The 69637-nt window shown below is 54.1% G+C and overlaps 2 protein-coding genes across 4 annotated transcripts; both read left to right on the top strand.

Moving 5' to 3' along the window:
- The first annotated feature begins 30814 nt into the window (after nucleotides 1-30814).
- On the top strand, nucleotides 30815-36534 carry MLN (motilin). Its single transcript, XM_068559180.1, is given in 5 exon segments — nucleotides 30815-30931; nucleotides 32906-32924; nucleotides 32927-33021; nucleotides 36106-36214; nucleotides 36521-36534. Coding segments are annotated over 5 exon segments (354 nt in total).
- A 6864-nt stretch (nucleotides 36535-43398) lies between these two features.
- On the top strand, nucleotides 43399-61029 carry LEMD2 (LEM domain nuclear envelope protein 2). Of its 3 annotated transcripts, none has more exons than XM_068557387.1 (9): nucleotides 43399-43553; nucleotides 45914-45954; nucleotides 49175-49250; nucleotides 52370-52446; nucleotides 53346-53425; nucleotides 55114-55259; nucleotides 56242-56343; nucleotides 56421-56523; nucleotides 59689-61029. In XM_068557387.1, exons 4-9 carry the CDS (start codon nucleotides 52423-52425, stop codon nucleotides 59837-59839), a joined length of 606 nt encoding a protein of 201 aa, XP_068413488.1. In that variant the 5' UTR covers nucleotides 43399-43553; nucleotides 45914-45954; nucleotides 49175-49250; nucleotides 52370-52422; the 3' UTR covers nucleotides 59840-61029. The 3 variants fall into 3 exon arrangements, with proteins under 3 accessions (XP_068413488.1, XP_068413486.1, XP_068413487.1); XM_068557385.1 differs by having other exon boundaries at nucleotides 43399-44202; XM_068557386.1 differs by lacking the exon at nucleotides 59689-61029 and adding an exon at nucleotides 59542-59682 and having other exon boundaries at nucleotides 43399-44202.
- The last annotated feature ends 8608 nt before the right edge of the window (nucleotides 61030-69637 follow it).

Raw genomic sequence — 69637 nt, 5'->3', positions numbered from 1 at the left:
GTGAGGCCGTCATTCTAGCCTCACCGAGACAAGGAGCCTGAGACCAAGAGAGCCACATGCTGAAGAGAAAAGAAGCAGTGAAGGTGAAGCGGGCCCGCCAGACATGTCTAACACACCTCAGCCCTCCGGTCACTACGGTGACCCCCCCTCCTGCCCCGGGGACGGGCTCCAGTCGGTGCCCCCTCATGTGCACCCACGAGGTCTCACGCTAACATGGAAGACTTGTCTGCGTTTTTCATGTTTTCTACTGTAGGCACATATGTTACTATGTACCATCAGAAATTTGACGCTTACTGTCATTGTTTAATCTTCCTCATCTTTCACTGTTAGATACAAACATCTGTCTTCCATGAAGGTTTTCTAATCACCCAGCCAGAAGCCCGGACCAGCTGCCATCAGAGCTGAGGCCTGGCCTGGAGCATGGGAAACAAGGTCAGTAGTGGCTCCTCCCCAGGAAGGGGTCCCGATGGAGATGGGGAGGGGAGGGACAGAGGAGGGGAAGGTCTTTTAGGGAAGTGGGGGCCCAAGTGGGCCTCTGATCTCCACTGAATGGCACGGATTTGGGAGATGAGGCCTGACCAGACACCTCTCCCTGCAGCCTAGGGTTGCCAGCCTTCTGCAGGGCACCCGCCAGGCTCTGACCCGCCTAGTGTTGGGGGAGACTGCGCAGACTCTGGACCTTTAGTTAGAAGGATGGGGAGAAGCCTGCTCCAGGGGCCGGGGCTTCTGGGCAGGACCTGGGCCTGCTGACCTGTGGGGAGATGCTTGCCGAGGTGACCCTCGACGCCCACCCCTGCCCCCACGGGTCTTGACCCTCTCCTTCTCACTGAGTCTAGAGGCTTAAAATGAGAAGCATGTTCCAAAAGATGGGGCTTATGAGAAAACTTCAGCCAAATCAATTAATGATAAAAACCCTTGAGCAAACACAGCTACTTTTATCATTTTAGAATGTGGTGATTTGAGCGGCAAAAGAAATTAAAAACAGAGGTCAGGATCAGAACCCCAGCCGCTCTCGTTGGTTTTTAATCTCCTGTTAAACAATATATCTTCTGATGGCTTTTGTCAGTTTATTCAATGTAATAACCCAGGACATGTGGCCCGCTGACCCTCCTCATTCCCTCCACGTGGCTGAGGGAGAGGATGCTGCTGGCAGCCGGTCAACTAACAAGCTTAAAGTGGGGATGGGCAGGTGGGCCGGAGTCAGGGGAAATGACAGGGGGCCGCACGGGACCCTGGAGGCTGGATGTCACCAGAGCTGTGATGGCAAAGGGCAGGGCCGTGAGGTGCCCTGGGGCCAGCTAACCCCTCACATTACAGATGAGCTACCTGGACCCCCAAAAGCAAACGTTTTTCTAAGTCACACTGAATCAAGACTGGAACTCAGATGTCCTTACGCCCAACCCACAGCTCATTCTGTTGGGCACCCACACAGGTCACCAGGAAGGGGAATGTGGTCCTCAGCTCTCTGTCTTCTCTCGGGGCATTATCAGTGGGGCCTGTTGAGCTCAGTCTGGGAGACAGAGTTAGGCTCCATCTTTGGGAAGATCCTGGCCTGATGAGAGAGGCAGTTCTCAAGGTTGGGAACTTCGGTCTGATGAGGGAGACACAACCCTGCCCTCAGAAAGCACTCAGTCTGATGGCGACACAGGCAAATACAGACAGCCAAGCCTATAAGTAAATCGTTTTGGTGAGAACACCCCATGACAAGACAGGGTAGCCTAGAATTTCTGGTGGCTTCACCAAGGAAGGCTTCTGGGAGGAGGCTGAGACACAAGGAAAAGAAGCTGTTCTCAAGACAGCTTAGGCAGAGAATCTGAGGCAAGAGAGAGGCTGGAGCTGGTGAGGGAGATGACACACAGAGTGAGTTGCCTCTGTGAGTTGTCTGTACCCACACACAGGCACACTGATAAACACGCAGGCCTGTTTGCACACACTCGCGCCTACTTACAGACTCCGCCATGTACACTCATAACCACATGCTTGCGTGCCAGGTGTAGGTACATAGGAGCTTTCTCCTACCTCCATGTGCACACACATACGTGCACACATGCATTTATGTACATGTACCCATACACGTGATCATCTACAGACCTACACACTGGCCAACCCCCGGCTTTGTGCATAGCTCACGTATGCTCTGTTGTGCACATAGGTGGGGAGCCTGCAGTTATATCACCTGGGGTAGCCACACTTGGGGTCCCCCAGCAGTTATATCACCTGCCAGATGTCCCTGAGTCCCCCTGCCTGGGCTCTGTCTGCATCCCCTGCCCCTGCCATGGTCCGTGTATCTGCTGCCTCTCCTCTGGGTCGGTGGATGGGCAGGGAGCTGAGGTAGACCTGGAGGAAACTCCTGGGGAGTCCCCTAGAGCTCCCCCCCGAGCCTAGAGGACCCACAGGCTAGGGAGGAGTCTCCAGGGCCTCAGAGCAGAACTGTCTGCTTCCCTCTTGTTTACTCAGGGTCTCTGTGACAGGTCAGGCTCCTGTGAAACAGACTCTGAAATGGAGATTCGTGTGTAGATTTCCTGGGAGCAGCACCTGTGGGGAGTGAAGGAGGCAGGACTGGGCAGAGTGAGAAGCTGGGCTGTGATGCGGTCACAGCCAAGGCCTCAGCCACCCCTGGCCCTGCAGGTGGTCCCACACGGTGCAAGGGGGACCATCCTTTATGCTGTCCATTTACCAGTCACTGGATGTGGGCTGCCTCCAGAAAATGGGGTAACCTTGAGGGAGGAGTCTCCCTTCAGCCAAGAACACTCACGAGGAAGAGGGGCTCACCTTGGAGCAGTCCGCTGCCCACACTCACCACTGCTGGGAGAACAGGCACTCGGGCCTTGAAGGGGGGTGTGGGCAACATGGTGGTACCCGCCATAGTCTGCAAAGGATGAGACATCACTTCCTTCCTACTGCAGGTCTCACTCCAGTCCTTCCTGCTGCAGGCAGATGCTCCTCTCTTGAGTTTTTCTGGGCCCCACTCCCTTGTCTGTCCTTCCCATGTCACCCCATCTCCCTGGACTGGTGTTGACAGCTCCAGGTTGCAGGCTTCTGTTTCCCTCTCAGAAAGCAGCGGACGAGGCTCCCTCCAGCGCCCTCCTCTGCTGGGGGCCGAGAGCCTCTCCGAACACAGAACACGGGGCTGCGTAATCCGGGGAGGGCTGAGGACAGTCCTCTCCCACTCGCTAGTCCTCCGTGACTCAGATCAGTGGGACAGGGGCTGAGGCCACCCGTTTTGCTCTGAGCTCACAAGGCAGCAGCGTGGGCTTGTGACTTTATTATTCAGCAGGCTCTGTGGGGGGCAGATGGCTTCCCACTTTCAGCTGACAGGACCCCCTTCTCCACTTCCCTGGGTCCTCTGTTCTATCACACCCTTCACCGTCTCCTCTCACACACACAACCCCAGCAAGAGTGGGAGCCAAAAGCCTTTGGATCCAAGACAAACCTTTTATCCCTTCCTTTCCAGGGAAGATGTGAGCCAGAGAGTGTCGGTTTGGAGAGGAAAGGGCTCTACCCAGACTCCACCCAGACTAGGACTGTGTTTCATCTAAGATACACATGTATTTTCACATTTTAATACCCCTGAAACTGGAATATGTCTAACAATCGATGCCTTATCCTGATTTAATCAGTAGCATTTTTTCCCCTTCCTGGTACCTAACGTAATGGTTACTTTTTCAAGGAATGGTATCTTAGGTTTGACGCAGCTGAGAGGTGACACCCGCTCTCCACCAGAGGTGGGGGAGGGGAGAGGACTGGAGCTGGACAACCTTTCAGCACCTCCTGCGTCAGCTTTTCATGGTACAACTTCAGGATCTAGGCCCTCCCAAGGCCTCCTGCAGGCAGATGAAGAGCAGAACCAGGTTCTGGAGCCAAATAGAAAATTATTTTTAGAGACTCGGGGCTGAGGTTCGCTTCCAGGGCCCTGCAGACCTCATCTGCCGGCAGCCACAATCCTTCTGAAGCCTAAATAAAAGTAGCTGGAAGCAGTTTCCGCTGCTTTGCAGCTGGGAGGATGTCAGAGATGTAAACGTGGGTGCGGAACTTCTGGGGAGGAGGGCTTGGGGCTCTCTTTTAAAAATGAGGCCTTTTAAAGTGGTGATGGGCCTGGCACTGTCTCCAGGTAAGAGTATCAGCCCTCTGGGGCGCCAGATGTTAAAAGCCTGGGAATCAAGAAAGAGAGCGCCATGTGGAGGAGAGGCGAGGCAGGGGGAGCTGAGGGCAGAGAAGCACATTCTGGACCTCATCTGGCCACCTGCAGCCAGGAGACCCCAGAGGCAGACTCCCTGGGGATGGCCTGCCTACCGGGCACCCAGGCACTGGCTCTCTCTGCCCTCCAGAGCCTTGGTGAACTCCCAAATGGCCATCTGAGTAGACTTCTGGGGAAGGAGGTGGCAGATGGATGACATTGAGATCCAAGCCTTGACAGCCAGGTGAAATTTCAATGAGCAGCAGAGACTGGAGGAAGCCATTCCAGGGGCAGGGTTGAGCAAGGCCCAGAGGGAGACACCAGGTGCTGAGGAGGCTGGAGGGCCTCTGAGCAGTGATGCTCCCTCCTCGCCCTCTAACCGGAGCCAGAAGCCCCTGGCAAGGAGCCCTGGGAAGTGTAGTTCCCAGGAGAAAGGCAGGAGGGCTCTGAAGGAGCTCTGGCAGCATCCCCGCCCTGCAAGGCTCCCCAGCCCAGGCCAGCCCGCACTCATTCCTCCACTCCACCAACTTGTACTGAGCACCCACTGCAGGCCAGGCACTGAGTTGGGTGCTGGGGATTCGAGAAAACAGGCAAAAATCCCTGCTCTCAAGAAGTCTGTTAGAGATGTTATCTCTAATTGGGAGAGAGATAATAAAGTAAACATATAGAATGTCAGTGCTAAGTGTCATGGAGAAAGATGCAGCAGGATAAGGGGGTTGGGGAGGGACAGGAATGCTGCTTTCTGTAGCGTGGTCATGGAAGCCCCTCTGAAAAGATGTGACTACAGCCTAAATGAAATGAGGGAGTAGCCAGGAGGGTATCTGCAAGCAGTGTGCTTTAGGCTCAGCAAGCGGTAGCTGCAAAGGCCCTGGGGTAGGAGTGAAGTTGGGATGGTCAAGAACTAACAGGAAGACCATTGGCCAGAGTGGAGAGAGTTGAGGAGAGAGGAGGAGGAAGCGAGGGCAGGGAGGAAAGCAGCATCAGAGCCCACAAGGCTTTATGGGCCGTGGAAAGGACCCTGGCTTTCACTGTGAGTGAAACGGGGAGCCTGTAGAGGTTTGAGCAGCAGGGTGGGATCTGACTTCGATTTTAGCAGGACAACGGACTGTAGGGGGCAAGGGGCCGGAGGCAGGGTTGGTTTCTTGCAATCTTCCAAGCAAAAGATGATGGAGGTTGGATTTGGGTATATTTAGAAGGCAGAGCTGACAAGATTTGCTGACAGACTGGATTCAGGGGTGTTCCAGTTTTATATTGCTACATAACAAACCACCCCCAATTCTTGGTGACTTCAAACCGCCACAGTCATTTATTTTGCTCATGAGAATGCAAGTTGGCAGGGCTCAACAAGGAAGGCTCGTCTGCTGCATGTGACATTGGCTGGGGCAGCCTGGCATGAGGTGCTGGAGCCACTGCCAAGGTGAGTCAGTGTCAGCAAGTGTGTGCTGACGGGGCTGGGAGCTTAGCCTGGGCTATTGGCCCGAGGTCTCAGTTCCTCTTTCGGGGCTTCTCATAACACAGCAGCTGGGTAGCAAGAGCAGGTGTTCCAGGAGACCAATGTGCCTTGTGACCAAGGGTCAAGTCCCAGAACATAATTCCACCTTCTCCTTTGGTTAAACGACTCGCCAAGCCCAGCCCTGACTCAGGGGAGGGAGATTTGATGCCACCTTCATCTTTCAGTGGCAGGAGGAACAGAGAATTTTCAGCCATCATTGACCTCCATAGGAGAGAAAGTCGGAGAGACTCCAGGATTTGGGGGCTGGGCCACTTACCTCCTGATAGGGGATGCTGTTTACATCCCAATTATCTTACACTCAAGAGACAAAGCTGTGTGACCTTAGCCAAGTCCCTTCCCCTTGCTGGACCTGTCAAGTGAAGGGTTTGGATTAGAAGACAGCTGTCCCTTCCAGCCCAGGGACACCAGCTACAGAGGCTGAGAGCTGCCTTCCCTGAGGGCTCCCAGGAGACAGATCACCTCTCCTCCCAGGGTTGCTCCCAGAATGTTGGTCGGGAGGCTTGAGACTAGGCCTGGGCAGCTCTTGGGAGGCACCACAGAGCAGGATCCCAGCTCTCAGCCCATCTCCCTGCTATCCTGACGCCGCTTCTGGGCTGGGCTCAGGTGCACTCCTCCCCTGGCGCAGGGGGCTTGGCCCAGGCCACAGTCAGGAAAAAGGTAGAAGGGCCCAGCCAGGTTGTGGTCTCCAGACATCTCCGAGCCCTTATTCATCAGGGCATAATCAAGCATCAAGAGACCCTGAGGCAACCAGCCAAGCCTCTGCCCACTGCCACCCCGCTCTGGGCCAGCAGCCTGGTGGGGACTCTGACATGCTTTCCCAGGTGCAGAAGAGGGGCGGGGAGTGGGGTGCCGCAGCGGCTGTGAGCACACTCCTGGGACGGCTGAGGGGTATACAGACATACAAGACTAGCGGGATGTAGACCCTCCCCTGAAAGCACTCCAGCGCAAACGCTCGTGCACCCATGACTCTCCTGGGCGATACTGTTAAAATGCTGAAACTAATTCAAAAGGTCTCAGGCTGGCGGGGGCGTGGGGTCGTGACGGGGCCTGCATTTCTAACCAGCTCCCAGGTGACCCTGATGCTGCTGGTCCACAGAGCAAGGGTCTGATCTAGCTGACCTGTGGCTTCCTAGGTGGACACTGCAACCCAGACAACCCAGTCCGAGGGCCCATCTTCCAGCCCCCTGTGCTGCAGACACAGAAACGGGAGCCACGGGCCCTGAGCACCTATAATGTCACAAACCACCCAAGGGGATGAGCTATGTGACCTTGGGCAAGTTCCTTCTGTCTCTGTTTGCTCATCTGCAAAACCGGGAGAGGCCTAGAAAGCGGGAGAGAGAAGGAAGGGTTGAGGGAGGAGGGGAGAGGAGAGAATGGGGAGGAAAGGAGGGGTAGGATTGAAAAGGAAGAGGGGAGGGCAGAGTGAAAGTGAGTGGCAGTTAAGAGACCTTGAAGACAAAGGGATTTAGCTTAGAAAACGAGAGTGAGGAGGGGAATGAAGCGGGGGTGGGGTGGGGGTGGGGGGTACTGGGGGCCCCGGGGGACCAGGGTATAAGAGGAGGTGGGCAGGGGAGGGTGGGCCGGAGGGGCTGCAGTATCTCTCGTCTCATCCCAAGCTCTCAGGCACTAGGGAGAAATGAGATTCTAGCTGCAACCCTTCTGGGAAACATCTGCCTTTTCATTTATGAGGAAAAAGTAGAAAAATGACCGGGGGAAGTGCTGCTACTGTTTTTTTAAGCAACACAGCAAAAATGTCACCGCTGGGAGCGTAAAGCCCATCAGGCTGGTTAAGTAATAGCCTGGCCGCCTTCATCAAGCGTAGGTGCCCACAAGCCTCCCATTCCCTGGGCTATATTTCACCCCGGGGCCCTGTGGCCCAGACTTGCCTATAAGCCCGTAATGAGCTGCAGGATGGATGTAAAACCCCCACCCCGTCTCACTGGCAAGCCAGGCCCTTCTGATGCAAGATCCAGAGCTCGAAAGGCCTTGACTTTCTCACCCCAGTTCCATAATACAACTCCAAGAAGGGAAACAGCACAGGAATATTCCCGAGTCCTTTCTGGACCACCAGACCTGCTCATTGTTCTGGCTTTCCCAGCCCACTCAGGGACCTGCTGGGGACCAGAGTTGTCCTTGAGATCATGGAATGACAGTTCTGGGGTCTCCTTGAAGAAAAGAGAAATGATATCTGTGCTTTCCTGTAGTCCACCCCCCAGATGGAAACTTTCTCTTTGGATTTTGCTGGAAACGGCTCTTTGTTGGGTAAGGCTGGCAGTGGGGAGGGGAAGGTGAGGCCTGGGAGGAAACAAAGGAAGGTCATCAATGTCCTGCCAAGGGTAGAGGCTGGCATCACAGGCCTCTAAAAGGTGCCAGGGCAGGGAGGGCTCTGTGCCGGCAGCACCTGCCAAGCTCAGATCAGGGGCTGGGGCAGCCCATCCCCTCCTGCACCGGGCCGGGGTGGGTGGAGCAGCCCCTGCCGCACCTTGGCTCACACTGTACCTTGGCCTGGGGTGCCCTCTCCCTCCTGTGCAATTGTGAGTTTACTCATCCTTCAAGGCCCAGCCCAGATGCCACCTCCTCTAGGAAGCCCACTCTGAAGCCTCCAACCTGCTCACTCCCTCCTTCCCGACCTGTCTGAAGCCAGCTCGTGAAGGGAATCCTGTCCAGGGGAGAATCCCACAGGGCCCTGAGGCCAGTCTAGTGTATTTCTCTAAATACACCAGAAGCCCCTTAAGGGCAGAGCCTGACACTCACCATGGCTCAGGTGAGGAATGTTTGGAGATTTCCTCCTCCAGTTGCACAGGAGGGGCCTGGCCTGCTGGCTCTGTGCTCCGAGAGCCAATCCCACCCAGCCCACCCCGCCCACTCTCTTCCTCTCCTCAGCCCTTCTCCCCCACACTCTCTCTACATAGTTCTTTATTTGTTTATTATCTGCTTCTCCAGACTAGAATGTAAACTCCATCAGGACAGCTATTTTTGCCCATTTTTTTCACTGCTGTATCCATAGCATCTGCGATAGTGCCTGGCACATAGTAGGTGCTGAAGAAACGTTTGTTACATCCTATTCTTTCCAAAGAGTGAATTTATGCGGCAGAGTTTTTCTTTGCCTTGATCCACGAACACGGGCACACGGGCTATGATGGGCAGGGCGTGTCCACACTGGGACAGCGCAGGGGAGAAGTAAGCCCTTTCGTGTCACTTCCGGGTCTTGCCCCTCCCCTTGAAAATCTAGAAACTGGTGGCATCTCCCCATAAAATTACCTGTATCTGGACCGCAAGCACTCAGAGAGCTCAAAGCACAGATTTTTGTTATCATTCATGTATTTGCTTGGGCACATTGGAGAATATCTAGAGAGTCATTGCCTTTTTGAGATGAGGGGAGTACAGCGATTTGCCGAATCAAGTTAGTGGCCCAGACAGGGCCCCATCCCCGACCCCAGCCTGGACCCCCAGGGGAGGGCGCTGGCCACCAGCCCACTGGCTCTCTTCTGCCACCCACTGAGGCTGAAGGAGGCAAAAGACAGAAAATTAGCTGACTTGGGGTTTTGCTCCAAACTCCTGTGGTGGGGGCTATACCTGCCTCACCTCCACTCCTGCCTGGACCAGGACTCATGGAGCTTGTTCTCAGGCTGGGACTCCAGTGCTTCTCTCCTACAGATAGAGTGCAGGGCCCCAAATCTGCACTACCAACAAAGGCCCACGCAGCTGGAAGGGGCACCAGCTCTGAGAACTACCAGCCAGGCAAAAACTCTCCCCTCCGTTCACAGGCTCGAGCTAGGGGTTTAGATCTGGAGGGAGAGAAGGATGAGGGATTTCTGCTTTTTATTTATCCACTTCGGTACGGTCATGGACGTTTAAAAGCCCATAGGGGACTTCCCTGGTGGTCCAGTGGTTATGACTCCACGCTCCCAATGCAGGGGGCACGGGTTCAATCCCTGGCTGGGGACGATCCCACATGCCGCGTGGCACGGCCAAAAAAAGAAAAAAGAAAAAAAAAAAAAGCCCGTAGGGATGATTTTTGTAATAACTTTTTAAAGTTTTTAAGGAAAAGAAGTGATTCACGCATGGTGCAAATGGCATTTATCTGTTCAACCTAACAAGCGTTTATTATGCGCTTACTGTGTGCCTGGCAAAATCTTAAAGAATAAGACCCAGAATCTCATTGTCTGGAAACGGAAGAGTCACGATGGGGAGTGAGACAGACAGAACAGCGCTAAGGAAAGAAGGAGGGACCTCGTTCGAGGCGTTGACAGGCACAGTGGGCACGCAGGTGGCAATTAATCCCACCTGAGGCAGCAGGGACGCTGCCAGAGGGAAGGTAGCATTTTCGCTCAGCCTTGAAGGACCCCAGCCAAGGGGACCAGCATGAGCAGAGCCTGAAGAAACCGTTACCTGAGTGTTTAGGGAGCTGGACCAAAAGGCTGGGGTGCCGGGAGGCCTCCAGGATTGGGGGGTAGAAGGCACTGGAGGCAAGCCAGAAAAAGTGGGGCAGGGCAGGTGGCAGAAGTCCCTGTCTATGGAGCTAAGTGGCTGTGACTTCACAGAGAGCCCTCCAAGTGCTGAAGTAGAAAGGTGAGCCCCTCAGCTCTTTCAGAAGGACATCTCAGAGGCTGTGCTGGTAGATTGGATGGGAGGAGGCAGAAAAGAGAGGCTGGAGACCAGAGAGGGGTAATGGGGCCCTGGGCTGGGGGACAGTGTGGGTGCGGATGCCTGGCCTCGGGAAGGGAGAGCGAAAAGGAGGAGCAGACGTGCTCTGAGGCTCCAGCTTGGACACAGGGCTGCGGTGGCGCCACGGTCTGTGTCCTGTGACTCGGCCCTATTTCCCCACAGCCACTCGGTCCACATCGAGGCATATGATCCAATTGGTGGGGGAAACACCTGGGGGGATGGAGACCTACTCCAGAATATTCCTTTGCAAAATATGTATAATTAAGGGCTCAGCCCTGATACCCCTGCCACCCTCCTGGTCCCAGCACAGGACTGGGCCCTCAGTATGGTATTCATTGAAAAGGAGGGCAGAAAGGGCTGGCACTATCAGGGAGGGCTTCCTGGAGGAGAGAGTTGGATTTAGATGGGCAGAGGGAAAGGCAGAAGCCATGGCAGGAGCACAGGGCCAGGCAGGTCCTTAAAGGCCATCTCTCCCTCTCCAGCCCTCTCAGGAGAGGAGCCCCAGTGCAGTCCTACACCTGGGAAGGAGCTCTGACTTCCCTGCCCCCTTTGCCCGTGGGGCCTGGGCTCTCTGAGAGCAGGTCTGGCAAGGAGTGTGGCCTCCCTGCAGCTAAAGAAATGAGCCCACGGGGAGCAGCAGTTGGCCTCAAGTCAAACTTTCAGTTAGTGGTCCTGCAAGACCTCAGATCCGGGCCTCTTTCCCCTGGGGAGGTGGTCAGATCTGGCCCAGCAGCACCACCACCATGTGGTGAAATCTCCAGCCTGTATGGGACACCAAGGACTGGCCCAGAAATGCTGACTCAGAGCCCAGAGCCCAGAGCCCAGGGAGGCTCTGCAGACCTGAGGCAAGGCCGCCCAGAAACCCCTTCAGCTCCAGCCGCAGGCCCCTGGAGGCCGGAAGAGGAGGCTGGGCCTGGGGTTGGGAGGTCAGGAGACCTCAGGAACCTCAGCCCTGCCTCCGTACCCCCCATTCTAGTGACCACCTATCTGGCCTGGGGGTTCTCTGAACCCTCCCTCCAGAGCGTCAGCCACAAGCTGCCAGATGCTCCGCTGGCAGAGTGCCGGAGACCTCTCCTCGGCGGGCGGGGATCTGAGTGGAAGTAACAGCATGACAGGCACTAGGCGCCCAGACCTGCAGATCGATCCATCGACATCAGGTGGATACAGGCGTGCTGCGGGAGCAGAAGTGGATGCGGATGAGTCTCCTCCAAATCGGGATTAACCCCGCTCTGGTGACCGGTCCAGGCCTGGGTGGCAGCAGGAAGCACTGCCAGCTCCTCTGTTCTCTGCTTCCCTCTGTACCAAACTCTTCTCTCCCCAAACCACACTCTCCATCCTGCTCCAGCTCCAACCTTATCTCACCAACCCTGCTCCCACCCCCACTCCCCACCCCCATGGGTCTTTGCCTTCTTTCTCCCTCCCCCTACCTGCCTGTCTCTCCCCTCCTTGCCTTCCTCCTCCCTCCTCCTCCCCGGAGGTTATTCCTGTGGGTTAAGCCTCGCCCTCCTCCTCTGTCCTCCTTTGAAATACCCCTGGGGATGTTCTCAGGGAATATCAGCCACTGCCGTTGATGACAGAAAGAGACCTTGGCAAGGCAGGCCCTGGAAGGAGGAAAGTGAAAACACAAAAGGGGTGGACAGGTGAAGAACACCCCCATTCTCAGCAGGGACTCCCACTGACCCCCTTGGACCCTGCTTTGTGAATTGCAAGGGCAAGAGGAGAAGCGGACAGAGAAAGGGGAGGCTGGGACGCTGAGAAAGTGTCAGCACCAGCCCGCAGGGAAGAGTCAGGGCGGGCAGGGAGAGAACTGGGCTGACTCCAACTCTCAACCCCATGAGCAAGCGCGCCCAGAGCCCTGTCCTGGTGGGGGCAGGCACCTGGCAGAGCCATCTTCCTCCCTGTCCCTGGGCCTGGGGGAATCTTGTCGCCTGCCTAATGTGACGCAGCAGGTGGAGTTAGGTCACGCGGTGCAAAGGTGGCCCCCACTGCCCACCCCCACCACACACAGTAGCCACATGTGGCAGGTCCTCAGCAGGGTCTGGCCCAGTGCCCCTCCCACCACATCTCTGGGAACACCCGAGCCCCTGGGCTTCCGTCCTCCTCCTAGGGAGCCTTGGGTCACGTCACCCTCACCACTATCCGTCCCCCAAGGCCCATCCTCAGCCTGCACATCCCAGCCCCCAGGAAGCTGTCAAATTATGTCAAAGATTTCCTGCATCGCACGCCAGGCAAGCACAGCCTACAGTGACCCTAATGTCCCCCACGCTTGCACTACCATTTTGATGCTATTGTGATGAATAAAACCCGAATGCATCCAAAGCGCTCCTGAAGCTGTGGTGGATTTCATCATCTTGAACTTCCTACACAGTGACTGGAAAGTACATTTGAAAGTTTTTGTTTTCAAACTAAGAGGTGCTGTTGGTTTTTCTTTTCTTTTCTTTTCTTTTTTATAACTTTTGTATTACGGAGAATTTTAAAAGTACACAAAAGTGCAGAGAATAGTCTAAGGAAGGCCCATGTACCCATCCTCCAGCATCGACTCAGTCTACAGCCCCCAGCCACGCCCCCCCAGTTATTTTCAAGAGAATCCCAGCCATCGTATCATATCATCTGTCAATATTTCACTGTATATCCCTAGAAGATGAGGACCCTTCATTTTTAAACAAAGTCAAAATACCGTCATCAAACTTAGTGGTAATTCTTTCGTATCCTAGTCCACGTTCAAAGCTGTTGGAAGTTTTTTATGTCAAACATGGATCCTTATACTTGTCAAGTCAGGTTGCCACAGCCTTCATGTCTTCCTGTCACTTGATTGTAACTGGGCATGCCCCTTAGTCTCCACCCCACTCCACCCCCCAACAACCTCAGGCCAGAAACCAGGTCAAAATCTTCTTCTCCCCCCAAACCCGCAGGGGAGAGGCGGGTCAGGACCACCACTGAGGGCCCCACGGTGGATGCTCCATAAACACATGTTCAATTGCATTGAGCTGCACTTTTACGCTGGAACACAGCTTGGGGGGGCAGTGACAAGCAGTGGGCACCCCGCCTCTTACCAGGAGCACACCCACCAGGAGAGGATCCAGGTCCAGACGCGGGGTGGGGGCACAGAGTCAGCTTCCCCCCTTGCTGTCCAGAATAGGGTCGCATCCCCAGCCACTCTCCTGGGGGCCCTCACCCATTTAACCTCTCCTCAACTCCCTCAGGCCTTGTGAGAAGCTATTCTCAAGCACCCTACTCTCCACTCTGCATCTAAATGCCACCTCCTCCAGGGAGCCCTCCAGGAGCCCACCTACCACTAAAAGCCCACCAACCTTTGTCCTCTCGTCCTCTGGACTCTGCCTGGCCCACCCTTTACCGTGGATCATTCGCTGCGAGCTCCTGAAGGGCAGGGGGCCGTGCCTTGTCCATCTCCCTCTCCCCCACCGTAAGCTCTTGGTAACTACTTACAGCTGAACAAACAGCAGACACTCTTTCCACTCAGATATTTCTTCTCCCTCCCACCCTTACTGATTCTCTCCACCCCTTTGGCTATTTTCTCGCTTTTTAAACCAGGCTTCTCACCCATAAATCTGTTTATTTCACAGATTCTAATTAAGCACCACTGTGCGCCTGGTGCAGGGCCAAGCCCTCGGGGCTCAGAGAGAGGAGGAGGCAAGGTCGGTGGGGTGCAGGGACCAGGATAATGTCACGCATCTGTAGGCACGGCTGCTGGCAGCTTCTCCACGCGTTTGGAGGTCCACGATCCCCACAAGGCCTGGATCTGCCACACATCTAGGCGTTGAAAACTCAAAGTCAGATACTCAGGCCCATCCTGGAAGAGATGACCCTTAAATTGGAAAATCATTTTCACTTCCACATCTCATTAAATCTCAGGCCAACCCGGGAGTAAAGTGGGGTTTGATGGGGTTAACAGGTCCAGCTGTCGATTGATGAAAGGGAAACACAGAGAGGTTGTGCCTTGACCAAGGGGCACACAACAAGGCAGGGAGGGAGAAAGCCTGGACGTAAACCCAGCTGTCCACGCTTTTTCAGCGGCCCGCACAGTTGGCCTCCAGGGACCACACTGAGCAGAGACCTGGCTCCACGTCCACCATGCTTGGTCCGGCCCCTACCACGCCCCCCTGTCATCACCTGGAAAAGCCTTCCTCCTTCCTGTCTCTGGTATCAGAGAGTTGGGAGGGGCATCCAAAACCCTGCTGTATGGCCTTCTCTTCCCCCAACTCCTTATATTACAGTTGAAGTAACTGAGCCAAGATAGGGAAATGCCTCAGCCTTTATTGAGCACCTTCCATATACATCAGACTCTTTACATCCATCATCTAATTAATACAACGCCCCAGCAAGGCAGACCTTATGATCCCCATCGTTCACATGAAAAGGCACTTTAACCAAGCTGAGCCCCAGTATTTCTGCAATCTCAATGGCCAGAAGTGGGAACAAACTTCTATGTCAAAGTTGTCACCAATTCTCTCATCCATGTTGTGGAAAGAGGGCCCTTTTGTTCTGTGGGAAATAATTTAGCAGGTTTTTGGTGTAAAAGTGCGGCGAAACTCCTCTTCTTGACTAGAGAGGATAGAGCTGATGAGAAGCACATGATTTTGGAAGCAATATGGCCTTTCTCCCTCCCTCTCTCTCTCTCCCCCTCCCTCTCTCTCTCCACCAGCCTAGCAGAAGTCGGGGCCTGGGCTCTGGATGACAGGGCTATGGCCAAAGACACTCTTCACTAAGGGTATGAGCAGATCCGAGGGCATCAAGTCCAAGCTAAGGTGAGAGCCGCTCAGAGGGAGAGGGCTTGGAGAGGTGCCCATGGAGGCATGGGGCCTTCAGACCCCAGAATCGGGGCACCTGCTAACCCATTTTACTCTACCGCTGACTAAGCCCCAAGGAAAGCTCGCTTAAACTCCGGAGCTTAATCTTAGCCAGGCTTTGCGAATCATAAGGAATTAGGACCCCATCCCAGCCTGGAGGGGCGGGATTTGGGAAGGAAGGAATTGGCCTGAAAATGCCCACAGTGGGGAGGTGGCGGGCAGAGCACCATCCAGTAAGTTGCTGGGGGACCTGCCGCCGTGGATTTGGGGGACGTGCAGGACACTTTGGAGAGGAACCTGGGGAAGATTGGGCTTCCTGTGCACAGGGGAAGGGGCTCAGAGTATCGTGTGGGTGTTGAAGGAAGCCCAGTTCCCGTAGATTCTCCACAGGAGCAGGAGGCATCCGCTTACTACAAGGCTCCGCAAAGCCCCTGCTCTCCTGGCTGAAATAAGAAGGCAGCTCTCCTGCCTCAGCCCTCCCTGTTTCTCATTGGAATCAGTTCCCCCGCTGGGCCAAGTGAGTGGTTGGCCAAGTTCCCCTTGGGTCCCTCCCTCCTTGCCTCTCAGTCAGAAGCTCCTCCACCTGGTGAGGGGATCCCTGTTTCTTAGTGGGGTGCAGCCTGCCCTGACACGTGTCTGCCTTCCTCAGCTGTGATTGATTTTTTACTTCCCCGCTTGTCCAAGCAATAATTAGGATCCCTTTTTCCATATTAAGCAGCTGCTGTCATCACCACTTCACGGTCCTCCTAATCACATTTCTCCTTCTCTTTATCCCGGAGGCAGGTTTCTGACAGGTCTGCTCTTTCCATTTCCCTGCACAAAAAGGCAGAAGGACGTTGGAGAGGGAGACTGGGGGTTGCAGGGGTGTGGGGTGGCTTTCTTAGAATGTGACAAGGCCGGTTGTGACTTCCAAGGTAGAGCTGTCCAAGATGGAATAGAAGGTCACATCCAGTCTCTCGGCAGGGAAGCTAGGAGAGACCTTCATGACCCCACGGCCCACAACTCACCTGTCCCTGATGCCTGAATCCCCTCCTTAGAGATTTAGCCCTTTGAAAAGGGCATGTTAAAAATACAAATATTCCTGGAGGGAGACTAAACTGCACCTGTGATTTCCAGTAGGCACGTGTGTTGATACCTGCCTGCTTTGCCTGCCCTCTCCTGCTCTGCTCTGTATCACAGCAGCTGCCCCCAGAAAACTACATTTCCCAGGCTCCTCACCTGCTGGCTTCCTGTCAGGTTCGGCCAGTGGAAGCCTCTGGCTGGAGACTGGTGGGAGGGAGATGAGGAGAAGCCAGGGTATGTCTTCCCTCTCTCTGATTGTGGTCTCTGCCTGTGGCTGTTTATCTGGCACTGGCCCCATCTCTGCTGTGGCCTCAGCTTCCCCAGTTTGTCCCCTCCACAGTTCCAGTTCCAGCCTGGGAGGCCCCTTGCGCAACCCCTTCCCCACATCCCAGCTCCCACCAAGCAGCCCCAGATCCTGGGCTGGTACCGTCACCTCTTTCCCTTGTACCTCCATCCTAGGCTGGGGCACATTCCTGCCATCGGCAGTCTCTGGGTTGTTTCCCCATCTCCTGTTTTAGCTCTTCCAACGCCTCTGTAACTTGTTCTGTATATTATATTCCCTCTATTGAAACTACCTGGCGAAAGTTCTCTTTTCCTGCCTGGACCCTGACTGACACAGCAACTCACACTTAAAATGTTCAACATGGAACTATTAATTCCACCTCCCCCAACACTTATCTCTTCCTTCCTCAGTCTTCTCCAGCTCTGTAAATACCACCACTGTCCACACAGCACCCAAGTCAGAAAACTAAACACCATGCTTGATTCTTTTTTCCATCTATCCAGTCTATCACCAAATCCTTTTGCAAGTATGTATCCTGAATCCTTGGTTTCCATCACCGTCATAATCTCTCACCTGGCCTGGAGCCTCCCAACTGGTGTCCAGGCTTCTTTTCTTGCCTCCTCACAATCTTTTCTCCACCTAGCACCCTGAATGGCCTTTTAAAAACAAAACTCAGATCCTGTCCCCCCACCACCACCACTGCCCCCTGCCTAAAACTTCTCAATGGTTCCCATTTGAATCCAGACTCCTGTCCAGGCTCAATCAGGATGTGTCCATTCATATGTAATATCACCTGTTTCTGGATAGCTTAAGAAAAAAAGGCTCTGCTGAAAGATATCTGGGCCCTCAGAATTGATGGCAGGAGACTCTAGGTTTGGAAAACAGGCAAGAAGCATCTTTTGGCAGGAACAGCCAGGACAGAACTTGCCCAAGGCTGCTAGGCCCCACATCCCCCATCACTGCCCAGAAGGAGCCTGACTTTTTCCCATCTTTGGCTACTTGAGACTCAAAGTCCAGGGCAGGAGGGAGGTGTCAGACAAACCCGCTCATGTGCCATATCCTAGCCAAGAGAGAAAGAATCTAGCTCTCTGGCTTCCCTCTCTCAGCCCCAAAAGAGAGGGAGGATGAATGCTGGGCAGCCAAAGCAAAGCATGATAAATATCCACAGGTGGACTTCAGGCACTGCATGATCCAGCTCCTGCTTCCTCCTCATCCCCAGCTCATCCACCCCTCACCAGCTCCCCTCTGGGGTTCACTCCACACCGTGCTGACCTGTCAGTTTCTAAAACATAGTCAAGCTCTTCCTTGTCTCTATATTCTCTAACAGGGCTGCCCCTCACAGAGGAGCGGTGCCTCATGACCCCTGGGGCTGCCCTGCAGCCCTCCTGCACACCCCACTTTCCCTGCTGGAGGGGTGTGAGGGGTGAGGGAGCTAATCCTGTGTCCGGTAGGTGCCCAGGCCCTGCTGCAGTCAGCTGTGGTGAGTGACCCTAATCCAGCCTCTGGGGCAGCACATTTTCTGAGCCGGGGATGTTGTCAGGGCCACTTAGGGCCTCCCCCCTGGAAGGGAGCACCCTCAGATGCCAGCCGCACCCTCCTCCAGGCCCAGCATTTTCTCCCAGAGGCAGGGCCCGTCCTCAGTGGGCACAGAAATCCGGTCCCTCTGAGTCCCTTCTCCCCAAACGTGCCTCCTTCCGCCTCCCCCCACCTCTTCACCACCAACAGCTGCAAAATTTCAGCCGAGAGCATAAAAGACAGGTGCTTGTCTTTGGCTTTATGCTTTTAAGAAGAAAAACAATGAAGAGACAAACCCTCGGAAATCAAGTGGGGGGAAAAAACCCAGCCCTGCGTTCCGGGGAAATGTTAAATCAGCGAATTGAAATGCCGGAGATGAAAGTGGGACTGCTGGGTGGAGCCTGTCACACCCGCGCTGACAGTGACAGCGTGGTGATGGTGGGGGACGCAGGCAGTGCCAGGCTGTGAGGCTTGACGTCAGCGCCCCCATTCTGCAGTCTCCTGAGCTCCCTCCCCTGTGGCTCCCCCTCCTCTTCGCGCCCTCCAGCTCATACAGGATGGGTTGGAGGAGCTCTCTTGTCAGCCCCCACCACCACCACACCGTGTTTAAGCCCCCTACACCCCTCGTCATTTAGGAGCGTGCTCCCTAATGGTGGTGTGATATTGATTTATGATAACACGTACTTGGTTCCCCACCCACCCACCATTTCTGGCGCAGATCTCCAAGAACCCTTGAAATGTCTTAAGTGATAAGAGAAAGGAGAGCATCGTTTGTTATAATATTTGGCCTTTTGTCCTCTATTCCTAAACAGCCCCCGCCCGAGCCAGAAAGGTGAAGGGAGAGTCTTTTTTTTTTTTTTTTTTTTTCCTGGAGTACAATTGCTTTACAATGTTGTGTTAGTTTCTGCTGTACAATGAAGTGAATCAGCTATATGTATACTTATATCCCCTCCCTCTTGGACCTCCCTCCCCCCCATCCCACTCATCTAGATCGTCACAGAGCACCAAGCTGAGCTTCCTGTGCTTTATAGCATGTTCCCACTAGCTATGTATTTTACACATGGTAGTGTATATATGTCAATCTTGATGTCCCAGTTCGTCCCAGCCTCCCCTTCCCCCCATGTCCACATGTCCATTCCCTATGTCTACGTCTCTATTCCTGCCCTGCAAATAGGTTCATCTGTACCATGTTATTCCTAACAAGCCACTTTCGACCAACCTGAGTTTATGTTAATGAAGTGACTTTTGGAAAACCCCTAAGCCGGGGGGCTGGTTGCCAGGGGAACCAACCACGTGATTAGAGGGTTGGAAATTTCAGCCCCTCCCTGCCCCCATTCCAGGGAGGAGAGAAGGGCTGGAGATGGAGATCAATTGCCAGTGGCCAATGATATAACCGATCATACCAATGTAATGAAGCCTCCATAAAAAAATCAAAAGGACAGGGTTCGGAGAGCTACTGGGTTGGTGAATGCATTCACACACTGAGAGGGTGGTGCACCCCAGTTCCCTGGGACAGAAGCTCCTGCACTCAGGACCCTCCCAGACCTCGCCCTGTGTATCTCTTCATCTGGCTGTTCATCTGTATCCTTAGACATGGAATTGTTTGCTGGTGTTGGAAAAAATACAGGTGGTGCCAAGGTGGACTCAGCAAGAAACTGTGGCCTCCTTGGCTTTCTAGAAATCACCCCTTTCAGGACCCCCTGGATGGGAAGTGGTCCTCCTGCCCTCCTCTGTCCCAGAGAGTGTTCAGCCCTCAGGAAGTGGACTGCATTCCTGTTTCCAGAGCACTGGATACATAGCCCCCTGGTCATTGACTATGACCATGGATCTACAGGACACAGGAGGATTCCAAGTGGATTAAGTTCTCAGAGGAAAGAAAAGTAGAGACAGAGATGTGTGACATCTATGGAGAAGGACCCATCAGATGTAGCTACTCACCGCTAGGCTGTGAGACGGGGTGTGAGGGAGGAAACAGAGAATGCTTGGAGAAGAGAGCAGAAACCCAGAGCAGCAGCCAGTGAGATGGAGCAGTCCCCTCCCTGGGTACCTCCAGGGTACCCCTCCCTTGAACCCGAGCTGGGCCCAGGTCGGAAGCTGTCATGCAGGACCTCTGGGCAGCAGCTTGTGAGTTTGAGGAAAAGCCTGCTGCCCACCCCACGCAGTTACCACCACACCCAGAATGTTTAATCCTCTAATGAGCTGTCTCATCCCCACGCAGCATCTGCCCGTGTGGATCCGTGGGAGCCTGGCCTCACCAAGCAGCTGTGAGTCGTTTAGGACAAAGTGGGAGCCTTCTCTTTGGCACAGTGCCGAGCCTGTTGTGATGAGCATTGAGGGAGAATGATGAGGGGACAAATTGGACCCCTCATATGAGCCTGACCAGGCCAGAGGCTGAGGGAAGGAGCTGGGCATGGCTGCCAGGCTGGCTCTTATTTTCAGGGCTCCTCTCCCTTGGGCCCCACGCACAGCAGGAGGGTTGTAGCAGAGCCTGCCCACACTCCTCTCCCCATCCTTCCAAATCTCTTGTTCTCCCAGCTCCCGGCAGGGCCACTCAACCCCACTTTGCCGCTGAGTACCCTTGAATGAGGGGTAATCATTCCAGAGATGCAGCAGGAAATGCTTTTCTGCCCTTAGGGGGAAAGGGAAGTATGTCCAAGTCCATTCGTTTAAATTATTCGGCCCTCCAAGTTCCAAAGCTGCTTGAAGGTGTGCCTGGGCTGGCCAGAGAGCCTGGTTAACTGGGGGCGGCCTGGGCCGTCAGCACCACGGACAGCGCCTCAGTCCCGGGCCACCACCCGGTGCCTGCAGGTTGGAGGATGGGGGAGGGGGGGTTGCGGTGCTAGGCCTAAGAAAACCCCATTCTCAAGGCCCTGAGAGTTCGTCCTTTTCACTGCAGCTTGAAGGGACATCGGATAAGGAATGTCACCGCCAGGCCCAGATGCCTTGTAATCAACCATTCTCGGTGCCCTGCATGGAAAGGCAATTAAAGCAAGAATTAAAAAGCCATAGCATCATTTAAAATCCAATAACACGGCTGGCCTGAAATGTGTCCTCAGTCTCTGGGGAGGGTGGAGGTGGCGTGTGGGGAGGTGCTGAGGACAGAGGAATGCGGCGACGAGGAAAGAGAAAGCGTCGGAAAGGGAGAAAATGGTGACATGGGAATGGAGGTTTCTGAGTCTCGCACGCCTTCCCACCACATAGCCAAAGTCTGCTCACCCCACTCCCATCCCACCCTGCCTTGGAAGCCCTCCCTGATGACTGGCCTTAAGGAAGTCCTCTCCTCTGGAGTCCTCTAGAGCTTACTCCCCTCTCCTGGTATTCAGCATTGATTCCTGGCTATTCGTCTTCCTTCTCAACCAGAGCATGTGCTTCTGTGGATATGAACTGTGATTACTTTATCAGTCCACACCCAGTGTCTTTGGCTGAAGCTTTTAAAATAGTCCCACCCTTGCACCCTATCACCTCCCCACAACCTTAAATTGAGAATAATAAAAACCATGATCCTCACGAGCCTGTGTGTTAAAACACAAAGCAAGTCTGGCCATTTCCTCCTCTTTTGTTGCCAGTATCTAAAAAGGGCTCATGCACATCCCTTCATGTAAAAGCTCTGAATTTGCTTTTCACCCCTAAGGGACCCAGAGAATTTCTAATCTACTAAAATGATGTTAACCCTTTTCACATCAAATAAAGCCCTCCTGCAGGTAATCTTCCTGTCACAAGCTGACTGCCTCGATGTGACTTGGAAGTGAGTGGGGATACTCGGTTCCCTTTCATTTTCCCTTCTCCTCAGTAGAACCCTAAACCGGGAGGATTCAAGTTTGATAGGAGCTGTTCTTGAAATTTATGCCTCCTGTCCCTTGGGAGCTTACTCGTGTCTATTTTAAATAAATTCCCTCTTTTTTCTCTCCTTTTTACAAAGAACAACTGCAAATCTTCTCTGAGGATAGCTTTTCTTTGGGGTGGAATTCAGTTCTGACGGTCAAATATTCATGCTATAGGCCCTGGGTGAATAATGATTAAACGAATTATCTCTGTGATTGGGTCTTGCCTGAGACTCGGGGTGGGGGGGGGGTGTTCCCTCAAAGTCCTGCAGTGTTTTGGGCTGCAGTTTCCCAATAACTTGGTTGCTATTTCAAGAAAAATCATATTCTAAGAAGTGGAAAAGGAAACAGACAGATGAGTGCTCCCAGGGGCGGTGAGGGTGAGCTCTAATGTCCCCATCTTCAGGGCTGCTCTGGGCAGCTCTTTCTTGTTTTAGGTCTAGGGGAGAATAGTCAAGGCTTGCCACCATCTAAACTGCTCTCTCCAAATTCATCTTGCTGATGTCCTGGATCCTATGGTGTGAGCACAAGATCATGCCTCTGTCTTGCCTTGCTATCCCAGCTGAGATTTTAGGACCTGCCCATTTGGCACCTCCTTCACTTAGATGTGGTGCACGATAGACCACAATGGTTCAGGATCTGAGGACCACGCTTACTGTGGTGGGAGACCAGGTCTCTTCTCAGCCAGACATTCATGAAGAGGCCGGAGCTGTGAATGGCCCCTTTAGCAGCAAACAATGCCGCCTGAATTCCTGGGTAAATTCACCCTCCTCCATTGCCCACCACGCTTGCCCAGACCCCACCTGGCCACCCAACCCTAGCGCTGGACCACAGAGGAAACAGAACCCTCCCCCTTTCCCTGCCACTCGCCTCCAGAGTTGGCTGGTGTGAAGGAGCCTGCGTGACTGCCACAGCTGTCAACGGCAGAGGACGCATGTGGCCCGCTGCTCCCGTTAGCAGCCGTTGGCAGCCCCCCAGATCCAAAAAGCGTCAGCCCAGCAAATGTGGGGAGGTCAGTGACTGAGGTTCAGTGATGCAATGGAAGAGAAGAAGTTGGGACAGCTAACGCCTTTTACCTGAATCTACCCTGGAATAGGCTGACATTTGAAATGACTTTGGCTCCCATCCACACAGCATAAAACCTCTACCAAGACTTCTCTCCTTCTTAAACATGAAAGCACGAACTTTTCTCAAGCACCATCTTCCCTGATCATTTATGAAAATGTGTCAGCTGTCTCTGCCTCCTTGTTCTAGCACCTCGTGCCCTGGGATCAGGGAGCTGGGAGCTGCCTGCCCCGAAGGGGTTGAAGAGAAAGGAGATGCTTCAGCTTATGAGAGGCCAAACTTTCCTTAAAATTAATTCGTCACTTGCAAAGCCATCTGCTTTCTCTTCACACACATCTATCATCTCCATAAAAATAAATACATATAGCTAAAATTCAATGGAAAGGAGACCCGGTGTCATCAGTTCAATTCACAGAAGGAACAGATCTCACCGAAGTCCGGACCACAGACCCAGCTCTTAGCACCCGCGTCCTGTCCCTGGAAGAAAAGTTATGTGACCTCTTCTTCTTAAAGTTTTATAGCAGCAGCTTTTGCGATAAACCTCCATAAATAGAAAGGGAACCCAGAAGCAAGTTGGTGACTGGGACATTTCTAGGAGTATATTAACCACCCAGGGATGTATTGACCGGGAAGTCGGCAGGAATGCTATCGTGAAACTCAGCCGAGTCCCCAAGTTCTGTGCACACTGTCAACAGTCCAGGCGGCTGAACCGAATAGATCTTATCGGATTGTTTCGGGTCCAGGTTGTGGTCGAGTGTGGGATGGACTCTACAGGAAACCGGAGACACAGGAATGTTCATTGAAGTAGCAGATGTAACACACAAACAACAAGCTCAACAAATTGGAAGTTAATTCTGGGTGGACCCTCTGCATGTTTGTGTTCTCCTCTCCACTGGCACTGCTTCTCTACCAGGGGTTCTTGGGCTACAGTGGTGTCTGCTGTGTATCATTTCTCAATGAATCATTTGTGTGTTCTGAAAAAGGACCCTGAGCCATAGAAGGAAAAGAGTAAAAATACCCCACAGGTCACCAAAGCCTGTGTCCCCTGGGCCAGGGCACAGTCATTGCCTAAAATACATCTCTCGGTGCTTTGCCTGGCCTAGTTTTAAATGCCGTCCCCATCGGCTAGGAGTTTTGCCGGTGAGCCCAGTCGCACACCCCCAGCTCTGTGGGGGGCATCAAGGGCTTGGAACCGAAGGGGAAGCAACAGCTATCCCTCCCCCTCCCCCACAGCTCCCGCACTTGAGAAGCGGGTTCTTTGCCTCTCCTTGGCCTTGGCATAAGGTGAGCAGTGCCCGTTTAATTCTTCCCAGAGTTCTGGGCAAGCTGACCTTTGGAAACCTTTCATTTTTCATTTTGATGCCGTAAGCTTTGGCACTCCCAGCAATCCCTGGCTATTTTTGCTCATCTGAAATCCGTCATCCTCTAGACGCACTCTGCCTCTTTGAGGGGAAACAAGACAGCGTTCGAGCCGCCACTCCTCCCCCCAGGAGCCTCCAGTTGCAGCTTTCCTTCTCTGCCGGCCCCTCCCTGTCACCCACATCCTCCGTGCTGTGTCCTCGGGGCCTCGATGACATATGTCCAGCAGCTCACCTGCCTGTTTCCAGCTCATAGTTCTAACCTCCTGACGTCTTCTTGCATTAGGTCTCTGTCGATCCTGATGTTGCCTACATCTCCCAATTTAGTCTCAGCTGCAAATGTAATTAACATGCCGTTGCCTCCCTGTTCCAGGCCGTTAATGAAGATGTTACCACGGTACCCCGCAAACGATATTTTCAAGGTCATGAGGAGAGGAGAGCTAAGCTGCTAACACCTCTGCCCAACACGGGGGGGAAAGAGGCAATCAAGTGCCCACATGTGGTTTGAGTCATTTCCTCTGGGTTTTGGGAAATTCCTTTCTCTGACTTGGGTTAGGTTTTTATGCCTCCTCTCAGCTTCAGCTGCTGCACATCCGGGGCAATTCCCATTTGGAGAATGAAGAACATCAGATTATGCCTTCGTCTTATTTTTGTCCAGTTTCTAGCAGGAGAAACAGCCACTAATCGAGCATTTGGAGGGAGAGATGGTGTACATGATAAAGACAAAGTTGTCGTTATCAGGCTTGTTATCCGGCCACCTCTCCATTCCTGAAGCACTAACCGTGACAGTGGAAAATACACATTGAGGCCAAGGCACCTACCTGACAGCTAGGGGAAAACAGGCCTGTTCTCGCTGAGTCGGTTCCTAAAGGGCCGACCCCCAAGATCTGCCGCCAAGAGGGACATGTCCTTATGGCTGGTGCTGCTAACCCTCTTTGTGACCCCATAGCAGACCTTGAGCCCCCCCGCCCGCCCCCTCCCCCATAGTCTACATCCCTCTCTGTATTATGAGGAGTAGCCCTTTATGAACCCTGATTTGCCTTCCTTCCACACCAAACTGCAGATATCATAGCGTAACACTGCAAATTGCTTGGATCAGAAGTACTGAATCACAGAAGCGATTCAGGATAACGCTATTTACGCCCAGAAAATTGATCCCAGGTTATTTACTGTTTCCAGCACTTCCCTTCTCCCCATCCCTCATTGCAGGCCTGTCTCCGGTTTCCAGGCTCCTAATCATTTCTCAGACAGAGTGTCTTGAAGGTGTCTCTGGACCAGAGCCCAGACTGGCCCAGCAGAGTGTGAAGGGGCGGGGGGGCGGGAATAGCTTTGCATCTCCCCCGTGCTTGGCGGACAGGCTTGCCGCGCCCCCCCACCCCCACCCCCAGCTGCAGTCCTTCTTGGGTCCAGATCTGGTCTCTCCAAACCTAAGAACATACGAGAACCATCTATGCGTGTCCCAGTTGGTCAGCTGGGACTGCGTCACGGTCAGATGCCTTGCCAGGCAGATGGCTTAGGGAGAGAGCCGCAGGTTTGGAGAATTTGTACCTGGCCTCTGTTATGGGCCTTCCCCAGCTGTAAACATTCATGTGCTCACTCATCAGATACTGAGAGGCAAAAAAGCACAGTGCATTCTAAAGCCGGACTCCTGAGTTTGAACCCTGGTCCTGCCATTTTAATAGCTGTGTGACGTTAGGCCAGCTGTTTCAGCTCAGTTTTCCCACCTATAAAATGGGATAGTAGCCACACCAGCCTCATAGGGTTGTTGTGAGATTTTTTAAAAACTGATACATGTGATGTCTGGCTGATATTTATTACGTATCAAACAGCTTTCACACTCCAGACACTGTCGAGGTCAGGGGTCAGCAAACTTTTCCTATAAGGTCCAGATAATAAATATTTTTGGCCTTGTGGGCATTAATGTCTCAACTATTCAACCCTGCTGCTATAGCCCCAAAGCAGCCATAGACAATAAGCAAAGAATGAGCATAGCTGTGTTCCAATAAAACTTTATTTATAGATGCGGAAATGTGAATTTCATATCAATTCACCTGTCACTAAATATTATTCTTCTTTTAATTTTTTTAATAATTAAAAATGTAAAAATTACTCTTAGCTCAAAGTCTATATAAAAATAGTGGGCGAGCTGGATTTGACCCATATTGGCCGACCCCGGGTCGAGGCGCTGGAGATGCAGATGCTGACATGTCCTGCCGTAGGAGCCCACGAGTTTCCCTGAGGCTGGGAAGGGCTCCTTCACAGCCCTCAGGCTACTATGCCCCCACCAAGCTCTCTGACCTTGTCTTAAAAGTCTCTCTCGAAACGGGGACAGTGAGACTCTGATCAGGCCAAGGTTAAGAAATGGCAATTCAGTTCCAAGCCCTGGCATTTGGAGCTCTAACTCCTCTAAGATAAATTTCAGACTCCAGAGACCCAATGCACAAGTGTGTCACCAATCCAGCGCACTGGAAGAGGTCTAACCTTGCATCTGGAATAGAACACAGAGCCCCAGCTGGTGGGAAGCCCTGCTGAGCAGGGAATTTAGAGGTTATCTGGGTTGGGTTTGAAGCACTGCAAACATTTGTTTCTTTCAGAGGGCAAAAGCCAGAGCTGATGGAAGGATGACAGGATAGGCGTTCCTGGATGAGGAGCAGGGGTGCTGAATGTTTGGGGCAGCCTCTCTGGAAGGCACTAATGGCCAACAAGGTTCACCTGGGGAAAGGCCTCTGCCCACCAGACTCTCGGGACTTCACACCAGTCTGCCCAGCCACCTCCCCACTGGTCTCCCAGCCCCTCCTCTCCCTGCTCCAACGCCTACACCCAGACACTGAGTGATCTTTCACCATGACACATTTGTTGTATCCCCTTCAAGACACCGTGAGGACCCCCGGCTTCCTCCCCCATCAAATCTAAATCCTTCTGCTTGGTTTCTAAGGGTCCCAGACTGACCCTTTTCCAACCACACAGTGGACCTCCCGGGGCACCACCATCCTCTGCACCTGTGTGTGTCCTGCATCCCAGAAGCCCCCGCTCCCACCCTCTGCCACACCTGGTCACATCCAACCTTGACCTTTATATGAAGAGATCTTGCAGTAGGGTCACAGAAGAGGGATTTAATCGTGCTTCAGTTTCCTTATCTGTAAAATGGGGAAAATAAGAGCACCAACCTCATGGGGTTGCTGAGATTTAATTAGAACACGTGTGTCGAGCGTTCCCTGAGTGGTGCCAGAGTCGCCACTGTATTTGGAAACGGCACCAGCCAGCAGCAGCCAGCCCTGTCTGACCGCAGAATACGTTCACCTCTTCCCTCTTTGAATATTTTTAAAGTTACCATTTGAATGACACAATTACCACAAAAGATGTCCAGGGTAGGTGTCCCTTCTCCCCGTTTAGACTACAAACCTTTTGTACTGAAAGCATTACGCCTTCCCTGGCCCTCCACGGAGACTCTGGGCCTCCACGGAGACTCTGGGCCTCCACGGAGACTCTGGGCCTCCACGGCCCTGGGTCTGGACTGTCATTTGCTTTTCCCTAATCTATTGAAATGCTGCCACACACTCTGGTGTCCTGTCTTTCGTGAGGAGCTTCAGGGGAAAGGCTGAAGACAAGTTATCTTCCTAGTACAGCGCTTTGACAGGCCAACAGAGAATCTGATCAATAGAGTGGCCTGGAGACGGTCAACATTATATATGTAAGTAACAAAAACAAAGCGCTTTTGTTAAAATGACCCTCTGAGCGGCAGTCGAGCTCTAAGTGGACAGAAGAGTGCCATCTGGGCGGGGGCTGGCCTCCACCAAACCCTGAGTGTCACTCGAGAAAAGGGCCTTCCAGGAAAGGCCCTGACGTCCACAGCGTGGCAGGCCCTGCCCATTGTTTCCACGAGCTTCAAGAATCCAGGCTCCCCACTCAGAGCCCCCAAAGGTATGGCCAAAGGTTAATGGGCTCCAAAGGGAGGGCAGGAGGTATATAAGGGCCCATCAGACCAGTCAGACACCAGCGGACAAGCAGAGAGAAGATCCGCCTGGCCCACTCAGACCACACTCACACTGTGAGTAGCCGGAGAAGGTGGGCGGGGGAGGTGTCAGCAGGAGCCTGAGGATGGGATGTGAGCCGAGCCAGCCCCGTCCAGAGCTCTCTGGGGTGAGCTGACCCGCTCCTGTGGCCCTCTGCCACCTTCAAATACCTACCTGGGCTTCAGACTGAGTGCCCCGAGCTGGTTTCCAGCGCACGGGTTAAAGCTGCACACAGTGGGCAAGCGCAGGGCTGCCCGGAGGCATGCAGGCTGGAGGGAGGAGCAGGGGGTGCAAATCCTGGCAAAAGTGAAGCTTTCTGGGGTTGGTGGTGCCATCGACTGCAGGCCGGGAACCCAAGCCAGAGCCCAGCAGGGATGCAGGGCCATCCCACTTGGAATGGAGTCTTGGCTCTGGGAAGTTAAGGGGAAAGGCTGGGTCCCTAGGGAGATGACATGGCTGGGCAAGACTAGTGGGGCCCAGGGTTCCTAAAGGAGAGAGGGAGAAGAGACAGGTGCCCCCTCAGCCAGAGCCGAGCACCTGAAACCTGGAGCCCCACTCCCGGTAACGGAAAAGGAAAATCAGCGGCTCATCATACAGTGAAAAGCCCTCGCTCCTACTCTGAGCTCCCCAGAACGCAAATGAATGTAGGTGACATGCCGGCTGCCAGTTGGAGCACGAAAATGAGCAGCAATTGGATTTTTGCCTTTTTTTAATTTAAAGTTTTTATTGATTCTTATGGAGTGAATTAAATGTGAACACCAGAATGAAAAGGGATCCATAGCGTCTCCGTGAAGGAAATGGGACACCATTAATGTGACACAGCTGTCTCCTCCGTAAGGGAGCTGGGGCCCCAGAGACTTCCACAGGGAAAGGAAAGGAGGAACAGTGATTCAGAGCACCCCACCCTTACCCGTGCTCTGTTACCTCAACAGAGCACAGGGCCTCAGTTTCTGAGACGTGGTCTTCAGTGGGTGGGTGGTCCTTCCCACCCTCCTGGGAATTTGTATGCAGCCGGCATGGGAGGCTTTGACTGTCTGAACTCTCATGTTCTTTCCCATGGAGTTTTAGCGACATGGAGAGACCAAGTAGGACAGGGCAGCGGGAGAGCAAGAAGACAGAGGGGCCTTCAGACAACCAAGGAGACGGGTCCTAGCGGAGAGGCAGGACACAAGCCCACAGCCTTGGAAGATTCTCTCCAAAGGGAGAGTCGAAGTTGGACCTGCAGGGAAGCTTAGAGGCCAGTCTGGGGCAGGACCTTCTCCTCCCAATGGAATCCAGCCCACCCAAGGGCTGTGGGAGCCCTGAGGTGACCCCCAGAAGCTCTTTATCTGAACCCTGTAATCCCCCCACCCCCGCTGCAGCAGGGGCTGCTCCGGTCTCCCTTCCCTGCTCCAGGGGCCTGCCCCCTGTGGTGCCCTTCTCCCCTTTCTGTGGGCAGAGGCCACATGGAGAGGGTATTAGGACAAGCGCCAGGCCTCAGAAGGCCAGGCCTCCAGCCCCCACTGCCTTCAAATGGGTCCCTTCCCCTCCCCAGGTCTCCCCCACTCCCTAGATCACACCTGCTCCCAGGTGGGCATGAGGAGCGTGTGGGAGAGGGCTTGGAATGGTAAGGAATCAACCAAGGCCAGCGCCCAGCAGGCCACGCCCCCCTCCACAGGACCATCCTGCCCCGGCCCCTTTCTCAAGTCCCTGCACTCCTGAGGTCCTCACGCCCACCTGCTCGCTGGTGTCTTGGCAGCCCTCCTTCCCGCCAGCCATTCCTGACACACCCACTTCCAGGATGTGGGAGGGCCTCACACATGCTCACGCTGGCACCTCGCCAGCACTGGTGGCATTGGTGCGGGTTGTTACAGGGAGGAAGTTGTTTCTGGATGGCAGCCAGCAGGCAGCTGGACTCGCTGGACCTGGGAAGGGGTTTGTTCCAGAGCCGGTGCTGGCCCAGAGGGGTGGGAACCCTGTTCTGCTCTTAGATGCTGCTGCAAGCTGAAGTGTTCCATCTGGCTCTGCCTCCGCATGGGCAGAGGGTCTCCGCCCTTCCTCTCTAGACATGGGGTCTTGGCCCAGTGCTCCCAGGCAGAGCTGGAATCAGCTGGGCCTGAGTCCATCCCTTTTATCATCCTAATCGGCTCAGGGAGCAGGCAGGGCTCTCTGGATCTTGGGGCTTGGTTCTGCTGACAATCTAAGAGTTTTTTTAATCTGCAACATGGGGTCCCTCCTGCTTCATTAGCCCAGCTGACCCCAGGAGACCTCGTCAGTAACAAAGGGAAGAGCCAAGTGGAATGATTCTTCCCCGGTGTGTGCAGGGGGCAGGGCAGCCTCTCCCAGGTGCTTAGGGCAGAGAGGGGGCTCTGAGTTCCTCTGGTACAGCCCCACACCAGACCCAAGTCCCGACAGGGTAAGTGGCTTGCTCAAGATCACACAGCTCCAGGTGGGCCATGGACCAGAGCTGAGGGCTCCTGCCTCCAACGCAGCAGCCTGTCCCTGTACCCTACATTGGTGACAGGAGCTTCCTGTCTTCGTCCAGCTCCAGAATGCTGTCCCGCAAGGCCGTGGCCTTTCTGCTGGTGGTGCATGCAGCCATCATGCTGGCTTCCCAGACGGAAGCCTACATTCCCATCTTCACCTACGGCGAAGTCCAGAAGATGCAGGTAAGATATTCCCAGGCTGCCCGCCTCCCCAGTGTGGCCGAGTTGACCCACAGCCCTGCTCAGCACTGAAGTGACGTTAGTTTCTCTGAGGCATAACTGTCCCTTCAGTAAACCCATGTTTAATCAGCTATGCCAGGGACACTGAGGCAAATATGCAGAACCAGGACCCCAGATAACCCCAGACCCCAGCCGTCCCCCCGGCCACCTCCACTCTTTCACTAGTGCCGCAAAGGTATCAGTGGCTCCCACAGGCGATATCTTTTCCCACCCCTGCCCATCCTTCAGGGGAGGTTTTCAATTAACAAGCCAATAAATATTTGTGGTGCATCTCTGCAGCACAAAGGGCCACCCCGGGTGAGAGGCCAGACATGCAAGGAAATCTCAGAACCTCCCGTCTTCAGGGAGCTGGCTCGGGAGCCAAGACACAAACATATGAAAGATTCACTAATAACAAAAAACAAAAGGGAGATGTCACAAGGCAGGATGTGATTAATTGTCCAGTAAGTAATGCTGCTGGTACGCACTGAGTTCAGGGCAGGAGAAAACATGGTGGGCTGGTGCGGAAGAGGGGAACCTGAGCTGAGGGCCTCGAGAGATAAGGATGGGGGACAGGTGGGCACAAGTGTCCGAGCGGGAAAGAAGGTGCCTTTCCAGGGAGTGGTGGCCAAAGCCTCCTTCTCTTTAGAGCCCAGAAGAAAACAGGGCAGGTTTAATGGAACTCAGGCAGCGGAGCCTAAGGAAAACTGGGCTGCTGGACCTGCCTCCCTGGGCCTTTTACTTTAGACATCAAGGGGTTCTGAGTGTCTTGCCACCTTTGTTTCTCTCTTTTTTTTTTGGCCGCACTACACGGCTTGTGGGATTTTAGGTCCCCAACCAGGGATTGAACCCGGGCCCTCGGCAGTGAGAGTGCAGAGTCCTAACCACTGGACCACCAGGGAATTCCCTGTTTCTCTTTAAATGGGATGAAGTAATGGACGTTCATGTCCCACGTGTCTTGAGACCAAGGCTCCAATAGGGATCCATGAGTGAGTCAGTTCTCTGGGAGGTCACGTGGCCCTGAGGCTCAGCCTCTGTAGCAACGCGCTCTGTCCCGGGGTAGGTTTCCATGCACCCAGTGAACAGCATCCTTTACAGAGGCCAGGCTGGACCCGGCTCCCCTTCTTCAGGGGTGGACATGCAAAGTGATGGAGGAGATACAGCGGATCCCCTAAACCTACCTTCGTCCACCACTCGGCTCCCTCTGCAGGAAAGATGACCAACTGTTCCAGAATCACCATGTCCCAGGGCAGGCCCAGAGCTGAACCCCCAGAGTGTCCTCAGAGAAACCAAAGGAATGGGGGTGTATCTGATCTCAGTGCTCAGGGACCTAGCAAGCAGGATGCCCGGCAAGATGTGAGGCTGGACAGAAAGAGTCAAACTCAGTATTACACGAACTGGCAAAATGGCAACCAAAGGACGCTTGGCATTAATCTGCTCTGTGGTTTTCCTCCTCATAATTGCCAGGCACTGTCATTTTTATGAAGAAGCTGCAAACTCCTTCCTCCATAATTCATCTCCCTGTCTTGCCTCATAAATCACCTCCCAGGGGCTCCAGTTTCGGGGCAACCCCACGGCGCCCTCACCATCTTTTTTTATAGGCTCTTTGCTAAGAAAAACACATTTTCGCACTTAATATGCAGGAAGGGCGGCCATTATTTTCAGCATTTTAACTTAATTAACAGTAACAACCTGGGTGTAATGTTTGAACTACAAAGGAACGGATTCCTCTTCGAGTTGACTTGTTGGTGGGCAAATCGAGGGCCGTTGTCAAGCTGCTGGGTGTCTGAGACACCCTGTGAGAGGTGCCTGGGAAAAGGGGTTCTTTCGGCCTGAGCGGGAGCTCAGGCCACTTAGCACTCTGGGTAGAGACTCCAAGGGGCCATACGGGTGGTTGAGGGAGGGTGAGTTTTGTACAGTTTTGTGCTCGACCCCTAGGAAAAGGAGCGGTACGAAGGGCAAAAAAATCCCTGAGTGTACAGCAGAGGTCCGAGAAGGTGGGCCCTCTGGACCCCGCAGAGCCTTTGGAGGAAGAAGAAAAGGAAGTTATCAAGGTGAGCAGACAGGGGGGCAATGCAGAGAAACCCAGTAGGGGGATGGTCCCCGGCCACCACAGAATGTTCTGTGAACCAGACACTGAGGCAACAAGCTCCATCCTAGGAGGGAGAAACAGATACCAAAGATGAGACAATAAACCATTTTAGGCACCAAATAAGGAGGTAGAATAGAGAGTGACGGTGGGGCTGGGGGCACTGCTTTGGCCGGGGGAGCGGAGGGAAGGCCTCTCAGAGGAGGTGACGTTTGATTTGAAACCTGAAGGATCAGGAGGAGCCACCCATGCAAAGAGCTAGAGCAAGAACATCCCAGAAGAAGGAACAGGGAGTGCAAAGGCCCGGCTCAGGAAGCCCCTGGTGGGTCGGAGGCCCTCGAGGCCCAGGGGGTGCTGAGAGAGGGCAAGAGGCCAGCAGGGCCTGGTGGGCCAGGCAAGACGCCTGGGAGGCTGTTGGGGGTTCAAAGCAGGGAGGTCATCTGCTCTGACTCAGAAAGAACCGGGGCGGCAGGAGTGGAGGCAGGAGACCAGTCAGAAGGCAGCTGTGGTCCTCAGGGAGAGACGACAGGGGTGCCGTTTCCTGCCCTAGACTGGAGCCGGGAGACAGCTACTGCGTCAGGACCCAGGGTCCAGGGCCATGAGCGCCCAGTGAGGATGCACAGATTGTCAGGGCTGGAGAGAGCCTTGAGTTTGTCTAGTAGGGCTCTTTAATTTCACAGACTCATTTATTCAGACGGAGAACACTTACTAGGCCTCTGCTATGGGCAAGGCACGCTTCTGGGCACTGGGGATAGGATGACAAACAAAACAGACAAATCCTCTGCCCTCAGGGAGCTCATACTCCCGGGGAGAACAGAAACAAGGTACTGGAAGCATCAGCAACAGACTGCAAACAGGGTAAATAAGCAAACTTTACAGTAGGTCACGTGGTGATAGGTTTTGTGGAGGAAAATAAAACAGGGAAAGGAGATGGGGTGGGTGATAATTTTAAATAGGGTGATCAGAGCAGGTGTCATGAGTAGATTGTTGTTCCTGCAAAGACCTGAAGAGAGGGAGGGAGTGAACCATAAGGATATCTGGGGGAAGAGCTTTCCAGGCAGAAGAAACAGCCAGTGCAAAGGCCCTGAGGCAGGAGTGGGCCCAGAGGAGAGGGGGAGAGGGAGGGAGGGAGAGGAGAGGGGGCAGGGGAGAGAGAGAGAGAGAGAGAGAGAGAGAGAGCGCTTCAGCCCAGGGTGGTCATGGGGGAGGCAGAGCAAAGTGGTCAGATTCTGGAAATATTTTGGAGGTACAAGCCCACAGGATTTGCTGAAAGAATGGATATAGGATGTGAAGAAAGTGAAAAGTAAAAACTGACTTCAAGGTTTTTGGCTGGAACACCTAGAAGGATGGATTTGCCACTCACTGAGCTGGTGAAGCCTGTGGTTGGCTCAGGTTGGCAGGAAGAAGATCAGGAGGTCAGACTGGGCCTGTGAACTGTGAGATGCCTGTCGGGCACCCAGGTGGAGATGTTGCACGGGCTGGTCAATATGCAAGTCTGGACTTTAGGAAAGTTTGGGGCTGGAGACATAAATGTGGGAGTCATCAGCGATTATATAGAAGTTCAAGCCAGGACAAGGCAAGATCCTTTCGGGGGCGGGGAGTCTGTGGGTGGAGAAAGAAGAAGTCCCAGGACTGAGTGTGGAACACTTTCCTGTAAAGGGGTCTGGAAGGGGGTAGGGCAGACTGGCAGACTGATATCTAGAGAGGGTGGGGGCCTTGCCAAGGTCACGCAGTGGTCAAGGCAGAACAGAGCTGGACTCCACACCTCCTGCCTCCCAGTGAACACTGGCCAGTGATCTTTGCACCCCCTTGGGTCCCCACAGCATGCTGTCCACAGACAGTGAGGTCATACATGTGGCACAGAGAGTGACCTCGGTGCTGTCACTGCAGCGGCAGAAGGGGGGGCACTCCTTTCCTTCCCGCATGCTCCCTGGGCTCTAGAGGAGGGAGCCGGGAGTGAGTCCTCCGCCTGGCAAAGGGGGAGCTCGCTCAGAACTGCCCTCGAAATGCACCTGAGATAGAGTTTATGGTACGGACCCTGAGGTTCCCACGGTACAGGTTATATCCGATGTAACATCTCAGGAGGCTTGGGGTGGGTACCTCTTGTCCCCTCTCCCTATCCTTAGAACCATGACATGCAGGCCAGGAGGTCCTTTCTGGGTCATTCAGTCCAGCCTCTTCATTTTAAAGTAAGGAAACCATTCCCACAGCAAGGGAACAGCACAGGCAGGGCTGGAAACTCCAGCCTGCAGAGCAGCCCCTAAGGTTGTCCTTCAGGCCTCCTGAGTCCATTTCCCACCCCCGGTGTGTCAGGTGGGAGGTGGGGGAGCGGGCCTGGGACTCCTCCATCGCGGATCTCTGGAGAGTCAGGGGGTCTTGGCGTGTGCAGCAAGACCATTGAACCGGGAGCTCTGGGGGGAGATCGGTTGGTGCCCCTTGCTCTGCCCCAACAACCCCTCTTGGTGGAGAGCCTCCAGACAGCTCCTCCACGGTCTCACATGTGTCCCCAAGGTGCTAGAGAAAGCGTAGCCTGGGCGTCCTGGGCCTGGACCCTGGAGCATGGCCCTCTGCGTGTACTTCTCCCTCGCTATTTAGTACCTGTGTGGCCTTGAGCAAGTTACTTGACCACTTTGTCCTCAGTTTCCTCATCTGCAAAATGGGGACACTAATCCCCATTAGTGTCTCTACATCATAGGGTCATTGAGAGGCTTAACCTACGGAAAGCATTTAGAATGACACCTGGCACCTGGTACACTCCCACGTGTTAGCTATTATCATTCAGGAGAAGGGGAGGGGACTTTCCTCCTCTGATCCCAGCTTCCCCAGTGGGGTGAGGCTGGTTGATCCTCCTCCCTCCCTGCTTGGTCTCAGCAACTTACAGGATCCAGCCCCCAGGTGAGAATTGGGGGGAGGGGCCAGAACTCCCAGAGGACCCCAGGGGATCCGGAAGAGTGGCATGGCTCCCCCGCGCGATCCTCCAACCACCTGTAGGGCACCCAGGGGTCAACGGCGCGCTCTTCCTTCCTGTTAACTCTGCCTTATTTCACAGCTGACTGCTCACGTGGAAACTGGAATGAGGATGAACTCCAGGCAGCTGGAAAAGTACCGGGCCACCCTGGAAGGGCTGCTGCGTGAGGTGCTGCTGTCCAGCCAGAAAGGTAAGCGGAGGCAGGGCGCCTCCGGGTTCATATTCCTGCAGCGTAGCCAAGTAGGGTTTGGGGGCTGTGATTTGTTTTTCTGCTTTGCTCTTGAGAACCTGAAGCTGCCTTCTGCCGCAAGCTCCCGCACCCCACCCCGCCTCCGAGGGGAGCCTAATCACAGATTTGGTGGGGGTACGGGGAGGGGGAGAGGGGGCGGGCCTCGGATGGCTGCTGGTGGTTGGGGAGGCCCAATTCCCCAGCCAGGGGCGTCTTCAGGCCCTGCCTCCAGGGCTCAGACCCCTTTCCCTAACGCCTTTCTGGCAGAGGACCACAAGTGACAGCAACCCCGAACCCTCCCCCTGCACAGATCTGTTCCTTCCCTCCCCAAACGCCAGTGAGGCTGCTTGGTGACTCTAATGGAAACCCTGGCGCAGTCTGGCCACAAAAGCCTGCATTTTTTTTCCCCCATCCATTCTGCAAATCGAAGTCCTGAGCCCCATTTGGCCTTCCCTGGGTCAAGGTCGGCCTGAGTTACTTGTGCAAAGCTAGGTCCTATGTGACAAACAGCCACCAATTTCACCTCCTAGTCCCCAGGAGGAGAGGAGAAAGAAAGGCCAGGAGAAAATGTTTGGGGCGGAGGAACTGAGAGGTTAAATTACTAGCCCCAGGCTACGGAGAAAGCTAGAGGGAGAGTCTGGCCAGACCTCCCCTCCTTCCTCAGACCTGCAGGCAGGTTTAGAAGGTGGTTTCACAGATGGACCTGATGACACTTCTGAGCTGCAAATTTCCTTTGCTTTTCTCCAGCAGCCAAGTGACAGGTCACCTGGGGGAGAAGCTGGACGGAACTCGGATCCCACCACCCCCCATCCAGAGAGGCCCCGGGAGCCCGTCTGCACAGCCCATCTGCTGGGCTTGGAAAGAAAACACCCTCTCCCAAGCAAATTCCCCTCCAGCAAATAAATCATGAAATATACAGAAATGACTCTTTTATTTAATATTTTAATTTCCAAAGGTCAGAGTCAGGTCATGCCATAAAGGGGGAAATAATAAAGCTCAGAGAGAGTTTGGCCATAACTGGTGCGTATATTAGCAAAGCATGTGCCTTTTGTAAGTTCTGTGTGCAAATATTAATTGAGACCCACAGAATCAGAAGATTTGCGCCGGCCCTTCCGTTCTAGGTAAGGAAACTGAGGCCCGGAGAGACGGCATCTTTTGCCCATGTGCTGAGTCAGTGGCCGAGCAAGCACAGGAACTCAGGCCTCCTGAATCCTGGTCCATTTTCTGTTTACTGACTCGAGGTCTAATGGACCAGAGCGTTTTAAGGCCTCTGCGCTCAACCCCTTGCTGGGTAACTTCCAGCTAGCCCTTTAACCTCAATGAGCCTTTGCAAAAGCAAGGTGCTAATATCTGCCTTGAGATCTGGGGACGCAGGCACCAGCAAAAAGCAAATTACTATTATTATTATCACCTTGTGACTACATGCTCCAGCATCTATGGCAAAATTACACAGCCAACCCATTTTATTTCTGCCTTCTAAACAAAACTGGATGGGAAATTTCATTCTAATTTAATTTTATGCTAATGAATGTTCATTTATTTATAAACTGGGGCCATATAGGAACCCAAGCTCCAGCCATAGGTTACTAGCAATTAGACAACAGTGCCCATTCCGTATCTCCACCCGCCCCAGCCACTTCAAGGGCTTAGCCGTGGATAACAGTCAGAACAAGACGACTCCAGCCCTTAAAAAGGACCCTCGCTTGGGGTGCTCTGAATGCCCCTCGAGGAACCTTACACGGGACCCAGAGCCTGCACACAGCACGTTCACACAGTTTCCAGTGCACGTACTGATCAACCCAAGCACAGCTGCCGGATCAACCCAAGCACAGCTGCCGGATCCCGGGAGATGCTGCCCAGACACCCGCTGATAAATGGGGAGAGACACCCGCTAATAAATGGCTGCAGCAGGGCACGTGAAGGGAGGAAAAGCCACAGGAATCTAGCTATAAAGCGTGCGATTGGAGGAACTGGATCCAGAACTCCTCCTCGCCCTTCCGAGTTCCACCAAGTTCCTCCGTTATCAGTAACGCTCTCCAAGAAGCAAAAAAACAAAATATTCACTGTCTCTTTCCTTGTGGAAAACACAGATTTCGCGTCTTTTCCTCGCCCTCTGCTGAGATCTGCCCCTACAGTGAGACCACCTTCCCCCACCCCCAGTAGGGGGCGCCTATTTCTGGGGCGGGGGGTGGGGGTGGTCCCAGCACCCTCTGGGGAATTTTCCCGAAGCTCCTGAGGGTTGAAATGGGTGCTATGGAGGGAAATGAGACACCTAGGAGATTTCACCCCGGATGGTCTGCGTCTTTTAAAATGGGAATTGCTTCAGCAAGCACAGCACCTAGGAAGCGTGAGGATGCTGTCGGTTCCGCAGAACAGGCCGGTTCAGAGCTCAGCTCAGCTCAGAGCTCAGAGTTCAGAGTTCAGGTCCCCCCACCCTCACCCGGTGGCCTCTGAAGTGCTTCGCAGTAATGAGCCACAACGGGGACCCAGCCACCACCTGCTTCTTTACGCACAGCGCCCCGGCCGCCTGTTTAGATATGTCGGCCCCTTTCTTCTCTCGTTTTCCTCCTCCACCTGCCACTGGAAGAAATTAAAACTGGGTCAGCGGTGGGGGGTTGGTTGGGGAGGTTCTGAGCTGAGCCAAGGAGAAAATGACCATGCTTTCACAAAACAGAAGTAAAAGAGGGACACACTCTTGATTAAAGCTAGAGGATGTCTAGACCAGGACCCAGCCAGCATCAGAGACAGGGAAAGTGCCCAGAGGAACCAGTAGGGCGAGGATGCGGCTTCTCAACGTCTGGCTGAGATTTATCCAGCAAAATCTACAAGAATCGTTCCAGATACCTGGCAATTACAGAGAGTTACAGATTACCCGTTTTCATCTGGAATGTACTTTTACACTTAGGACCACGGGTAATTATAGGGCGACCTGAGCCTAGTTTCACAAGATGGAGATGATGAGGTATTTTCTTGGTAACCACGTCGGTGTGATTTTATAATTACTGAGCTACGTGGATTTGCCATGAAATTGAATACTTAAAAGCAAAGAGTAATTACCTGATATCTGTACTCTATAATTTAGTGTAATCTAATCATGGACAAAGCCCAAAAGAAAATGTTCTGAAAGCATTACATTTTTCTTCATACACAATTCATTATTGACATTGGGGAATGTATTCCATGCCTCTAAAGGAACTCTTACCCACAGATACCAAGGTGTGAAAGTGGCCAAAAGAGTGAGAGTTTTGTTTAATTTTCAACTGCTGATGAAAAGCAGGTAACATAACTGCTCATTAAACCCATTCTGACACTTTTTTGTGACTCTATTTGCCCCTTCATTGACCTAGAGAGATAGGTCAGGGTACTTAGATGAGGCAGCAAGATGCTGGGCAGAGCTGGGGCCGTTCCAGTCCAAATCTAAGCCAAAAATTGCACCCACATCGTCCCCCTTTCCAACCATACTCTCCCAGTGCCCCCACCACGGTGTGACGCCACCCATGCTATGGTTCGAAGGAAGCCCAGAATAGACAAGAGGGATGCACGAGGCCGGGGACAAGGTGGATCAAGGGCAAGTCCATGGTCCGGAGCATCTTTAAGGACCTGATAAATGTGTGCAGCGCTTTTCGCAGGAAGAGAATGAGAAAGGAACCCACTAAAAGATTTATGGCTGTTATTATTATAAGGCTCTGCCGAGACAGAGAGAGGTCGGCAGGACAGCAGGCAGCATGGCAGCCCCTTGGGAATCCAGAGCATCCTCCAAGCGGCCCCTCATCTCTACTAAATGTGTGGATGTGGTTACGAAGTAGATTTAGACATTGGAGCTTGTTTTCCCTCTTTTGACTTTAAGAAATCAGGAAGACCAACCACAGCCTGAGCTGCTCACCTTAAAAAAAAAAAGCCACAACAAAGTGACGAGAAAGGAGGGCACACAGGACAGCCGTTGACTTTGCAATATTGCCCTGTTCTTGGAAATGTGCGTTCCCATACTCGACAGGCCCAGCGGCAGAACTAGAAGAGACACAGAAAGGCAGATCTGAGAAGGCCCAAAGGGGCCTTGTGGGCAGCTCCCAACACGACACGGGCGGTGGTGGCAAAGAAGCACTAAGATGGAGCCCTTCGGAGGGGAAGACCTGAGGGTCAGTGTCGGAAGTGTGGGGACGGTCACATGGATAAAACAAACTGATGGGCAACAAACTGACCTCACTGAAGCTGGTAAAAGTGCTTTGAGGGCGGAGAATGTTGATGGAGGACCCTGAAGGGTTATCAATCCAGGGAAGGGGTGGACTGGATCGGGGAGTTCAGGAGGAAAATGTAGAGGCCCGAGACCTGGGAGGAACGATTGACTCATGAGGTTTTATTCTTTTTTCTTTTTTTTTAAATGAGGTTTTTTTCTTTTTTTTTATTTTTAATTTTCCTTTTTTTAAATTTTTTAATTTTTAATTTTTAAAATTCTTTGGCTGTGGCGCACGGCATGTGGAATCTTAGTTGCCTGATCAGGGATCAAACCCGTGCCCCCTGCAGTGGAAGCGCGGAATCTTAACCACTGGACTGCCAGGGAAGTCCCTCATGAGTTTTTTTCTGACTGAATTTTCCAAACAGATTGTGAGGCTTCCTCTTGGAGGGATGGGGAAGGGAAGCATGATTGGCAAATATGCTCTAAGTGGTGGCACATTACCCCAAAGGCCTGCTAGACCCAGTGAGGCAGAGGTGGAGCGCTGGGGGATGGGGGGAGGGAGGGCACTGTTGCAAACATGATGGGTTTGAGGCTGAAGGGAAAACAACAGGGTTCGGGTGGGACTAGGGGAGGGCTGGGGGTCATTTGGCCCTGGGTGTATGTAGCAGCAGCCAGGACCCCAAACACAAGGAAAGCCGACAAAGCCCACACTGGGGACCACCCCGGGGGTGGCCCCGTTTTGGTATTTTTTTAAATCGCCCCGAGATCCACTGTGTGGAAATTGACTGTAACTCTGCGAAATGCTGTAACATTAACTTTGTTTAAGCATCAGTTTCAAGCCCTCTTAGAATACATGGGGCCAGTATTGATGCTGAAAGGCTCATTCTTTATATATTGAACTGCACAGCTGCAAGGAGAAGCACAAATGTTACCAACTCATTTGTCATGCAAACAGTGCTTCAGAAAGAAAGAAAATACTATTATGTGGTATATGTGTTAGGCAATCACTATATCAAATTCATGGTATTCCATGCAAACACAGGCAGAGAAAAGGAAAACAACACTTGGTGAGAGAAATCGCACCACATGGGAGCAGCTAAGTCGGGGGAGATGGCGAGGCTAACTCGGAAGCCTGACCAAGCGGAGGCTGTCATTTCCCCTGCAATGTGGCCAGTGATAAATGCTCCGTGATAGAGCAAGTGGCAGGAATGCAAACACTGGCAGAGGTGCCTTGTCCAGGGACCCAGGGTGGGGAGACAAGGTGGGGGTGGGCAACGGGACCATAGAGGAGGAGGCGAGATTGGGGGAAGGTGAGAACTGAATTGGAGGGTTAGAAAGAGAATGGAATTTATGAGACCAGCAATAAGTGTTCGGGAAAGGCAGTTGATGATCGATGTGGAAGGAATACAAAGAGGGAGTGGGAGGCAGAAGGAAGACCACAGTGTTACTTCCATTTGTCACCACTCCCCATGCTTCCCTTAGGGGTTCCTCTGTCCGGTGGGAGGTTCTACACAGCACTGACGCTGCACACAAACGGGTTAAGTGCAAACACTGTGGAGCATGTGTCCTGAGCACCTTATACAAATTACCTCTTCTAATCCTCACAGCAGTCCTATGAGGTTTACTGGCCAACAGGCTAGAAATGTTAATTGGATATGATCGCACATCTAATAGTGGTGGAGTTTGGATTCAAGAACCCCCTACCTAAATCCACAGGTGACACAAGACTACATCTTGGGGTCTTCTCCTATCTATCTCTCCTTATGAAAATCCCACCATCCGGCCACACGGCCTCCTCGCACAGGCTCAAACTGCCCCTAAGAGCCCAAGGGCATTTGCCTGTTCTGCCCCCACGACGGGATGCAATGTCCTCGTCTGGCGGGAGCTCCTTTCCTGCCAGCATCTGGCCAAGGGCAGGGCCTGCAGCCCCTTAGGGCTCAATGTCAGTGAGTGAACAGCCAGGAAAACACAGAGGCCTGCCAACCATGACCTTAGTTCAGACCAGGTCCCAGAACATGCCTGGGGTCTACGCCACAACCCAAACAAAGCCCTTCCCTGAACGCATTGGTCCCCAAGCGCAGAGAGAAGCAAAGGATTCCATCTCCCCACTCTCGGCAGTGCTTGTCTTTCACCATTGTCGACTAAAATGCACAACTTAAAAGTTGAGAGTTATGTTTTATTCAGCAGACATTCTTAGGACTTCAAGCCCGGGAGAGAGCCTCTCATATAACACTGAGAAAACGGTTCCGAAGGGGAAGAGGGGCAGTCAGGATATATAGGAGTTTTTGCAACAACACCAGGTAGTTGGAACAAAAGATAACTGTCAATAAAAGAAAACCAGATGACTCAAGTTAAGGAATTTAGCACTTTTCTATGTATGGGAAGACGCAAGAGTCTGGGCTCACTGAAACCATTCTTTCACATGCACCTCAGCTATCTGGGGCCAGTATCCTGTGTTTTCCAGAGTTTCCTCAAGCTTCATTGTGGGGAGTGGCTGCTAGATGGCAGGCATCCCTTGTTTCCTTCTTGAGTTCCCTCAGGGCTCATGATTGGGGGTGACTGTAACGTGGTGGCTAGATCCCTAGTTTACTGATATGGCAGGCAATATTTTATTTCTTACCATTAAGTAATTCATCCATTAAATCAACATGACTTTATCGAGTGCCTACCACGTGCCAGGGACTGTGCAAGGGGAGGAGGATTCAGAAATAAACAGCACTTGCTCTTACAGACGAGAAGGACTGAGCAAGGTGGGAAAGAAAAAAGGAAAACAAAAACAAAACGCCAAAAACCCTCAGACCTCCCCAACATGGCAGCCTTGGCGGCTGAATCTGACCTCCTCATCATGGCCCGCCCATCGGGCTGTTCAGACCTTCTCAACATGGCGATTAACATGGACCTTCTCAACATGGCGCGGGCCCCGCCTACTCCGCCGCGGTCGCCGGCGGGAACGGTTCCGGGTGCAGTGTGCGCCAGGGGCAGGTTGGGGGTGGCGTCCTGGCCATGGCGGGCCTCTCGGACCTGGAGCTGCGGCGGGAGCTGCAGGCCCTGGGCTTCCAGCCAGGACCCATCACCGACACTACCCGGGACGTCTACCGCAAGAAGCTGCGCCGCCTGCGGGGCGAGGTCCGGCTGCGCGGCGAGGAGCGGCTGCGGGAGGAGGCTCGGGCAAGGGGCGAGGAGCGGCTGCGGGAGGAGGCCCGGGCAAGGGGCGAGGAGCGGCTGCGGGAGGAGGCCCGGCTGCGCGAGGAGGCTCCGCTTCGCGCCCGGCCAGCCGCGTCCTCCCTGCGGTCGGAGCCCTGGCTCTCCCCGCCGGCCTCGGGCCCGGCCTACGCGACCTTTGGGGCCTACGGCGACATCGGGGCTTCCGCCACTTCCTGGTCCAAGAGCCGCGGCCTCGCCTACCCCGCCCGCCCCGCGCCGCTCAGACGCCGCGCCTCGGTCCGGGGCAGCTCCGAGGAGGACGAGGACTGCCGGCCACTCGACAGGGCCGCGCCGGGCCCCGGCCACGGAGTCCGTCGGTGGTGGGCCTCGTCCCCGGCCCCGGCGCGGCTGTCCTCCGCCCTCCTCGGCCCCGACCCGCGCCCGGGCCTGCGGGCGACGAGAGCGGGCCAGGCGGGCGCGGCGCGGGCCCGGCCCGAGGTGGGGCGGCGGCTGGAGCGCTGCCTCTCCCGGCTCCTGCTCTGGGCCAGCCTGGGGCTGCTGCTCGTCTTCCTGGGCATCCTCTGGGTGAAGATGGGCAAGCCCTCGGCGCCGCAGGAGGCGGAGGACAACAGTACGTCCCGGGCCGGCGCAGGGGAGGGCCTTGAGCGCGCGTGTGTCCACCAGGACGATCTCCCCCACTCCCCCCAGTCCTCTCAGCGCCAGGCTGAACACTCCCGGGCCTTGTCAGATGTCTCTGGCCGTCTTCTTCCCTCCAGACTTTGACTTTCCTTCCTCCAGTTATGGGAGGAGAGGCCTGGGATTCCTGCATCTGCAATAATTTCTGTCTTCACTTTCTCCTATTCTCATTTTCTGCCCTAGCCGTCCCTACTAATCTCCCGTTCAACTACGTGCTGGAAGCAATCTTTCTGTGGTCACTTTTATTTTCCCTCTCCAGAGAAAGCTCTCTAACACACCCCTCTAAAGGTCCACCCCCATTGCTTTTGAGTTCTTTCTTCCCTTTTGATTTCTTGTTCTTTCACACATTAGTGCCCGTTTGAAGGCACCCCAGGTGTGACGGCTTACAGATAGGCTCTGGTTGGGGTCCCAACTTGGCAGCACCAAAAAGGCCACATACTCCACTTCTCTGGACCACAGGACCCTCATTTGTCAGAAGATTATACTAGCCCTGCCTCTGAGACAGGTGTGGAAGAGCCTTTTAAAGAGTTTAAACTGATGTAAATGATGGCATTTATCACTGCAGCACCTTCTTGGGGTGTGTTAAAAGAGAGGGTCCCGTGACTCAAGGACGTTCCCAGCCATGCTTCTGTCCACAGGTAGTTCCGTGATAAGACATGCCAACAAGAAGTCTGCAGGATACAGTATGTTAACGAATAGTTAAGGGTTTGTGTTTCCTAAAAGGAAAATTTGCTTCTTCCATAATTCTGGGCTCTAGGCTAATAGCAAACAGCACAGAGACCATTTCTTTATAAATTTAAGTATAAAATGACTCTAGTTCACTGACTTTTAATATTCTTTGCAAAAAATGATTGTGATTAATACTATACCCAGCCTTTAGCCCAGGCCACATCTTTCCACGCCTAGCAGGAACAGCCAAAATTCAGGGAAAGGCTAAATTATGTGTTAGCTGTTGCAGCAGATGGATATTTGGGTGTATGAACAAGTCTGTGGGCACGGCTATCCCAGGCTCGTGCACACACCCAAATAATTTCTTGACTATGAGAGCAGTTTATCCACCTGCTAGAGAAATTAAGCAGACCCAGGAGTGTCATGGTACTGTACTGGTACTAACTATAACTGTTTACATTGGTGACATTAAAAAATGGTATACTGTCGTACTCACTGCTGAGATGCTTTAAGACAGTAGCTCCTGGATAGATACTGGGATTTACCTGGAATTCCCCTCCCATGATAGTATTAATCCCTGTTTAACATAACGTGTACAATTTATAAAACCATCATATGTGTTGTCTTGTTTGAGACTAAGTCTGATTTAAGCAAGGAAGGCTTTAGTGATCCCATGTTATGATGAAGAAACAGAGGTTCAGAGTGGTTAAGTGAATAGTTGCCTAGTATCCTGTGGCTAATCATTTTCCCCTGGAATTAGAACACAGGTGTACTAATCCCTAATCCAAGACCAAGAACCTCTTACGTTTTTTACTGTCCATTTTTTAAATGCCTCATTTAGATGACACCTTTCTAATCCCCCCCCCCCTTTATGTTGGTAATGTTTTACTTACCCTGAATTTTGAGAGTGATCCCTTTTTGTACCCTTTCCCACAACCCGCACTTTTAATTTCCTCTGTTTCTTTTCTTGGTCTCAGTGAAATTATTGCCAGTGGACTGTGAGACAAAAACAGATGAGGTGAGTTTGGGTTTCTCTAGCTTTTGCTCTTCCTCCCAAGGATGTTGACCTCCATCAGGAGGTAAACTTGCCCAGAAAAAGATCTAATAGGATCACTTTCAGGAGTGCTTCCTGTAATGTACCAGAATCATATTGTGTTCTGTGATGTATGTGTCAGACTCAATTGTGGCAGTGAAGGAGTACTTGAAACAGAATTGAGCTTCCAAGATCCAACCCCCGGCTCCTTATGGGAACTCTCCCATCAATCGCAGCATTAAGGACTTTGATCTTCTGCCTAAGTCGATCTGGGGGGATGCAGTAGGTTGTGGTCGAGGGACCTCTCAAGCTCCCCTGGCTTCAGGAGGAAGAGCTGGCAGCTTTTTAAGCATCAGGAGGCCAGGTTCTCAATTCCACATTCTCCGGTTGTACGTCTGTGGCTCTGAAAATGCTGTTCTGATTTGAAATGTCATCGGGAAGTTGTTTTAAACGCCTCTGAAGTGGAGTTAGCCCTCTTCGTCTATAGATTTGTTTTATGAAGCTTTAATGATCCCTACAGATAATATTTGGGGAAGGTGAGCAGCCCCATCCATTTACGAGTCATGAAAACAGCATTACCGAGGAGCTGGGGTGCTCCGGTACAGGTGGTAGTCTGGGGAAGATACAAGGCAGTACGTTTTCAGGTCATAAATCCTGCCAGGAGGAGCCTTGTGCTGCCAGAGGGCATGACTTAGTAGTCTAATTATTAAGTGTGCAACGCCTGGCCTCCCTGAGCCCTGAGTGCACATCTCTGGCAGCCTGGGGGCTGGGAAAGTAACCACCCACGGATATTTCCAGGCCCCTGCGTTGACTCTCTTATCTGCGTTAACGAAGGGACATCCTGATGCAGACAACCGGTTTTATTTCCCTTTGGCTTCTGCTGTGTCATATTTCGGGGTGTTTTTATTACACGTATTTATTGCTTTCATCCACCAGATGTCTTTGCTTCCCTATTGTTTTGTGAAAACAGACTCATAATAAGTATAATCTGCCTTCTATCATAAAAACTGCAGTTGATGATTGAAGGAAGTAGCCCAGAACCATGGCCAGAAGGGGAAACTAGAATTTTGAAGACTGAAAACAAAAACAGGGACCAAAAATACTTTTTCTGTAAGACTTCTCTGGTGATGTTAGTTTCATTCGTCTTTTATTTAGAAACGGGTTCCCTGGTTTCTGTCTCTTGGTCCTTCACACCTCTGAGTGTATCAGGCCCAAGACGGAATGACAGATATACTCCGGGGTGCTCCTCTGCGCTGGACGCGCCCGGCCCCACCTGAGTGAGGCAGTCGGGCACCATCCGGGTCCTCGCTATAGACTTGCTCAGCGAGCACAGACAGGCAGGGCCTGCGCCACGACATCACAGGCTCCCTTCAGTTGCAGTGTTGGGCTCGGTTGAGCTGAGATTTTATGGGGTACCCTTGGCCTTCAGGGTGGGTGGACACGGGAACAGGTGGGTTGGGAGGTACTTCTCAGCTTGGGTGAGTTTCTTGCTGAGTCTCATTCCTTGTGTGGCTCAAGCTCACCCAGAACCCAGAGGGGCATTTGGGTTTCAGATACACATATTCTTTCCCTTCTCAGCTGACTGTGACTGTTTTTCTTTCTGCCTTTGTCCTGCTGAAACCCTGGGGATGGGCTGGGAGTGGGTGTGTTGTCTTAATCAGGCTGTCTCGTTGTCTGGTACCTTCTGTCCTTTAGGTGATATCAGCTCTGCTTTGCCTAAATGTCTGTGAGTTTGGAACAGTATTAATTGCTACTGCTTTTTTTTTTTTTTTCCTGGTTGCGACAATAATAGATGTTTAGAAAATTTGACAAATGTGACAAAAATCGCTTGTGATTCTGAGACCTAGAGATGATCACCATTAACGTTTTGGGAGCATTTCCTTCTCACCTTATGTCTCTGTGTATGTGTGTCTGTAGAATTGGGATCTCTGTATATTTAGTTACATTTGACACTTAATTATCAACTTTTCCCATATCATTAAATAGCATTTAAAAAGTAGTTGGGGTTTCTAACTCTACTAGGAGGCATGTCAGTTGTTTCTGGACATTTATAGTCGTGTGTGTAAATCTTGGTCGCATCATTTCATACCTTGTAAAGGCATAGGGTCTTTAGGCCATGTGAAGGGACAAATCTTGGCCCCTGAGACTGTTAGAAACCAAATTAGATCAGGGCAACAAATGAGCCCCGAGAAGGAAAACGACCTTGGTTCCTTCTGTAGCTGCAGAGCCAGGTCCAGAACCCAGACCTTCGACTACCAGTGCAGGGCTCTGCCCAGTGACAACCCAGAAGAGGCCTGGAGTTCGAGGGGTGGGGGCTTGGAGTCGACTGGCCACACTCCAAGTGGCTCCACCATCTACTATGAACTGTGGGTTCTTGGTGGCCCACTTAAGGTCTCTAAACCTTGGGCCCCTCGCCTGAGAAATTGGGGTACAGTGAGGAGTGCAGCGAGGATGCAGTGCTCCTTCACGTATAGACCACTCAGCATGGCACCGGCCTGTCGTCCACTCTCAAGGAAGAGCGGTCTTTTTTAAATGTTCCAAATCCAGTAAGTCTAGCAAAATGGTGTCCCCACTGTTACAGGTGCCGAAGGAGTAAATGTGCAGATATTCTGATTTTCTCAGACAGGTGACATTTATTTTCTCCCTACAGTTGCAAGATTCCTCGAAATTTTCCATTTCCAGGGAAACCCAGTCTAAGATTAAACATTTGCATCAGATAATCCACAAAGTAGACAATCCACAGGCAGATTGTAGACACTTGTCTCTCCAAAAACGGACAGGAATGGCCCACGGGGGAGACCAGACTGCATCGTGCAGTGTTTGCTCCTCCCTCCGAGGAGGCTGGGCTCCTGCATTTCCCCACAACCACACCGCCCCTGCTCCACGGCCCCACCGATGGCCTTTATTCCAACGGCGACCACGGGGCAGAGGCCCAGGAGCCTCCAGGATGGTGGACACTTAGTTACTGTATCTGCTGTCCATCTGCCTCTGCTTTTACGGTGTTCTTTTCCGTCAGTTAACCCAGTACTTATCGGCCCTATCCCTGGGCCCACCCCTTTGCAGAATTTGTCGTCGTTGTTGTTTTAAAGTATGAGGTGTACCTTGCTGTTGAGTCCTTGACGGTGTAGCTGAACAGTTAAAACCAGACAGACAGGCCCCCCTCACCCACCCCTCCTTGCTGACCGCTTGTCCTGTGCCCTTCCAGTTCTGTCAGGCCAAGCAGAAGGCGGCCTTGCTGGAGCTGCTGCACGAGCTGTACAACTTCCTGGCCATCCAAGCGGGTGAGTAGGTCTCCCGAGGCCCAAGACTCCTCATGAGCGGGCTGTGGGCTGAGATGCCGTGTCATCTCCCAGAAGACACGCTCTGAAGCCAAGTCTCGCCTTCCCCGCCTCCCCACACAGACGCATCTTGTTTAAGCCTTGCATCTGGGCAAAACGCATAGGTTCCTGAAGGATCCCAGGGGTCCTGGCACGTGCACAGGCCTTTCAGCAGATGTGCCCCCTTCTCTGGGATGCCCCCCACCTAATGTTCTGGGGGTCCGTGTTGCACTGGAAGGGCCCGGGCCTCAGGTGTTGTCAGAGTCTGGGTCCCCCAACCTGGAGGGCCTCCCTGTACCAGGTGGTCGGCCCGGCCCGGTGCAGAGGCCTCTGCAGGTGGAGCGGTCTGAGCGGTGGGCCAAGCACCTTCAGGCCCGTCCTGCCCTTCAGGGCCCTAGTGTCCCATGTCCCCATCTGGCTGTGGGACACCAGACAAGTCCCTGACATCTCAGAGCCTCAGTCTCCCCATCTGACTGAATGATCTTGGGTCTGTCTTTTCTTAACCAAATGAAAGCCAAGTGCTGTTCTCTAGATGCTCCCCCTGAAATCTCCTCCATCCAGAAGGCTCCCCCACTGTGTTCTTTGGTAAACATGTTCCTTGAGGCCAGAGACGGCACCTGCATCATACTGTGTCCTGCCCGACACCTGGCATCCAGGAGGCTCTCCAAATCACTGATGACGTGGGTGACGGCTCAGGGCTTGTGCCTGTGTTAAGTGTACTTGACGCGAGAACCAGACGTCAGTCTGTGGGAGGTTCAAGGGGCGCCTCTCACCTGTAGGGCCAACCCTGTCTAAGGCTGTCGCCGGGAAGTTAAGGTTGGGTGGACTTGTACTGGGCCCTCAGTCCTCAGCGCCAGTCTTGTGGGCCTCAGCTCTGCCACCTCCTCCCTCCTGACTGCTGGGAGACTGGGGTGGTCAGGGAGGCCTCTGTGAGCTCCTCGGAGGAGAGGTAGGAGTTGGGGCTCACAGTATTACAGTCATCTAGTTATACGCCCAGGTGCTTGGCGTATAAATTCTGGCCTGAGGGTGTGTTTGAAACCTTTGTGACTCAATTGTGGTCCAAGGTCCAGCAACGTCAGTGCCACCTGGGAGCTTACTGGAAATGCAGAATCTTAGTCCCATCTCAAACCTATTGAATCAAAGTCTGAATTTTACTAAGACCCCCAGGATATAAAGTCGAGAAACTCTGCTCTTAAACTGTGGATCCTAGTAGACGGTTCTCCTCCATCCCACCCTCCTTGTGTGGTCCTGACTCATGCCATCAAGGGACCTGGTACCCACCGTCTTCCCACAAGCCAGGCAGGGGCAGCCCTGAGGGTATGCATCTCAATGAGACAGGCCGCAGGGGCGTGCAGGCTCTGTACTCAGCTATACTCCCTCCGCCCACCTCCTGCTGGAGGTCAGCTATGGACAGGGCACTGGCTGGCCTTTGCAGGATACAAGGTGACTCAGCCCAGAATCCTGCCCACAGCTGCCTGCGGTCTAGTAGAAGAGATAGGCTACCTACCCCCCTGACCACTGGGTGGTATAAAATGCCATTGGATGAGAACCAAGAGGCCAGAACTTCTGGGAGGCACAACGCCTTTTAGCTAGAGTGGTCAGGAAAGCGTCACAGGGGAGGTGGCATCTGTGCCAGGCCTTGAAGCCCAGGTGGGATTAGTTACGTATTTGTGGGGGAAAGGTGGGGCCAGAGAGGCAGGAAATTATAGGGTCAGAGATGGAAGCAGCTTCACGAGGAAGGAGAAGCAGAGGGAATGGACTTTGGAAAGGCCAATTGAGTCCCACCCTGGCTGGCCATGGTTGCCAGGCCACCGCGGGTCCCTTCTGACGGCAGTGAGGGCCAGGAAGGCTTTTGAGCAGGGGAGTGATGGACGGAGAACCAGGTGCCAGGGAGGCGAATGTGGCAGCAGTTTGAGTGGAGCAGTGTCATTTAAGCAGAATCATTTTAAAGCTTTGTTGACCAAACATGGATGAGAAAGGGGAGAGGAGGAACCCAGGAGACCTGGGCAGTGGTCCTGGCAGGCCTAAGCAGGGCAGGGTGATCTGGGTTGGGGCAGGAGCACAGGAGAAGCCAGCTGATTCTCAGGGGACCCAGAAGGACGAGATCAACTTTGAAATAGGAGGATTTGGCTGTGTTAGGGGGTGAGGGGCAGGCTTCAGTTCATTCTCAAGATTTTTTAAATATTATCTTCAGCCACTCCCTCCCCAGCACACAGACACACACAGACTGGCCATCGCAGCCCCCAGGCTGTGCCAGGTCAAGGGCAGTCAGGCCGTGTATGGGGGTTAAGGATCTTGTACGGGCCCAGCCCTGCACTGTCCCTGCTTCCAAGGGGTCTAGTGGTGAAGCAGCACCTGGTGGGTGAGCCACTGGGGGTGATCAAGAGCCAAGGGCTGTGGCAGAGCCCCAGGTCCAGCCGATTTGGCTAAACAAGAGGCCCCTAGGGCTGGGGGCTTTTCAGAGGGGCTGGGCCTTGGACCGGGCCTGGGAGCCTGGGCAGGACTAAGGGGGAGGCTCCCAGCTCCATCCTGGATGGGAGCCAGCCACCCAGGGTGCTCAGAAGAGAGCTTTGGAGCACCATATCGGGGTCCCAGCACATAGACGCCCCTTCTTCCATGGAGCGTTTTGGACATCCCTCCCTAGGGCCCCTCAAAACCTGGCATTCTAGGTCACCTGCCTGTGTCATGGGTCAAAATCCCTGCAATGCAACAGCCTCCCTGCCTTTCTTTTTTCCCAGGCTGCGGTTATTTATAGTGCCATCCCAGTGCCTTCCGAAGCTGTCTGTCTGATCCTTTTAGGGATCAGTTGCAAACAGACCTTGGTATTGGGCAGCTTTTTAGTCATTTAATGCAAATCGCTGCACTGCTTTGCCGGTCAGGTTTTAATGATCTGGAATCGATCCAAGCTAAGTGGCTTTTGATCTTGCTGCAGAGTGAAGATGCCCCACAGAAGCTGGAGCCGCCGGGCCACATGTTCCCCATCAGAGCTGATGGCTTGATTTTTGCTGCAGTTTTTAGTCGGTTTCAGGGTAAATATTTTTCACCTCTTCTTTGTATTTGAATGTGTGTTTTTTCCCTCCTAGGTAATTTTGAATGTGGAAATCCAGAGAAGCTAAAAAGCAAATGCATTCCTGTAATGGAAGCCCAGGAATATATAGCAGTAAGTAGGCTGCAGTGTGCGTCCGTTCACGGGAGGTCCTGGTGCTTTTGTATTGATCTTTCAAGCCCTGCGTGTTTTTTTCCCTTTTTGTTGTGTGTTTGCTTGCCCTTTTTTAAAAAAAAAAATTTTTTAACTCAGTTGAGTGTTAGGCTACCTTAAGTTAAGGCGGTGACGGGGTGACTGGGCCCAAGGTGAGCTGTGAGCCAGAGCCAGGCCTGCCGCAGCTCATTCCTGACCTGCTGCTTCCTGACCAGCCGGAGTGGGCCGCTGCCCCTTCTTTAAGTGGCCCTGTGACTTGCTCTTCCTTTGGCTCATTTTTCCCCCCTTCTCAGCAGCCTTAAGACATTTAACCCGTCATCCTCTCCCCTCAGGATTACCGTCTGGGTTGCTCTGAGTCCATTTGATTTTTGGTGTGGCCTCAGGATGACAGAATTACAGATTTTTAGAACTGGCAGAAACCTAAGGGGTCACCTCGTCCAATTTTCATTTCACAGACGAGGAACCTGGGGCCTAGAGAGGGGAGGGACTTGCCCAAGGCCACACAGCCGGGACTGGCCGCAGGGCCCCCACCCCGACACTTTCTTTCATCTCACTGCAGATGAGCTGCCAGCTCTCTGGCCTGGTGCTTCATTCCTTGAGAAAATTACATGCTTCTGCTGTCTCAGACCTGCATTGTTTTCCTGTGTGTTCTTCCGCATCACCTCCTCTGGTTATAGCCTCTTCTCTGGTATCATCAGCTACAGACTTCCTTCCTGCCAGTTTGCTGGGCATTTAGCAGAACAGGGCTTTGGGGCAGGCGGAGGACATGGAGAGGGCTTCCTTAATCTAGCAGCAGAATAATATCGCTCCAACTGCTCCGCCCAGATGGAGGACTAATCTCCTCCCGCCCCCTCCCACAGAATGTGACCAGCAGCTCCTCCGCCAAGTTTGAAGCCGCACTGACCTGGATACTGAGCAGTAACAAGGACGTGGGCATCTGGTGAGTGTGGGCGGGGCGTCCGGAAGCACCTGAGGCCCTGTCATCGCCCATCAGGGTGTCTCAGGCCGGGAGGTAGAGGGCAGGTCTCCCAGCCAAGTCATCTTGGGCCAGGCCTGAAGGCTGGGCAGCGGAAGGAGAAGCATTAGGAATGCAGTGTAAGGAGCAGTTTCAAAATGAGGCACAAAAATCCAGGTGTCAGGGTGATGATCTGGCAGTCCAGCTAAACCTGTTTCGAGTAACTCAGTCTGTACCCCTTTCCTTCACTGGCCCCGCACAGTTTGCTGGAGATGGCATTTTTTTGCACTTCCTTTCCTTGGTGCTAGTTTTCATTTGTAGATGAAATGATTCTGTATGTTGGTTTCACTCAGTATGGAAATTGCAAAAGGAAAGACTAGGTTTTATTCCGACTGGGCAGTTTCGCCTGTTTCTGTCTCTGGCGAGCACGGTCAGCAGAGACAGAGTGCCCTTCACCCTCCTGAAAGGCCCTATCTGGCTGCTCGGCCCAGGGGGTGGGCGGGCACCAGCCATTGTCAGATAGCGGAGTCCCCTGCTGGAGAGACACTCGCTTCATCGCCCCCTCCCACCCTTCAGGGTTTGTCGGGGTCTCTGTTCAGGTTACAGCTGCTGATATTAAAGCACACTCTAGGGTTTTGTTCTCTTCCTCTCTGATCTACCCAAATTACTAATTCCATCAGCAGTGCATCCAGCAGAAGCCCCTCGGGCAGCTCAGCCTAAAGCTTGATAACTGGATGCATGGCACGATTAAAATTCGTTGGCTTAAAAAAAAAAAAGAAACTTCCCTGAGTGGCTGAGCGATTTTCCTGTGTGTTGGAAAGGCAAAAAACACGGATTTTATCCTCGGCAGCGTGCACTGAAGCTGCTAACGCAGAGGAATGATGACACTGCCTTTTCACATTGAGGAGGGTGGCCTGTGGGGAGCTGAGCCTGGCTCCCACGACCAGTGTTAGAAGTGGGTCGTGAGACTTTGCTGTACAGCAGAAATTAACACAAGGTTGTAAATCAACTATACTTCAATTAAAAAAAAAGAAAAAGAAAAAGTGGGTCATGAGAAATCCGGACAGTTTGGGCACCAGCCATTCGGCTGTGCAATCCAGAGCAGGAGCTTGTTGCCTCGCTGGAAGAAGGTGGAGTGTCGGCAGTGTCCCCGCGTGTCCTGACGCCTCCTCGCTGGGGCTGGGGTCTGGCCTCCAGGAACCTGGCGATGTTGTGCTCCTGAGTCTCGCGGCACCCCATGGTCTCTGCACGTAAACAGCTTATGTGGCTCCTCATCACCGAGGAAAGGCACCCCCTCCCAGACTCTGTTTCCATTCTTGCCGTGCTGCACAAAGCCAGTGATTCCGTAAACATTTCCATTTCTCTGTGCTGGGAGGGGGGAATCCAATTTACAGTTTAATCTTCCACATGCTGAGAGGGGCTGTCAAAGACCCAACAGAGGGAGGCGTCACTTCGGCAGCAGGGGTTCAAGCCTGCTGCCGTCTTTAAAGTTTTATTCTTTCTAAGTAGCCAACGTGGGAAATTTCTGGAAAGAGTGCAACCAGGATAGCGAGTCTATTTTATGAGCAAGTGGAGACCTCAAAGCCCCGCCTTCCTCCTCCTTCCGCTGATAGGCTTATACAGTGGCTCCTCAGAGCTGTTGAACGTGTCTACAGCCCTGTGTCCTGTTTCAGGTTGAAAGGGGAAGACCCGTCCGAGCTGGTGACCACGGTGGACAAGGTGGTCTGCCTGGAGTCCGCCCGCCCCCGCATGGGTGTTGGCTGCCGCCTGAGCCGCGCCCTGCTCACGGCTGTCACCAATGTGCTTATCTTCTTCTGGTGTAAGTCCTGCCACCGTGTCACCCTGCCCCTCCCACTGCGCCTCCCGGGAGCCCAGCTCAGCAACACTTCTGGGCATGGGTGATGTGGTCTCTCGGAGTTCGTTTCTGCCTAGTGAACCTGAGGTCTGTCTAACGAAACTGAGGAGATGAACGAGTCAGCCTCTGCCCTGGGTCGTCTTTCCCTTTGGAGACTGGGTGGCTGGAGCAGGAAGATAACTAGAAAACATCCTGGATTTGGGGCAGGGGGCCATCAGCATCCCCGAGAGGGTGCTGGCTCGGGCTGGAGGTGGGCATTGTCCTTTCCGGCACCCCAGACCGCAGGCCGCTCCGAGGGGGAGACCCAGCAGGAGCTTAGCCTAATTTTACTCCCTGAACAATGTAAGCACCTCCTCAGGAACTACAGACGCCCAGTGAAAACAGGCAGGGCCCAGGGTGCTGAGCGGCAAAGCAGAGTCTCCCGACATGAGGGGCTGTCTTTGAGCAGAGGCCTTGGGGTGTCTCTGAAGGCCAAAGGCCGCAACACAGAAACCACCAGCTCTGCAGAGAGCTGGGTTACAAATCACAGGCCGTCTGGGCGTGCACACGGCTCCCTCCCCCACGCCGGCAGGCACAGACATCATTATTGGCAGCAGCATCTGGAATACAAAGGACCCTGCATGTATATATGTATGAAACGCCGTGTTCTGCTTCACAAGGGAGGAGATGAAAGCCCAGAATGAGGTTGGGAGGAGCCGAGATCCGGACGGCTGGGGAGGCCTCTGTGGTGACAGCTGTCGGGAGGAAGATGATCACTTAATAGCCTGTCCTCCCTCTGCATTTCCCAGTCCTTCGTTTCCTGCTTGCTAGCCCTGGGTCTGACACACAGTAGGTACTCGGAACCCCCTCAGCCTCCAGCGCAGTGACCTGCCCTAGTGAGACAGCCAGTGGGCGCCTGGCCGGGGAAGGTGATGTGCACGATTAACAGTGCTTTGTTCCCTCCCAGGCTTGGCCTTTCTGTGGGGGCTCCTGATCCTCCTGAAATACCGGTGGCGGAAGTTGGAAGAGGAAGAGCAGGCCATGTATGAGATGGTGAAGAAGATTATAGGTGCGTGGCCCCCAGTGAAAGGGCTGCTGGCTCCCGCCAGAGGGCCCTCACCCTAAACAGTGCCCTCTGTCGTGCAGATGTGGTCCAAGACCACTACGTGGACTGGGAGCAGGACATGGAGCGCTACCCATACGTGGGCATCCTGCACGTGCGCGACTCCCTGATCCCGCCGCAGAGCCGGTGAGACCCGGGGCGGGCCCCACTGAGTGCCACGGAGGGAGGCCCAGAGCCTCGAGTCAGTCATGCGGGGAGGGGGGCAGGTCAGCCCCAGGATCGTGGGAGGTGGGGCGCCATCCACACCTCTTGCCATCAGCTTATTAAGGCAGAGTGCAGACAAGAGGTACAGAAGCATGGCCCCGCTCCTCTGTAGAGATGGCGCTTTGGGGTGCTTTGGGGAGCAAGCCCTAGGACCCGACCCCTCCCCTCCCCGCGGGGCTTTGCAGGGAAGGACCTGATGGGCTTCCATGAATGGAAGTCCAGGCACAGAACAGTCAGGGCTCTGATTCCATTGCTCTGTGATTCTCATGGTCCTGCCCTCTGTGGATGTTGTTGGCTGGCTGGAGTTCCTGGTGGTCACAAGATGGTGGCCGGCAGCTAGCCGGAGCAACACCTGCCTTGCAACAACCAGCAGGGGAGAGATGGGCTTCTTGTTGCTCTCATGAGCAAGGGAAAACATTCCCAGAAGCCACCGGGGACACACCTCTTTGAGGTTCCACTGGCCAGAATTGGTTACTTGTCTATTCTTGAATCAGTCACTGGCAAGGAGGAAGAGGTTGTTTTTCAAACATTTTTAATCATGGTGTACAGTCAGAAACACATCTTACCTAAGATATCATGGTCTAGTTCCCATACACAAAGGCACACTCACGTAGTTGGAAACATGGTTTCACAGCAGTGAATGGGGTCAGCTTCCAGTGTGCACGGCTCATGGGAGGGGGTGGCAGGCCGTTGTCATGCACGACTCCAGCACCACCTTCCAAATGGGCTGCGGATGCTGGGTAGGTCCCTGACAAAACCAGGAGTAGGGTAGAGTTGGGGGACAGAGTCCCAGGAGGCAGCCAGCAGGGCCCACTGCGGTGTCACCTCAGACTTTGCCGCAGTCTCTGGCCAGATGCCGTCCTCTCTCGGATGGTGCTAAGCACTCACCCTCACTGGGTGCTCGCTGTGAGCTGGGCACTGCTCCGAGCCCTGCACAGGTGCAGCTCACTCACTCCACCCTCAGCATGGCCCTCGGAGGGAGTACATTGAGGATACCACTTTACAGATGAGGACACTGAGGCACAGGGAGGTTAAGAACCTGCTCAGAGACCCAGGGCTGGTGCCACTTCTGTGTTCCCAGTGCCAGGCTCTGTGGTCGAGGTCACCCCGTTCTGTCAACCCAAGAGGAACTGGAAGAGTAGAGCATTTAAGGGCCCCTTTTAAACGTGAAAATGCTTAGTAACTCTCATGCCCACCCCACCCCCGGGACAGTGGCAGGCAGGAAGCTTAGAGCAGACCAGCCACGGTGTGGGGCTTGTGCTAGCTGTTGGTCCCCAGCATGAGTCTGCCACACAGCCCTCCAGCTCTCAGGGGAGGCCACTGGTGGATCCAGACTCCCTCCTAATTCTTGGATCTGCCAGAATTCATCATCATGTGACCATGGGTAACGCCCTGTCTGAGCTGTAACACAGAGATAATCCCACTGCCTTGCAGAGGGCTGTGTTGAAGAGAGGTCCTCGTTCATTCATTTTCTCAACAAATGTTTATTGAGCACCTGCTGCATGTCACACTCCACTGGGTCACGGGGAGATGGGGAGAGGAAGAAGCAAAAGTCCCTGCCCTGCTGGAGCATTGGTTCTGGGGAGAAAGAAGACAAGATGCGTAAGGAAAATGTGTGCCATTAGGTAGTGGCAGGTCTTAAGGAAAGGGGAACGGGGTGTCAAAGAGGTGGCCTCCCACCTCACCGAGGCAGCACGGAGCACTTGAGCCCTCATCAAAGGGCGGCACGCATGGTCATTTTAATAAGAGCAGGAAGTGGCACTGCAGCTTATCGGGGGCTTGAGCCACCACGCCTCAGCTCCTGTGCATCAGCAGAGACTGCAGGCAGGCAGCTGCCCCTCAGGGTCTGGACCCCTGTCCGTGAACCCAGGAGGCTCAGCCACCTGGTCAGTGTATCCGAGCTCTTGACTCGTAAGGACCCATCAGCTCCTGTGGGCCCTGCGTGGGCACACTGTCCTGTGGATGAGGGCCCGCTTGTGGGAGGCTGGGGGAGGTCTGAAGAGCTTGTCCAGGGAGGCACACGGGGCCGGCTTGTACATCACCTGGTAACGGGCGGCCTGGGAAGGGGGCTGGGGGTGAGGCCGCGGCCCCCACACAGTGCCGATGCCCCCCGCTCAGGGACCCGGCGTGAGGAGCTCAGCCCCCAGGGCCTGTGTGGCCAGGGCCAGACCAGCCAAGTGGGGGCTGCTGAACAGCCGTGGGGTTTGGTTGGCAGCAGGACCTCACCCCCTGGGAAGAAAGCCCCGCCACCCCACTCTGCCTCCTGACACATGGGCCACCCTGGGAGTTTCCCTCCATTTGCGCTCCCCCAGCTGAACCCCCTGCTTCCACACACACCCACATTCACTCTGCACATGTGGGGTGCTGGGGAGTGGTCTGCAGTCAGACAGGAGGCTGGGGCTCACCAAAGTGTAGATGTCAAAGCAGCCCTCCCCCACTGCCCGGGAATCTTCCTGTCTAGTTTGGAGGGGGAACGAGGAAAAAGGGGGCTGTCCGAGGGGGTGCAAGGCCCCGGGGATCCGGCAGAGCAGGAACTCTGGTGTCTGCGAAGGGGCCCTACCTGGTGGCTCAGGTTCCAAAAGCAGCTCCAGCATCTTGCCCTCCCCGGTTGGATGCCTAGTTCATCCCCATCCCCTGAAGTGCTGTGGAGTCTGGGCTCAACAGCCCAGTGGCCACTCTTTAATTAGCCCACACGAGGCATTAAAATGCAGCCTGTACTGGAGCGGGGGTGCCGCCCGGACGGGCTGTAGCAGTAATGGGTCCCAGCAAGAGTCTTCCCACTTGGACACCTGGGGGGGGGCGGGCCTCCAGCCCCTTTCAGCTCCCTTTAATTGAACGCTTTTGGAGCAGAGAATGTTGAGGAATCATTTCTCTGGGGCCCAAGAAATTTCTCTCCTCTGCAGGAGTCCAGTTAGTACCTGACCACTCTTCTTCCCGCAGATAAATTCTGTGTGGGATCTTGGAGCTTTGTGCCCCCTTTTGTACAGAGGGCATCCAGAGACCAGCTCGCCTCTCTTGGCAGCGCTGGGCACAGCGGCCAAGGGCGCCACTTGCCTGCTGAGCCTGCACCCCCACCCCTCATTGCAGGAGACGCATGAAGCGGGTCTGGGACCGGGCCGTGGAGTTCCTGGCCTCCAACGAATCCCGGATCCAGACAGAGTCCCACCGCGTGGCCGGAGAAGACATGCTGGTGTGGAGATGGACTAAGCCCTCTTCCTTCTCTGACTCAGAGCGATAAACCCTGGGCGGTGCCCTGTTCCCAATCAGCCTGTCCCCGGCCAGTCCCCTCCAGGGGCATGAGAGGGCCACCATCCTGCTGGTGCTGAGTTCACACTTGCCTTGACTTCACCCTCCTCCTGACTGGTTCCAAAGGTGTCTCTGTGAGACTCTTCAGAGACGAGCTTTCAGAAGGAAAGCGTGGGCTTCCTCAAAGGGCCAGGGGAGAAGGCCAGGTGGGCAGCTGCCCTCTGCGTTGGTCCTATCCTCTCTGCCCCATTTTGCTGGCAGAAAGGGGAGACGGGTTTTTTATGAAAAGATAAAAGCGCAGCAGCCGTGAGCCCCTGCAGAGCAAGTGTGTGCGGCTCAGTGTGCCCCGCGCCCGTGGGAGGTGGGTCGGGGTGGCGGCTGGGACGGCAGGGGTTGGGGAGCAGCTTGGTCATGTGCCTTCGGGGGGTGTTACGTGGGAGCTCGAGGGTGAGGGGAGAAAGCCTGTCCTCTAGCTGGATTGGGCCTCTTATCCCGGAGGGGTAAGGTGCTAGAAATTAGAACAAGTATTGTAGGAGAACTGTCTAGACACGCGGCCTGGGCACGCGGGGCCTCAGGTCAGGAGGAATGAGCAGCTAGGGTGGCCTCCGGGGAGGAACCTGGAGTCGGCGAGGACGCTCCCCCAAGAGCAGAGAGGAGGGTCGAGCCGCCGCCAGCCCCCATCTGGGCGGCCCCGCCGGAGGCGGCCTCCCCAGTCCAGACCTGCAGTCGCGGAGCGTCACCAGATCGCGCTCCAGGACCTGGGGATCCTCGCACTTCCTATGGGCAAAGATCGCCTAGTTTACGGCGACCACGCCTCCCCACCCCGAGTACTTGGCCCTTTGCCGGGGACTTCAGCCAGTGGTTTCAGTGCGCGGGGTGTGGCCGCACCTCCTCCCCCTGCTGGCCGCCGGGACCGACCCCGCTGCGCGGACCTTCGCCCGCCCGCCAGCGCCTCCCCGGCAGGCGGAGCGACCTCCGGAAACCTCCGCGGGGGCCTTATTAGTTAAGGGCCGGGAGCCTCTACATCAGAGCAGCATCCCCACAAGTTCTCGTCCGCGGCGGGCGGGAAAGGGGACGAGCCGAGGAGACTGAACAGCTGCCTCCAAAGGGCATTAAGCACCCCTCTCTGGTCTTATTGGTATTTTTTGTTTCCTTAATAAAGCGCCAGTCTCTCACATTTGAGCAATACTCTCTCTCATTTCCTCTGATGTCTGAGCGATCGGCGGGGCTGGAATCCGAGCGCCGGCGCCGTGGCAACGCAACAGTCTCATAATCAGGCTCCAGCCAGAAGAAACTGCAACAGGCTTCACTGTCAGGGCTGAAACTGTTGGATAAATAAACTATTTATTAAAAATGGATGTGTTTCTCGTCCGTGGTTCTTTTCCTCTCCCCTCAAAGCAATGTGTAAGGAGAGGCAACGTGCGGAGTTATCGAGCGCTGGCCCGGGAGAGGTCAGCTGCAAGAGAAGGTGGGAGCGGCCTCCCTGTGACGGGTTCTCGGGCAAACCACATACCTCGGAGCCTTGGTTTCCACGTTTATAACACGGTGTGACGACCTACCCTGCAGGGTGAACTCACAAGATGCACGCCTGGTTCCTGTGGGTGGCAAGGAGTGGGGGCCAATAGAGCCTCTTTCCTCCGGCCCCATTTCTGCCTCCCTCGAGACCCCAGAGGCTCCCTGAGGTGCTCAGCACCAGCCCTGGGAGGGGGAGGAAGGAAGAGGCGGGTGAGGTTGGACGGGGCCTCTTGGCAGCTGATGGTGTCTCCCAGGAGGCAGGAGGTTGACATCGATGGCAGACTTGTCTCCTCTGGGCCGGTCACTGGGGAGAACAGCACAGCCAGGGGGACACGTGGGGGTCCCCCACCTGCAGTGGAGGCAGGGGTTTGCTGGGAGTGCTTTGGGGGTCCTGCCGCTCTCCACCAGCACTGCCTCTACCCTGGGGGCGCAGCGGGCGAGCTGCAGCCATTGGGGGTCCGCGCCCCATGCGACGGGGCCGTCGTTTCTCAGCCTTGGAGGAAGGCTGCTCCACCACCCTGCCGGCCCGTCCACACAGGTCCGACTGGCACGTGAGCGCCATCCTGCTATCCTCCCATTAGCTGGAAACTCGGTGGGTAACTTGATAGTCAAGGACCCAGAAACACAACTCAGAAAAAAAATGAGCCCATCTTTCATTTTTCTGGTTTTCAGTGCAAGATTTTCGCGCTGCCGTGTTTCATTTTAAGCCGAGAAGGGAGTTAACGCAAGGCTCTATTTCTGTGACCCTGTTTGGACAGCAGGAGGGAGATCAAAATAAAGAAATAACAAAAGGCCCCCAATGGTAGAGAGCGCCCGGCACAAAAGCCCCGAGCGAGGCGTCTCAGCTCGGCTCTGCACTGCACCCTTTCTCAGCTTTGAAGGGCCAAGCCCCCTTTTCAGCGACTCTGATTTCAGAAGGAACAGCGTGGGGTGGTGGGATTAGCCCGAGGAAGGGGTCTGAGGGCATCATTGGGGGGGGGGGCCACTGTTGAGAAGTTTCTGCTGCTCGGCCCAGTCCTTTCCAAGGCTCCCCAAGCTGCAGCCCTGTCTTCCTCGGTGACAAACGGCCCTCTCGGACTCGGGGGGCACCAATAAAGAAGCTTGAGGGCTGAGGGAGGGAGATGTATACCCCACAAATCTCGCCCGTGGACGTCCACCCAGGAGCTCCAGGCCACCTTCCAGAGTCTCTGCTTGGGAAAAAGGTAAACACGACCATTTGTCACTGACTTATCATAAGAACTGCGGTAGCAGCTGTTCCCCCTTAATTAATACACCGTTGACTTTGAGCCTCAAAAAAAAAAAGAAATCCTTTCGTTGAGGCAGGTGTGTGGACTCAAATCCATGATCCTGTCAGCCGCCCCCAAAGGGAGGGACCAGGGGAGCAGTTATGCAGGAAGTCAACCCAACTGCTCCAAAACAGCCCTCCTTGGGCAGCCAGGCCAGCTTCTGCACCCCCATCCCCAGAGAAAGCTCAAGAGAGAAGAAGAGAACCTGGACAGAGGGTCCCATGATGCGCCCGGGAAAAGAGAGGCAGAGGGGTGAGTGGGGGGCACGATGATGCCTGGTGCTGCTGTGTTTCCAGGGGGTGGGGGTGGGGACACGGCATCCTCAGGACCAGCTCTGCCCTTTATTGGCAGGGACCTCAGGCCAATCAACTTATCCCTGTAGCAGGGGAAGTTACTAAGAAGGGCATGATAGGGACTTCCCTGGTAGTCCAGTGGTTGGAACTCTGCGCTTCCAATGCAGGGGGCGCAGGTTCTGATCCCTGGTCAGGGAATTAGGATTTCATATGCTGCGTGGCGCAGCCAAAAAATTTTTTTTTTTTAATTAAAAAAAAAAGACATGATAAAATTAGTCAACACAGGATGGCATTATAGCATGCTCACAGTAGCCCACTGAAGCCTCAGGATGCCCCCATGCCATAGGTGCTGTTGTTACCCCCTCCTGGTGGGGGTGGGGGGTGGAACTGAGGCGTGGCGAGGTCAGGAAGGTAATGGAGCCGGGGTTTGAACCCAGACAGCCCAACTCTCTTCCCTTCTCCAAGGAAAGGAAGAGGAGGCCGCTCTCAGATCTGTTGTGCTGCTGTGGGTTTGCCGGAACAGAATAAAACCACCTCATTCCAGACAAACAGCCAGGGCCTCACAGAGGCTCTGGGAGGCTCCTCTGACCTGCCCTCTCGCTCTCCCCCAACTCGGGCCACACACCTTGCCGCCCTCGCCCTGACCAGGCCCACTCCTGCCTCTGAGCCTCTGTGCTAGCTGTTCCACCCACCCTGGTGATCCACCCCACCCCCAATCTACACGTGGCTCACTCCCTCCTCCAGACCACCATCCCCGTGGGGAGTTGTAGCTGCCCCCCACCCTGCACACCCTCTAGGGCCCAGTCCTCCTGTATTTCTCTCTTAACACTAGACGTGCTACATATTTTACTTCTTCATGCACCTGCCCCCTGCAGGTTACCAGCCTGTTACCTGGCTCCCTGAAGGGTCCATAGCCCCTCCCCAGGGAAACACTGGCCACAGTGGGAATCGGGCTGGACTATCAGAGCCAGGGTGGGGTTCTTGGGCAGAGAAGCAGAGAGGGAACCAGCCTCCCCAGACAGGAGGGGGTCTGTTTGCTGGAGTGCCTCCTGGGGGACACCCAACAGAGCCCCGAGGACCTGCCAGTCCACAGCAACCTAGGACAGAAGGAGCTGTGGTGAAGATGGTCCAGGTCCCCTACCTTTTGCCAGGCACCAAAGCAGACAAGCCCCAGGATTTGTGTAAGATATTGACTGGGGATGCCCTTCGTCCGAAATGTGACTTCTCTGCAGCCCTGGTGAGTGGGGGCTTGGAGCAGATTTCGTGTGTTTTCGAAAGAAAGTGATGAGATGTTTCTTCCTGCCAAGAGTGTGGGCCGGCCCCTGGCTGAGGCCCCTGTGACATCTCGGGCGATCCTGTCAACATCGCAGGGGTGAGGTGAGACTCCAGCCAAACTGGGGAGGTGCTACCCAGCACCAGGGCCGGAACCGGCTGCTCAGGCCAGGCAGACGGACAAGAACAGCTCAGAGCAGGGTCTCAGGAGTGGGCAATTACTGAGCAGGCTCTGAGAAGACAGGGTAGGAGAGGTATCACTGGTGATTACAGCCCGATTTCTAAGCTGCTTCTGTTCAGTAAGGAGACAGGGGAAAGTACAGTAATTTTCTTCAATGAAAACAGGCAACAGAATTCCCTTTGCCTCATTCCCCTTGCAATTAAGCCCTTCTCTGCAAATGAAATAATTTGGTTTTCATAGGGACTAATTTAAGCACACTGGAAGGGCCGCTGAACTTTCTGATTGCAAACACCAGCATGTGCAAAGCAGAATCCCAAGCAGCGATGCCAGACTGGTGAAGCGGCCCTGCATGGGGTTGGGGCTTCCCTGGGGTAACGTGGGGTGAGCCCTGGGTTGGGAGTCCAGCTCTGCCCCTAAACCCATGACCCTCTCCGTGTGGCTGACCCCCTTCCCCTCTCCAGCCTCCATCCCCGCATCCCAAGTAAGGAGGTTGGACCAGACCCCAGGGGCAAATCCAGAAGCTTCTGGCACATCAGTGGATCAGGAGTAAATGCCTGGTGTTGTCTTAAGCTACTAAGTCTGTATGATTATTGTAACTTCTTCATTTGAAATATTTTGACTCAAGAAAAGATGCTTTAATAGTACAGAGATTTCTCCTGTACCCTTCACCCAGTTCCTCTAATGACACCACAGAACCGTGGTACGTTGTCAAAACCAGGAAACTGACCTTGATACAATAATATTAACTCAGGCACAGACCTTATTTAGGTCTCACCAGTTTGACATGCGCTTCGTGTGTGTTTCTATGAAATTTTATCACACAAAATCACTAAGTTTCGGGTGGCTTGTTGCTTGTGATAGAACAGATACAGGTATGGACAAGATCTCCAGGAGCGTGTGTTACAGTTAGAAGTGACAGAAACACAGACAAACTTCAGCACAAGGTGCAAGCACTGGCTCAGGTAAGCCAGTCCCCTGAGAGGCAGGGGTGGGCGGGTCTCAGAGCAGCTCCATCCAGGTGCGGGGGGAGCATCAGGGCCTGGGTGCGGCCACATCTTCTCAGAGGTCTCCTCCACCTGGCTACTACCGCTCTGAGGACATCGAAGGGAAGGAGAGACGGGAAGGGCTCAGATGGTCATGAGTGGGGGCCCGCCTCCCAGCCAGTCACTGGGGATGGAACCAGAGGCTGCTCAGAACTGAACCTGGGCCTCCCCTGGGCCAGGGCGCATCCTGTACTGAAGGTAGGAGGTGGGAGGAGGGCCTCTCAAAGGAAGGGGTGGAGCATTGAGACCGGAAGAGGAGAGAAAATACACGCACTGTAGAGCAGAAATGTGAGAGACAAGGGCCAAATCCTGGGCACACAGACCATAGGGAGGGAGGTGTAAGAGCACTCCACGCTGGACTCAGAGAACCAGCATCCAAGTGGTACGGTGGGAACTCCAGTGACTCTGAGGGACAGGAACGGCTAGTATGCAAAAGTGTCACTGAGGCCATTTGCCAAAATTCCTGCCACAAGAAACGATCACACTTCCCTACTCTCTTGAAAATTGGGCCTGGCCATGTGACTTGCTTTAGCCAATGAAATGGAAGATCACACTTCCCTACTCTCTTGAAAATTGGGCCTGGCCATGTGACTTGCTTTAGCCAATGAAATGGAAGTGGCAATGGCCCTAGGAGGCAGATGCTTCGAGAGCTGGTACCGATCTGCCTCATTTCCTCTGCGGTGGTGCCGCTGCTGGGGCTGCCTCTGCAGCCTGGGTCCTGGAGCAACGACAGCTTGGACCGGAATCCCCAGCGGACCCACAGTGCAGTAGTGTGAGAAATCACCGTATGTTGGCATTAAGCCACCCAGAATCTGGGGGTGTTTGTTACTAACATCAGCTGACAGATACAGGCGACTAACTTTTGCCACCTGCCCAGAGGGAAGACCAAACGGCTGGTATTGCAGTAGGGGAGGAGGAGGAACCTGCCTGAGTCCTCTACACCCTGGAGGCTGGGAATGGACTAGAAGATTCTGGAAGATCAGTTTAGGCCCTGGGATTATTTTCATTCTGCTAAAGCAGTGTCTGGCAGGCTCTGTAGTGAGGATCTGGATCTTTCCGAGCTGGCTACCCCTGCTATGCAATTACTGCAGAGACAAGGTCTGGGGTCCCCTGAAGAGAAGGATCAGAGAGACGTGCACAGCAGGTGCATGGGAGAAGGAGTCCTCACCCCAGGCAGTCGGGCTGGCTCTACACTGACAGCCACAACCTAGAGGAGGACGTGCTGCCTGATTAGCAGGGGAGGGAGGACCACACAGCCATCCCGGAGAGCCGAGACCCAGGCTGGCTGGCCAGCCTTGCCCTGAGCTTGGTGGAAGAGGCTGATAGGGCGTGGCCAGGTCAGAGGCTGTTTAAACAGTGGCCAGTGGAGTGAGAAGATGTGGATGTCCCCAGAGTGTCCTATCCCCCACAGGGACACGTGCACAGTGAGTGGCTGCCCTCTGTGGGGCACAGGTGCCCAATGTCCCCACCAGGATCTTGAAGGTGGCTGGACAGGGCTGACAGGGCCCAGACAGAGGGAAGCGTGTGTGTGTTTGTGTGTGTGTGTGTGTGTGTGTGTGTGGACAGGCGTGTGCTCCAGCCACCCAGTGGGGGGAGGGGGCTTCATCTGGGATAAACACGCTCCATGTACTTTATCAAATTTTCAGATGCCACACAGCTGGGGGGACGATGGCAAATAGGCCAGATGACAGAGCTGGGATCTAAAGGGAAGCTGACAGTCCGGAGCGATGGAGTGGATCTAACGAGATGGAACTTAACAGGGACAAATATGTTTATTTTGTTTTATTTATTTATTTGTGCCCTGCCTCCATGAGCGAAGGAATGGGGGAGGAATAGTGGGTCACAGGAGGAAGGCAATGAGATGCCTGCACTCAGGGCCACAGACCTGACTGTGCAGACCTGGGGGTGGGGAGGGCGCCGGGGCTGAGCTCCAGCAGGGGACTGGGGGCTTAGGGATCATGGTCAGTCCTATGGGAAGCAATGGGGAGGTCGGTCTGTGGCTGCATCAATAAAGGTATAGCACCCAGGTTTGAGGAGGTTAGCGGGGACCGTGAGTCAGAGCACCTGAGTCTGAAGCTCCATGTGGTCAGGACGTCCCGTTGGGCGGGTACCTTTCAGGCAGCTCAAGCCCGACTGCCCTCCATGCTATCCACCTGGTAATCAGGCCCCCATGCCCGTCTCTCCTTTCCTATGGCCAGGGCCCCCCAAGGCAGCCTCTCCCTTTAAATACGTCCCAGCAAGAGATAGGCCTGGGACTTCCCAAAGTGGTCAAAGCAAGGGTGGGGGCAGACTCAGGTCACTTCTTCCAAGAACTCTCTCCACCCTGCACCCCAAAGCTGACAGGGCCAGGCTCAGGGTTTTGGCAGCTCAGCTGAGGATTGGGAGTGAGATGTCTTTCTCCTGTCTGGCCAGCACCTCCCAGTTTCTCTGAGGGGTCTCTTACTGGCCCCCTCTCTTGGCTGTGACTGGGAGAAGATTCAGCAGGAAGATGGTCCCTTGCTCCAGACATCATAAGGGAAAGGTTAGGCTAGTTCTGATGACCCCTGAGGGGCAGGGCTGGGCCTTGTGAGCAGAAGCCTCAAGGATACAAACCTCGGCTCTGTAGGAGAAGGAAGGCCCGTGCTATTTTGAGCCTTGGGCTGCCTTGATAGGTAATGAGCACCCCCATCACTGGAGGTATGTAAGCAGAGGCTGCACGGGCATTCAACAGAGATGCTAGCATGGAATAGATGGATGGAACTAGATGAGTTTGAAGGTCTTGCCCTACATGAGATGGCATGACACTAGGGAAGCTCTTGGTTAAAGCTTAACCAAGGTTTTTGATCCATGGGAATCCTCCTGAATGTGACACCTCTCCTCCTCTCACTGTTAGAAGATACCTGGGGAAGAGGGCTCCCTCCATACCCCTTGTCTGTCTCAGGAGGGCTTCCTGGAAGAGGAGTTAATCCAGCTGCAGGGTCTGGGGGAGAAGGTGTGAGTTTATGTGGGGTAGCAGCGCCTGGCAGAGAAGTAAGAACAAGCTGGAGAGAGGGGCCAAGAGGACAGTGGGGGCGGGATGGGCACATCCCTAGCTGGCAAGGGCCTGGGCTCTGGATTGGAAGCCCAGGTTCTGTGACTTCCTGGCTGTGTGACATACTTAGGTGACACACTTCCTCTGGACCTCAGGTTTCCCACCTATATAATGGGGATGATATAGACACCAACTTCACAGGTGTTGAAAGGATTAACTGACATTTTGCAATGTGCCTGGTGCATAGACAGTATCGATAATGATGAGGATGATGAAAATGTATTAACAGATGGAATTAACCAGTATTCAGACTTCAGCTCATTACAAAGAACTTGTCCAAGAAGCAGAAGCATCTCTGCCTGGAGCAGGCTGCTGCCTGGGGTGATGAGCCCCCCGTCCCGGGAAGTATTCAAACCCTGCGCTTGATGCCTGTGCAGGGAGGGGAGGCCTCCCAGGTGTGTGAGGATGGCCAGCAGGGGTCAGCAGCACAGCAGGAGTAAGGGAGGTCACCACTAACGTCTCCACTAGCTGTGGGGACAGCAGTGATACCCGAGTCAGGCGGCCTTGCTTCTGGCCCAGGCTGAGGCTTGTCCGGCAGGTCAGGCCAGGGTCCTGACACCCAGTGGTCTGGGCAGGGGTGATGGGAAAAGGAGGGCTCTAAGGTTTCCCATAAGGAGCCCTGTGGCTGAACACACAGTGGACTTTAGGGGGCTCTGGGCAGACTGGGGAGACCAGAACAGTGATGCTGGCACCCCAGGAGACGAAGCTCTGGGTACAGCCACCAGAAGGGTCACTCGGGTAGCTGACCCGGCCATCTGTTCTGATCTCCACAGTGGGGGCTGCCAGGATCCATCATGCCCACCCCCAGCGTCGAGCCCTCCCTCAGCTCCACTGGGGGCCTCCCGGGGCCAGGAGAATGAGGATGAGGAGAACGAGGATGAGGAAACCAGGTCCAGGGAGGAGCAGGGACTCAGCCACGTACCCAAAGATGGTACGTCTCCCTTCCTGACCTCCAGCCCGCGATTGGGCTGCTCTGAGAGTGGGCAGGGAGGGGGAGCCCAATACATCCCCTGCAGCCCGCTCTGGTGCACAGAGCCCCCGGGTGGGCTGTTGGGGGCTGAGGGTGTGTGAGGGATTGATTCCTTCACTGGCTCCGCTGAGGCCTCCCCCTTAGAGAAGGCAGCTGCCGC

This window comes from Eschrichtius robustus, chromosome 12, assembly GCF_028021215.1.
Source record: "Eschrichtius robustus isolate mEscRob2 chromosome 12, mEscRob2.pri, whole genome shotgun sequence".
Lineage (NCBI taxonomy): Eukaryota > Metazoa > Chordata > Mammalia > Artiodactyla > Eschrichtiidae > Eschrichtius > Eschrichtius robustus.
Note: the sequence above shows the minus strand (reverse complement) of the source record. Positions and strands in the feature narration are given on the sequence as shown.

Bases quoted from the DNA above. Each gene is read 5' to 3' on its own strand.
- LEMD2 (XM_068557385.1), top strand. From the start codon at position 43,431: ATGGCGGGCCTCTCGGACCTGGAGCTGCGGCGGGAGCTGCAGGCCCTG. The intron at 53,426-55,113 runs GTGAGTGTGGGC...GTCCTGTTTCAG, and splicing joins AACAAGGACGTGGGCATCTG to GTTGAAAGGGGAAGACCCGT. The intron at 56,524-59,688 runs GTGAGACCCGGG...CCCTCATTGCAG, and splicing joins CTGATCCCGCCGCAGAGCCG to GAGACGCATGAAGCGGGTCT.